A 72,089-nucleotide genomic window follows, 5' to 3' on the forward strand; every position below is an offset into this window, starting at 1 on the left:
TCAGTTTTCCTTCCACCCAAAATCAATTCCAGGCCATTACTGAAGCAGAAGGAGGAGAGGAAATTGCTCTTTCTGCAGAAACTCCTTCAATGCAAATGCGGTTATTGAGAGCACGGCCCCCGGGGGGGCCTTCAAGTGTCTGAACCGTCACGGCGTCGGTGTCGGCGCGTCTGGACCAGCGGCCAGATTTCACCCCGTTGACTGAACACGACCGATTTGAAGCAAATTAAAATTCATCTGCGAGAATCTGAAGTGCATCAAGAAGATCCACGGGGAGTGGGGGTGGGGGGTCAGGGATGGGGGGGTCCACACTTCACTTGAAACGACTAAATGACACTCTGAGGAGATCTGCTGGTTAATGACACACACAAAAACATACACAGACACACAAACAGAAAAAAACACACAAACACATGCCACACACAAAAGACACACAAACAGATAAAAAAAATCCCCAGCAGACAAAAATACACAAAATAACACACACACAAAAACATACACAGACACACAAACAGATAAAACACACAAATACATGCCACGCAAAAAAACCCACAAACAAATATAAGCATAACGATAGCAACAATCTGAAAAACAACATAAATGTGGCACCTTTGTTTTTCTGTCATGCTTCCTGCTGGCCAAAGAAAGTCTTCAAAGACAGGTGGTCCCAACAAAGAACCCTGCAGGACACCATGAGTTCACTGTGGAGGATTCAAACCTTAATCAGGAAATAGGACCTAAACAGGACAAAAGCTGCAGAAATGATTCTGCTCCTATCAGGTCTTATCGTAGTCTCTTACTTTTGGAAAAGAACAGACCAGGGAGGTTCACCAGCAGTGTAATGAATAACCAGCGGTACTGAAGAGGCTGAATAGTGATAATTGTAGAGACGTTAGAAAGAGATAACCGCTTTAAGCAGGTTAGTTTCCTTCAACACACTGTTCTGACATGATTCTGACCTCCGCATCAGTAGAAATGAATGACAATCAGATTATATTTGTCATTAAACCTGAATCTTTCTGTTCATGTGGGTCAAGAGCTGACTTATGTAAAACTAAAGCTGAAATCTGACACTAAAGGCAGTCTCCTTATTATGAAAATTCAATTAGTGTTTTCTGTTTCTCCAGCTGAATTCCATTTCATGCTTTTTGATATTTCTAAAGCTCATCATGAAAAATGCCTGCATGCAGTTTGATATGAAAATGAAACTTCTGTCCTCCTGGCTTTGATATCCTCTTCACGGAGCTCCAGATTTAACTGTTTCCCAGTTTTCAGGGCATCAGCCAACCGTTTTTATGAGACAGAAGTTTCAGCTAAAACCTCAGAGTTGAAATATTTCAGATACAATCACATTTGATCTGAATGCAGCATCCAGTTGTGGCTCAATCAAAAAAACAAAAATCCAACTATTTACAAGAAAATGTCATAACTGCTTTGTTGTGATAAAATGTTAAGCCCCTCCCTTGTTTCATTGTTCAGACAGCCCCGCCCCCTCCATTAGCGGACATAGTAATCGTGTAATAACAAAATGGATCCATTCTCGGACCAGATATAATTCTGAACACATTTATTTGTCACCACAAACATCTGTCCGGCTGTAACATCACATCTATTCCCACATCTGCAGCTCTTTGATTGCAGCATCTGTGGTTTTTAGTCTTATTTTGAAAGTCCTTCTTTCCTGAGATGCTTGAGTGTTTTTCCTGCAAACATTCGGATCAAAACCATCCACTTGGGTTGTGCCTGGAGCACACGTGCTGGTTTGATGGGGCAGAACGGTCTCTGAGACTCCAGCAGTTTCTGCACCTGCAGCAGCTTCCTCCTGCGTCTGCTGCCTTGTTCCTCCTTTCTTCTGCCTGGTTTTCCTCTTCTCTTCCCTGTGATCAGCACAGAAAAAGACGGTTTCATCTGCAAACATAAGTACTCTGTGAATGAAGCAGAGTCCATTTCTGCTGCTTCCTCCCCCTCATGGTGGAGTCTCTGCAGGATGATGGAGAACACACGTTCCTGCTTCAGCTCAACAGCAGCCCTCACAGGAAGCCGCTTCCTTCCAGAGGTTTCTGAAAAAATCCTAAGGTCTCGGAAAGCTTTTCAGGTTTGTCACGCGTCCTTTCTTCTCCCCCCTGCAGGACAGAGAGCACTGCGATTTTTATCTGTATTTCTGAGAAATTGTTTTTTAGCCGGCGGCTGCTGCTGTTCACAGCAGCGTGACTTTCCGTTACCTCCTCCTTCATCACAAACTGGAGTGGGATGATTGGACTCTGGATGTGGATGCCTGTGGTCCTAACAGCTCCTCAGCCTTGGCTGGCGTACCGGATCACTGCCGTCCCGCGGAGGATGTTTGCACAGCAGCACTTTACTCACTTGAAAGCTGCTTTATCTGGAAAAAAATAAAAGAACATGAAAGGTTTCAGATATTTGCAGAAACTGTGAAGATGAAGTCATTATTTCCTGTTGGTTTAGGTCATTCAGACCTGCAGGTTGGTCTGTCTGGTAGTCATGAAGGAGCTCTAACTGCAGAGCATTCAGGACTAAAGAAAAGCTTTTGGTTTAACAGAGATTATACCACAGTCCGGGTGAATTCTTGATTCTGATTGGCAGCTGGGTGTTCATTAAAAAGGGATAATGCACGCCTAAAAAAGAATTTCCTGTCACTTAGCTTAAATGTTCTGTATCAAAGCGCTGGCTTCTTCAAATCAAACTTTATCTTCATCATCTGTACAAAAACAAGCGGTAAGAGGAGAACTTTCTCTCTAAACTGAGGCTGTATTTAACCCATCGAGACCATCGGCATAAATATAGCTTTCCTTTCCGCTGCACTCAAGGTCAGCGGTGGCTGAGCCGGCAAAGGGCAACACACCACCCAACAAATAGTCCCCTTTGTGGGAAAAAAGCGATCCAAACAAAAATAATAACAAGAATAAAGTACTAGGAACTGGTTGAATATTAATTTCTTTTGTAAGTGACCGTGGTATAAGTGGGTTCATGGCCTTCAAAGAGTGCATTATCAGCATTAACGCACTTCACGGAAGCAACCGTCCGATGCAAATCTGCATGGTTCCTCTGCTGACAGACTTACGATTAGATGTGTTACTGGAAAGTCTCACTCCTGGTTTTCCTTCCAGTTTTTCTCTCTGCTGTCTGGAGCTGCATTCAGCACGTAACGCTACTAGCGGCTAGGGGCGGTCACTTCAAACACATTAAATCACTTCTAGCACTTTTAATCGCGCGTTAGAAAACAACTCATCTTTAGTGAGGTCTCTGCGATTTATGAGCCCAAGACAAGCCGTTTGGTTGGAGAACACGCATATCAATGTTGCTTTTTGGACCAAAATCTCTTTAGACCAAACATTAGAGTACAGATTATTAAAATGTGTTTTACTTTCGTGTTCCCCAAGGCAAAGAAAACTTTTTCTTTTGGCTTTGTCCTGTTGGGCAGTTAAAAGATTAACTGGGACTACAGTCACATTTTCTCAAATTATTGTTTATTTTTTTATTTACTGACCTTTTATGATATGCTATAGTGTGAAATTCCTTAATTTTGAAGTTCTATTTACTAGAAACATGTAACCTGTTCTATCCTAGACACTTTAACGTTGGGAGTTGGGTCATCTAGACCCACTAGACCAGAGGTGGGCACTGAGGGCCGCATTCCTGCATGTTTTCCAGCATACCCTGCTCTGGCATGTTCTAATTGGCTGGACACACCTGAACCAGGTAATCAGCCATGTAGGGCAAGACTATCTGGAAATCATGCAGACACACCGGCCCTCGAGGCTTGGAATTGCCCACCCCTGCACTAGACAGTGCTCTGAACCCTTTTTTCTTCAATGATTTGTGATCTTCACTGGTGTCCATGGATGACATGAAATCTTTCCACCTTTATCCACCTTTGTCATGGTAGGGAGAACACCTCAATGGAAGGGGGGGGGGGGGGGTCATCTAGGATAGAACAAGGGTTAATGAAGTTTTTCTTTATCTTTAAAAAGCCATCACTTCTAGGAATTATTGATTCCTTATTTTACTTATCTTTTAACGAGTAAATAACACCAATAAACCAAATTGAGTTGTTGGTGTTTGTATTATTCTAAATTTTGATTCTGATACTTTCACTTTTACTGCAAATGAATATTGGCTCCAAATATCTGTCATTAGCCTTCTTGACTACTAACAACCAGTATCTGTATCAACCATAAAAAAAGGGATAACTATAATTGTAATTATGTGTGTGTGTGTGTGGATCTCTTGTCAAATGTTAGGAGATTCTTGAACTCAGATTGAGTTCCTGATCTCTCTGATTCCTCCAGTTTTAACATAAAAACCACCTTCCTGGTCTCCGACATTTGGGTTCTTCCTGAACCAGAATTTAATGTACCTAAAGCCAGGTAATGTATTCCTCTTAATGCAGAGGTGCCATTGATGATGCTTTTAATCCATATCTGAATGTTCTTTAACAATTTCAATTCCTGCCATTCAAATGGAACTTCATGTATGACTCACGAGAACAAAGGAGAACCTTGTTCCTGGATGGTTCCTCAGAAGACCTCGGGTCTCCCAGCTTGGACTTCATTTGGCGCCTCGGTTGAAGCGCTCCAGGACGGTGTCGTTGGTTCGCTCAAACAGCCATTGCTGGCTCAGGGAGGTGGGGTCACAGGTGTTCATGAAGACTCGCCGCTCGCTCGCGCTGCTGTCGATGCAGCTGTTGCTGACCGGGTGAAACAGACTCTTATCCTGCAGGAAAGGAGAGGAAGAAGGCGGCGGCGTCCTTCTTTTAGTTCCATAATCGGAGAAGTCAAGGCTTCAGCATCAACTAAACTCTGCTGCGTTGGATAAAAACGGGAACTGGACGTTGTAGAACACAGCAGGGCCATAAAGTAAGTTGAAATGCTGAGAAAAAAATAAGTTTATGTTGCAAAAGTAAGAAAGAGATTTTCTAGAAGTATTTCTGTTAACAGTCAAACTGGTGTTTCAAAAATGTTCTGGTTCAAGCTCAATTAATGAAATCAACTTTATCTAAACAAATTGGCAATTTAAGACGTTCATTTGCAAAAACTAAAAACAACAGTCTTTGCAAAACTGCAAAATGACATTTAAAACGATTAAAAGTACTTAATAAATTAAATGAACTGAGAAGTTTCCACTATTACGATGGTCTCAATGCTCAAATACTTTAAATTTGGGTTAATTTTTTAAGTAGAACAGTCCACCCTGCTTTGGTACTCTCCATTTTTTCCTCATTTGCATAGACATTAAACATCAGAGGAGCTCAGTGTCTGACACAGATAACGCTTTGCTGACCACAGCAGTCAGAGCAGCACAGTTGGGAATTGTCAGGCCGTGTTTTCTTCCACGCTACCTTCCTGTAGCGCCACAGCTGGTTGCCCTTCATGCCGTGACAGTCGTACAGCGTGACGGGGCTGTGGTGGGAGACGGCATCAAAGCAGACCTTCCTCGTGTGCATGGGGTCCCCCACCCGGATGTCCTCCCTCCAACCAAATGTCAGCACCTGCAGGGAAAGCAGCGGATTCTCTCCTGTTTGGTTTGTGATGTTGCTTCCAGTTCCACACCTGCAGATCTGTGGATGCTAGAAGTCTTTGCATGCACCAAAAATCAACACCTTACACATCAAACCCGTTGGTGTTTCCCGTTTTAAGTCTGTCTGGGTCTGGGGTTTCTAGCCGTAAACGTACAGACTGAAAAGTGAAAGTTTGAAACCTTTTTGGTTGTATTTTAACCACATTTTTCACAAACATTTAATAAAAATGCCAGAAAACATCATCAAAAAGGACAATGTTCTGTAACTGATGAATCAATGTTAACATCAAGTCATCAACCTTTTTAAAAGGATTTCAATGCCTACAAGGGGGGGGGGGGGGGGGGTAAAAATAATGTAAAGTTTGACCTAACAGACAAGTGTTTCTGGTTTTTCATGGCCTTGGGTTTGACTGCAGAACCGAATCGTTACAGATTTTTTTAAATTCCTAAATCTTCATCGTCGTCATATCAAGGAGCAAATAGAACCAATAAAAGCAGTGAGCATCCTAGTCTCCGTCTGTCAGATGGTTGGAAAAGCCGTTCATGGGTGTGGGGTACCTGTCCGTGGCTCCAGCTCACGTCCCCCCGTCCCTTCACGCAGCTCTCCAGCCGGATGGGGCTCCCGGACACAAAGTGCTTGATCTCCATGCACATGCCGCTGCCCACGCTGCGTATCTGCACAGGGAAAACAAGAACAACGCGGTTGTGGACACAGAAGGAAGCTTTTTGCACTCGTGGGGAGGCTCACAGGACGGTTTGCCTGCAGGGGGGTTCCAGGTTTCCCAGGTGGGGGCAGATTTTTTCAGAGCGATGGGTCAGAAATGTTGCAAACATGTTTCATCACTTTTCTTTGTTTCCATCCTGAGCTGGAGCTTAGATATCTGTGACTCAGTGCAGGTCCTGCTGTCTTTGACACTTCCCACAAGTCTTTCTTTAGTTGTGGGTCAAAGGATGACTCACGCTTTTCCTTTTTGAAGCCTGTAGGTGCAGCGTTTGCATCCATAGCAGATCATCCCATGTTTCCTCAGTTCGGAACTATATTTATTCAAATTGTTAAAAATATGCCAAAAATCTTTAGAAGAACTTGTAAAATTGAATTTTTAATAAAGTCCTTTGGGGTGCAGCTTCTAGAAATATATTTACTATTTTAGCTGCTATTTATTGCATTTTAAAGACTGTTGATAATGTAAATTCTTAAAGTAAAATTTTTGACTGAACATTTTAATACCATTCAACTACTTTCATGGGAATAAACATTTTTACCTCTGATTTAGCTATTTCACATCTCATCTCACATCTTAATTTGTTCAAACACTTTCAACGTTTTCATTCAACTTAGTTTGTGAGTCTTTCATATATATTTGTTTAATTATTTAGCGTCTTCTTGGAGAACTCCAGACCAAAAATCTTTTTAGAAATTTATTAAAAAAAAAAAAACTTTTTTACATTTTTTTGTTTGTTTAATTTAAAGAAACTTTCTGTGAGACTCAATTCGTTTTTTTTTTACATTTATGTCATCTAAATCAGTGTTTTTCAACCTTTTCTGAGCCACGGCACACTTTAACCTTAAAAAAAATCCCGCGGCACACCAGGATCCAAAAATTAAAAAACAAACAAACGGAGAAACTCAGTCTGTATTGATCTACAGCCCCTCCCTCCACAATTGCACATGCATTTTTGAGATAATTGTTGCAGAAAAAAGCTCGAAACTGCAGCTGTTTTTTTCTAAAAGATGCAATAAAAGTTAAGTTAGAAGATTTAAAAACAGTTTGATGTGTGTTCGTTGGTTTCAAGACGTTTAACAACAGATCTTGTGCGCTGTCACTCTCACAACCCAATGCATCATGGGAGATGTAGTGCATAAAACGGCCGGCGGAGATCGCTTTTCGGAGCTTCATTGTGTTGTTCACTTGTTCCACGGTCTGATACCGGATTCTGTGGAAAGCTACACCGATAAAGACGAGATTTAGCTGGTATTTTTGTTAAAACTGAGCGAGTTTACGAGCTAAATCGGGACAAGGAAGTGAAGACTTTAACCACTTCTGATTGGTCAGACTGATGACATGTGATTAAGCTCCCCAAGAATGATTGGTGGAGACAGTTAGAGGGCCGGGACTTTTCTAAAATACAGCCGGAGCTGCAGCTGAATCGCGGTACTGTACAGTCATTCTTATCAAAATGTCTTTAATAAAATAAAATGAACGCAAAGAAAAAGTATTTTACGATCTTTTATATTCCTAACTACTCAGTGTTTTATCAGGGCCTGTTTGGATGAACAGAGTGCTGAAATCCTGGAGATGGGAAATGCTTTTATATCAATCAGTTAATGAGGGTGATTTCCCACGGCACACTAGTGTGCCGCGGCACACTGGTTGAAAAACACTGCTCTAAATAGTGGTAATTTGGAGAGGAAATAGTATAAAAATCTACTCTCAGAACAGTCAAAATGCAAACTTTTTGGGTCTTTATTCTTCTACAGTTGAAATAGAATGTTTTGATCCCTAACACAACTGTGTCACGTATGGTATTTGTGTTGCATTTCAGTGTCTGTCACTGCTTTCCCTTCATGTTCTCACCTCTCCCCAGGCGGCAGCAGGGGGCTCCACTGGTGGGTAGTGTTTGGGCAGATCCCAGGCCACCTCCTCCATGAACCACCTGAAGTTCTTGCAGTTGAGGTGGCTGCGCAGCTCCTTCTGGGCCGACATGTCTCCCGCAGACAGGTGCCGGTACTCGGGCCGGCGCTGGTAGACGTACTCTGCGTACTCATCCATCCACACCTCCGCCACACGCTTCAGGTTCTGTATTGGATGACAGAATTTAACAAAATGGAGGATTGAGTGTGTTATGAGGATTGAGTGCTGCTACGCTAACATGCCGTGGTTTAATACAGCAGAAATGATGAAACAGTCCTGGGCCGAGGCGGAACCACTGTCAAATAAGCTTGCAGTCTGCAGAACATCCATGACCGATCTGCTTGGTTGCATTTTGTCGTGAGGGCTCTCAGTGTGCCGTCACCTTTGCCAGGCTGATCCCACCAGGAACCTTGTAGGGGACGTACTTCCGGTAGATGTGTCCCACCCTGGAGCACGGGATGTCCTCCATCCGACCACCACACATCCACACCTACAGAGATTGAAAGTGACAGAGAGCACAGACGCAGAGCTGTGAAGGGGAAGGAGATGGCAGCTGATGCCGGCACAGGAGAGAAGGTACGAGCGCAGCGGCTATAACAGGATTAGGAATCCACGGAGATGAGATGGCAAGCAGCAGGATAAGAGACTGACCTGCCAAAGGAGCTGGAATGACTGTTTAAATTTAGCCATCACAAGGAAAAATTATGCAAAGTATCTGCAGAAGCTTTCCAGGAAAAACGCCGTCTTGTCTCTTTGAATTATGCTGAAAAATCTTCCTGCAGGTTTGAGTACATGTGAAGTATCCTGATGTGCTTTTCCAACTAAAACAAACCCTGCTTTACAGCATCTTTCTCATTTCATTTCCTTACTATTGTTTCCCCTGACATAACACAGACATTAAACATTCCTCATTTTAATCCTCCAGCTGCAACAAAGACGCCTGAGACTGTTTCTACACCAAATCTGTAGGTTAAAAAAACTAATTACCAAAAAACAAAGAGAGGCTCAGCAAAGCAAGAACACGGCTTATAGATATTGAAAGACTTTTGTCTATTAAAACTGTACTTTTATACTAGAACAAGATGAGTCTCTTTGAAAATCCAGAGAACAATAACATCAATACTTTAGAGAATGTGAAAACACTAAATGAAATGTTAAATGGTTACATGACGGGTAAGGAAAGACCTTAAAAAAGCTTTAATAATCTGGTTCTTCAGTCCAGACTGGCTGTGGGGTACAAAAAACAAAACACCCCCCCCCCCCCCCACACACACACACACACACATAAAATAGAAAAGGAGAAACTATAAAAAGTGAGGTGTCAGAACTGGTTTATGAAAAGGCTAAACACATGGAGCACTATAGTGGTGGAGAATCCTGGGCTGCAGGAACCAGAACCTCCACACAAACAAATCCATTTGCAACCTTCAGTTGTCGATAATTATGCTGATTGGTCGAGATGACATTGATCAAGAGTTGTTTTTTAAAGTAATCACCAAAATGTAATCCAAATGCTGGGTATGGCAGAACCGTCTGTCATTTTCTACCGGATGTTCCTGTGGGTTTTCTTTCTTGTATTTGTCCAGAATAGAACGTCACCTCGACTGAGTCTGGTTCTGCTGGAGGTTTCCTCTCCACCGACACCTTTTGAATGGTAATATCCATGTTGGTCACCTACATGGGGGGGTCAATAATCTGCAGTTCTGACGGTTTGGCCTCATTTGCATTGTCTTGACAGAATTGGATTCTTTTGATCTGGGTTTTTTGGAGTTACATGGAATGTAACACGTTTAGGGGATTTTAGCCTTTTTTTTCACCTTGACAGAACAAACCACCACTTAAAAAAAACAGAATTAAATTAAAGTTAGTAAGAAGTTCTCATTTAATAGAGCTAGTAATTTCCAGGAAACAAAATTTAAAAAAACAAATTATTTTGAAAGTCATTGAAAGTCAATAATGGGATTTCACCTCAAATCTGAAAATTCTTCTTGGGCTTCAAGAAAAAAAAAAGCCTGTGAAAATGAAAAATTGTGACAAATGTAGAAACATTCTTTGAATAAAACTCATTTACAGTTGAATAGCTGAAAGTAAATTTCATCCCATTGTATCAGTTTAGACAGTACTTGTAGGTTTTCTATCACTTCAAATGATCAAACTCTGATTCTGTTAGTATGATTGGATATCAGTATATTATGTCTTTCTTGTTTGCTGTTATTTATGTGTGTAGTGCCAGCTCTGGGACACAAAATCTTTACAGCAATAATTAGCAGGGTTTAAACATTTGCAGGTTTTGGTAGCAGTATGTGTGACTACTTATTGAAGTTGGCTAATGTTAGGGTAGAAGATGTTCATGATAGAGTGAGGTGGAAAAGGATGATTCGCTGTGGCGACCCCTGATGGGAAAAGCCCAAAGAGAAAGAAGATGTGTGACTACTTATTAATACATGTGAAACTTAGAGAAAAGTTTCCCTTTGTTTCAGAAATTTCCCATCATGCTTTGCAGACATGTATTGAGGTTTCATTTTTCCTGCCTCAGGAGCAGCTCTGTGCCTGTGAAATGTTTGCACATCCTCTCATCCTGCATGGACGCTCGGCTTCCTCGCCGCTCCTTCCGCCGTCACGCCCTGCCATCGTCTTGCTGTGAGAGTTGGAAACTGTTGGTGCTCCCATTCCGGCAACACCAGGACCAGGCTTCAGATTAACTGTTTCAGTGAACAAAATAATTGTGTTTCACATGTGGGAGCAGCCCGGGCGCCGGTGGGACCAGCCGCCCGCTTCTGGGGATTAGAAGGGGAGTCGTTAATCTTCTCTCCTCAGGAGACTGGGCTGTATCTGCTAATGGGGATCTTAATAAAGAGGGAACCAAATTGAATATCTGAGCTCATGAAGCAGACCTAAGAGGCACAGCTAGGCATGTAGTGATAGCTGTACTTTCACAGGTTTGATAATCTAGGCTGAAATAATAACTTTGGTTTGGGATATTAGGGGAATAATTACTTCAAAAGATGAAAGCTTCAAAGCAGCATTAAAATCATGAGAGTTTTTCTCACCAGGCTCAGCCACGAGTCATGAGGAACCTTATCTGTTTTATAATCCCACAGCCTTTTCCTCTCAGTTACTGCCAAAAATGTTCAAACTTTGTCCTTTTCTCTGAATAACGTTTGAGATGTAATGGTGAAGGTTGTCATTTGTCCGAGTGGCTTCATCTTGAGTTTGAGTCACTAGGGCTGGACAATAAGGCCAATAAATAAAATTTAATTCAATTTCCGATGTTTTTTCTCCCTCCTTTTGCGTTGTTTAATACAAATGATAGGATACATTTAACAAAACGGCTTTAACTTCCTTGGTTACTGGCTCAGAAACAAAGAGAAACTACGTACAGGCGGTGAAATTGTTTGCAGAACGATGCAGCAGGTGCTTTGTGAGCTCCAGCATCGTGTGCAGAGAAACACTTCTTGCACTCTGAGTGTCTTTGTTTCAGTTGTCGTACTGCCACTTTTGGTAGCTACAGACTTCAGACATGGATTGAAGTCTGAAGTCACAACCTCAGTGGGCAACATGTTAGTATTGACACACCAGCCGAATTGGCCGATAGATTAAAAAAAATCCACTGTCCAAGCATATTCTTCACCAGACAAATGATTTCATTATTTCACTAAGAAAATCCAGAGATGGTCCCAGATCTCCAGTCTGGGACCAAACCCAGTCCTCTGGGATGACACACCTCCAGAGGACGGACTGGGCTGGCAGCAGTCCTGAACTTGATCCGGCTGAACAATTTGGGGACCAGACTGGAATTGCTCCTCATACCAGAAGAACCCAAACCTCTTGGCTGGTGTGAGGCAAACGAGGACGGTATGTTCATTTCCCCTGAGGCCCCTGTTTGAGTCCACTGTTCAATAGTAAATTTAGTACTTTTACTTCCACCTATTTTTTCTTGTTTTTGGCTGCTGTGACAACCCAATTTCCCCCTGGGGATCAATAAAGTCCTATCTTATCTTATCTTAGTAAAATGTCTTGTTCTTTCAGAGACAGTGAGGCCAATGTGGAGAGGGGAGTTGTGAAAAGGGAATATTTCTTAAAAACAATGCTTAAACACAGTATGCATGCATGCTTCTTAAAATAGTTCCCTGCATGCGTTTGAAGCACCAGAATATGGAATTTAATGTTATTAGCACCAGCTACAAATGAAAACTCGTCCTTTTCGTTAATCATGTCCTAACTTCTGGTCCTAAATGCAATTATTTATCTCTTGTATTTTTTTCCTTTTTTTGAGCAGAATATGCAATTTACACTTCTGTTTACTTTGCAACTGCTTCCTGAAATTCCACATCACTAAAGACTTTGAACCCATAAGAAATAAATAAAGGAAGGTTTTTGGAAATCATTTGTTGTTTTGATGTTCCATGAAATGTTTACATGGTTTATTTGCTGTTTATTTGTTACTTTATGTTTGCTGTATTGTAAAATTCAAATGGAATACAATACAATTGATGATTATCTGGTGTTTTTACCACCCTCTTTGCCTTGAAGCAAAAAACCAACAACGAGTTGAAGGGGAGAGTGGTGATCAATTTTATGACTGATGTTATATTAGGGAGTCAAAAGTTACCCAAAAATGGGGTGAAATTGTTTTTTTCTCCAAAAATTCAAAAGTCAGGCTGTATAGATTTCAGCAATGTGTTTTTCCAAGACAGCTGAGGATACTGATTACACTGCGAGCAATTTTCACCACATGCAGTCACATGCTGCTTAGAGAGCCTCACAGAAGGAGAAGGGGGAGTCAGGGGTGCGTAGTGACTGCTTAACAAGTTAGAGTCCCACTGTCTGTCACGCACCTAGGTGAGTGAAATCTGTCCCACGCATTTGACCCATCTCCTGGGGGAGCGGCGAGCCGCAGACACAGCCGTGCTCGGGAACCATTTTGTGGATTAACCCCCCAATCCAACCCTTTTTTAAATGGTGAGTGCACTGAGGCATTGAGTCCCATTTTTAGAGTCTTTGGTATGACTTGGCGTGGATTTGAACTCACGACCTTCAAGTCACAGGGCGTACAATCTACAACGCCGCTCACAGCTTCAATTGTTTCTTATTTTTTCTTTTTTCTAACTTGTCCTGTCCAACGGCTAAGCAAACTGCTTAGCTGTAAGCCTCATCTGTTTGCCCCCACCACAGCAGCAGTGGCAGCCGGGACCCCCCAACACCCGCACATTACAGCAGATAGAGAAAGACCTTCAATTGTTTCTTGGTCTTAAAAACAATTTTATCAGGAGACACAGCAATAATGGAGGAAGCCACAAAGAATCAAGTCCTCTTGTCCTTCCTGACACCCCTGAACCAATAGGAAAGCAGAAAGGACTAAAACCGTCTGCTTACCTTGAAGGAGATCTCGTACTGTTCGCCTCCCCAGATCTCCAGACCGGTATCGTAACCCCCCAGCTCCCAGAACCACTTCCTGTCCACGGCAAACAGCCCACCAGCCATCACAGGCGACCTGGTGACACAATTAATCAAAAACAAAGAAGTCAGTGGGCAGCCAAGTGTCAGCAGGAGCAACACAGGGTTCAGAATCTGAGGACTGTGAGAACCAAGTGGAGGATTTGCTCTCCACATGGGTAGAGTAAATCCTGTTCACTCCTGTCAGCTCTGAAGCTTTTAAAAAATATTCTTGAAGTGTTTTTAAACAGCACTTCAAAATGATCCGTCATTGAATTCATGAAAAATGTCGGCTGGTTCTCTGTCAATGCTGCCAGCGGGAGTCAGACTTTAAGATAAAACCAGGTGATTCAGAAAAAAATGGACAGAAAAAGGAGGAATAAGACCCAACATTTAGTGTAAATAGTCCTTTCTATGGCCTTCTTTGAATTAGTTTAGTTCTTTTTTTCAAAGGATGCCTTCTTAACAGTGGTCCCAATCCTTTTTTTTAGGCCACAGGTTTGATGTCACAGTATTTTCACACACCGGTCAGTACTGGGCTAAAGCTGCCTTTTATTTTTGTTTAAACTTCTGGTTTCTGGAAAATCTGAACATGAAATGTAGTTTCAAACGGCAGATTGCAGTTTAAACTTTGTTTGTACTCATACGTTTTCTTTAGGACCCACTCAAACGTGATTTTGATTTTTCCTCAAACGTCAAAGTGGATGTTAAAAACGGACACCAACTCCGCCCACGTCCAACTTTAAAGTGCGACAGATAAATAAAACAAAACTAAATCACACAACCATCATAAAACTGGTATTTTTTTAATATAATGATAATCCTGTGACTTTAATAGCAGTGTATCTGAAACATTAAAGAGTCAGTCGACGCATATTGTGCAGGGTGACTTGATACGTAGGAACAACTGTAACAATGAATCTGCATTTTAGGGTAAAACTCCTGCTTTTGTCTGTAAATAGCAGATTCACTTTTCTTTTAAGTTGATGACTTTTCTGCTGTTTCCTCTTATCTCCTCAAAGACCTTTGTCTTTTTATTATCTTTAATAGCTTTGGCTTTTAATTTAGCTGCTCTAAGAAGGTATTGAATATTTCTAAGACATGTGACCGAGGTGAACGACTGATATGGAGAATAGAGGTAAGATCTTAAACCCGAGCCCGTAAAATACGCAAGTTATGGAGGGTTTTTTTTTTGGGCTTGCAGCCCGGTAAGTGAGCCAGAGACTGGTACCGGTCTGTGAGACGGCCTGGGGGCCACTGCTCTAAACAAAAACAAAAAAACACAGAATTTAAATGTTGTTGTGGCATTCAAAGTAAAGCAGTGAACAAGCAAACAAACCAAAGAAAGAATTAAAAAGACGAAGATCTATAGCCCAATATTACAACAATAGTCTCAATGGGCTTCATACCAGTTATTGCATACGATACGATATGTAAAATGTATACATAGATCTAGAGTTTGATCTGGAATCTTCAGATAAAAAAGAACATACTTAGGCATTTAGAAATGTATCAAAGCAGAGAGGAGGGGCTAAACGCTCAGATTGCAGGTTGTTCCTCATATTTTCCATCAACCCACCGCAGAGACTGTGTGTGCGCTGACCTGTCCTGTTGCAGGCAGGACTTGTTATGCTGCTGATCTACATCACTGCTGCTGCACACCTGAGGCAGACAAACTGGGGCAGCAGGTGGAAACACGCAAACGCATGTTCATGTCACATTTCTGATGAAGCTGTTTTGAAAGCAAAGCCAATTATCACCTCACTACGGCAGGTTCCCTCTCCCCATCTCCTCCGGGGCAAAAATACCTTCACATATGGATTTAGTGAGAAGGTGGACGAGTTCTCAAAGCCTGCAAGAAGGCGAGGCAGCGAGGCAGGTGGTCTGCTGCAGTGGTCCCTGAGGAGGATCAGTTAAAAATGATCATCGTTGGACAGAAAGGGGCGGGCAAATATTTTGACTGGCGTCCCACATAGGGTCCTAAAACTGGATAGAAGGGCCGGACCAGGAGCAGATGCGTGGAGTGAGAAAGAAATAACATGGAATCTGGATGAAAAGATTTGGATTGAAAATGATATTTTAAAACAGAACATTTGAGATGTTTTAGGTTAAAATTTTGTTTTAGAGCCAATTGCACCAATGGCTTCATGTATCTCTGTAAAACTTGGAGAAATGCTGCATTCATGTGGTGTTTGAATGATGGGAAGAATGAAAAACAACAGATCTTCAAACACCACACGGATGCTAGAGCGGAGGCCCCAAACTTTTTCTGTTAGGCCACAATAACTCTTTCTCTAAACTTCTTTGATCTTTTTATTGTAAAACTCTATAATCAAGTTTTATTAATTTTTTATTTATTAATTTATTTATTAATTTATGATCCTTTTAATAAAATAAATAACACTATTTATGAAAAAAATGACCAAATAACTGTGATTTTAAAAGACAAAAAGTCAGGAAAAAATATACTGATACATTAAGAAGAAAACATTAAATAGTGGATCCTCTGCCGTCATTTTCCCGCTGAGACTTTGAAGCAGCAGCTCCTCACGTCTCACAGTTTGCACTAAAACTGAGCAGCTGTGTTCTGCACGTCTGTTTCTCATCCAGTAAAAAGCTCATTTCTATGTCTTCTGCTGCAGCTACGCATATATCTGCGTTAGCTTCTCACCAGAACAGAGTTTCCTCGTTTATTGCAGGAGTTACGTTCTAAAAATAACCCTGATCGGTGAAATCCACGGAGTCTGATTCCAGACGTTTATGGCAGTAAAACTCCTCACTGCATGAATACACTTTTCTCACACAGACATGAACATTTTCACCTTTTCTCTTGTTTAAATTATCAAACCTTCATAGAAATTAAGTCCAGGATCTTAGAATGAAAACAAAGATCTGATCGATCACAGATTTCTGATCTGAAGAGCTCCACGTTTCTGTACAAGAGACACAGAGGAGATTGATTGACAGGGTCTGCAGCCAATCAGGACACAGAACAGGGTGTGCTGTTTTAAAAAAAACAGAATAATTTCTCTAAAAGAATGATCTAAAGTGGGAAAGATGAACTGTGACGTAGAAAGGGAAGACTGTCTTCTGTTCTGTTTGACAGAGACTTTGGAGGGTTTCAGGTTGGAGCACAGACTGCAGAAGAGGGGGAAGAAAATGTCACGTCTTGATCGTGTGGCCAGATAAACTAAAAAACATGGGTCTCTGATAATGTTCAGTGGGTCAGACCAAACATGGAGGCGGGCCTGATCCAGCCCACGGGCCGTAGTTTACCCACCCCTGCTCTGAAAGCTTTGGGCGCCTCGTGAGCTGTGTGCGACGGCTGGGAAAAGCCGCAGGGTCACTGCGGCTTAAACAGACTGACAACTTCAGCTTTCTCCAACACACACTCATCACCAAAGCAGGCTGTCATTTTTAAAACGAAAAGAAACTGTGTTAACCTGGAACCATCTGTTTATTTAAATTCAAGCATACATTTCAATTTTTTACTATTTAAAATGAAAAAGGTTTTGCATCTTAAACACCTGAGCCGCACCTGTATGTAATTCAAAGTGGTATTCTAACCAAATCAGCAGATCTGTAGCGCGTTTTTCTGAGCTCACAACAAAACCTGGATCCTAAAAAAGGGTCAACTTCCCAGCAAACTAAAACCAAACTAAAAGCTGCTTCTATTCATGTGTTTATGTATTCAAAGGAACTAAAATTCTGTCCATTTTCCATGGAAACCTTTTTTTTAACCCTTTAACACCAGAAGTGTCACCAGCAAGACTTAAATGACACACGATCTGTGACATATTCAACATCAATCAACATGAATCCGCTGATTCTGACACAGGAAATGACAGCTTTGCACCGATATGCAACACTTGACTATCAGAAATGGGATGTGTGGTCACTCACTCAAACGGTTCAGTTGGGTCGTCTGTCCTCATCTCTGCAGGGATTGGGATCCGTTTGTAGTACATTTCCCAGTCAAATGCCCCTCGCATGGCGTCCCCCGCCTGTGTGTCGTAGCCAAAGTTGTCATGGTCGATGACGTCAATCATGGGACACACGATGGTCTTCCTGTTCTGGACAATCCGATCTAAAGAAGATATGTGGGCTGATGGTAGATGTTTGCAGGCTGTTTTACAGTCAATGTGATGCTTCATCACAGACACAGAGGTTGGCCAACTTGGTAGATGCCTGAAGGAAAATATGTCCCACAGCAAAACATTTTGGAGTCCATCAATGGTTCAGTCATTGGAGTGGAGAGTCTGGTACAGAAGTCAATCCACTTCTTGGTCTTTCTGTTATTATTGACAGTAAGAACTATAGTATAAATTCCAGCTTTTCCAGACATTTAATTCTCTCAATTCCAGCAGAAAGATGAGCAAATCCAATGGAGACACTAGATTTTACTGCTGCCTCATAAAATGGACTTCTGTTGGGATTAGGACTCTGAGATTCATTTATGAAACTGTAGCGGACACAGCAGCAGCAGTGTACGCTGCTGTACGCTGTTTGACTTTAAGACAAACACACACAGACACACACAGAGTATTCCTAAAGACTGTATCTACTGTAGTTCGGGAGACTCTATGTTTGTAGTCTCTGAACCTCCATTGAAGGTCGTGACTTGTCGGTAGTGACTCAGAGAAGGAAATCCTTCCTCCAAAAGAAAGAGGTTATGATCAGACTAATGTGGCTCATTAAAAAGAGGTCAAAGGTGAGGCAGAATTTTCTGGAGGTTTGGATGTTATACTTTGGTTTTATGGTAAGAGTGTCAGACAAACTTTGGATAAAAATTGTCTCAGTTATCTCTGGCATCCTTTTATCAAAGCTCCTCTTCAGTGATGCCAAGATTTTCACTGACTCTGTTATCTTACAAACAACCTTTTCCCTCTTAATGTATGAAGAGGTCAAAAGGCGGTAACACAGGTCGCTCCATTTAATGTCAAAAGAGCGACGGCGCCCTGTGGCGGAGCTGGGCCGAGCACCGAGCGCTTATGGAAAGGAGGCGAGTGAGGAAGTGGAAATGTGTCTATGAGAAAGTTCACAGGCTTGAAGAGGAGGCGCTCAAGCTCACAGTGGGGGGGCAGACTGCTTGATGCTTCAGGGCTGTTGGTGCTCTTGTGGAAAAAGCAATTTAAAAGAAACATGAAGAAAGTTTTGCTCCAACTGCAACAGGAACACCTTTTGAAAAGCAGAACCTTCTGGACATCTTTTTCCCAACTGTCAGGAACTGCTGGTGTCGGACCTAAGATGACAAAACCATGGAGCAACCGGGGGAAGGGCAGAGCAGATGACGACCGCTGTGGGTGATTGACAAGGGACAACTCAGAACATGACCACAAACACAACTTTAACACCAAAATAAGCCACAGAATCCTCACACCAACTGTGATAAAGATATGGTCCATGGAGTCCAAAGAAACACACAGACGTCTGAAATACTGTAGATACCACTTCATTTTTCCATTTCATCTGCTAAACAGATCTTTGACACAGCTGGATCAGAATATTCCAACACTAACTGAAACTTCTATTCAGGTAGCAAAGACTTTATATTATATTTACTGTTTTATTATATATATGTATTATATTTTGTATGAAAAGTATTTGATTTTATGAATAATAAATACATAAATTGTCATTTTAAGTAAGAGTTAAAAAACAGTTAAAACACTACTGAAGTAACGAGTAACATTTTACACAAAGGTGATTGTTAAAGCTTCAGTCACATGGGCGGGATGAGGTCCATGACCATATATGGGTGCACTGAGTGGTCTACGACCTTGACATCTCAAGCGGGTCACCTGTTTGGCCATTTTTCACCCGCAGACAGCCTGTATCCACCTATAAGAACAGTTGGGACCAACGCTTTCATTTTAATGAATGTGAAATGTTTGGTATGTCTATATATTGTCTTAATAATGATAAGAATTATTTTTATAAAAAAGTAACATCCTTTTGTCCTCAGAGTATTTGGAAACCACACGGTTTTCACCGTATTTGTGAATACGATATATTATTTTTAAACAATATTGACACATTGTGCTTTTTATCATTAAATAGATTGCATATAATCCCTTCTGAAATGTTGTTTTTACCATGCTGTGCATCGTTTGATAAGGGTGGTTGGAATAGATGCAGGACAGTACAAGTCTGGTCCTCAGAGGCCGTTTTATACTCTGAAAGGTCTTGGATGTCCTATGCAGAACCAGTTCTCCACATCTCCCTGAACACTCAGAAATCCCAGAGATGTGGATGGACTTGGCTCCTTTCTAAGCTGCAGCTAGAATGAAAGGCTGGTTCAGACGGCTGACCTGCATGTCTGTGTTCAGTCGATTTTGGGTTTTCTGTGCTGAAGTGGAGCGCTCAGAGGGCTTGAGGACGCCGAACGGATTTAACTTCAATTTCAAAAACTTTCTTTGGAAGCTGTTCTTGTGAATGCATCACATCAGTAAGGAAAGTAAAGACAAGATAGAGAAGGTGAACATCTTTCAGGAAAAACTCAAACCTTGTCTTTCTTTGTGGGTGTCTGGTTTTCTATCTCGGATGCTAAGGTGCAGAGAAAAAAAATCCACCTCTCCAGCATGAGCACGAGATGCTCATCATTTTTCTAAGAAAAGACGGGTAGAGAAAGCATAAAAATGGTTCCCAACGTTTGTCTTCTTCAAAAAATCAATCTGTGGAAGGTCTTTAAAGCTCAAAGGAAACATCTTCAGACAATAACTTCTGCAAAAACGTGACCCGCATGAACGACAGGCCTGATAGACGCCAGTTTATTTGGTTTTAGCCTCTTTATATGAGTGTGTGGTCCTTACCCAGCAGGGGGGGCAGCCAGTTGACATTAGCCTCACAGTGAGAGTCCAAGAAGGTGATGACCTCTCCTTTGGCGGCCCCAGCGCCCAGCAGGCGTGTCCTTATCAGCCCCTCCCTCTTCTTGGTCCTCAGGATCCGAACCTTCGGAAAGCGCTTCATGTACTCCTCCAGCGCCACCTTCAGGTGTTCTGAAAAGATGTCAGACTTTCTGTCAGAGTCTGAAGAGCATCGTGGACTTGACCACCCGATTAGCTGCACAAAAACACCAATCATAGCATGTTTGGTGACAATGTTCAAAGCAGCAAAATGTCAGCCAATACAGCACTTATACCACCTCAAACATGGCAGTGGGTGTGTGATGATTTGGGATCGTAGCTACTGAAGCTGGACAACCTGCTGTCCCTGAAGTGAGCTCTATGAGAACCTCTGGAGACTCTGAAGGTATACAGGAAGTTCAAACCCCAACAGGTCTTCAGGTCCGGGTCTTTTTTGTTTCCCAAACTCCTTAGCAACTAACATTAGTCAAAGGCTCATAACAGAAAAAAAAAGGAAAAACTTGGAGGCACAAGTGGTCAGATGTATAGCAAAGTCCACATTCTCTCACCATTCTCTAACCCCTAAAAGACCAAATGTGAATTCTTTCCCTGCCCCTCTGGCTCCTCCCTTTTGCTCCAACTAGAGGGGCATTTGAAGCTGTGGTGAACAAAAATCCTATTTTTCAGTCCAGTTAGTTTAGGAAATTCCTCTTCCACATGGTAAAGCAGAGTGAAAGTGGATGATATTCACCTGCTGCTTTTGTCAGAACAGCAGGTGGAAACTGTCCAAGTCCAGGAACACTTTGCAACAGAGCCCCATTTTTCTTTAGAGTAAAATGAAATCGCCGGAGCTGTCAGGGCTTTCCAAAGATGACATACGACTGAGACAGTTTCTTTACAAACAGACACAATGCTGCCTGTGTGAAGACGAGCAGAGATTGACCGACCTTTTCCCTTCATCCTTTAGATGCTAGATTTAATTTCCTGCAGAGTCTTCTTTGACAGAATTTGAGAGAAGGAGCTTTGAAAGGCTTTCCTTTAAAAAGCGGGACGTGACCTGCAGCCATACGGGGGAAACCGTCAACGGTAATTGCTTCTATTTTTCATATTGCATAGCTGAGAATAAAGACAGAACAACTGTAACAGAGTGAAAATAATGAAAGCGAAATGAAAGCTAAACATAATGAGTGTTCTTCGTACTTAAAATAACCCGTAGTCCTTGGTTCCCCCCTCCACACTGCTATCTGAGGCTGAAGGAAGGAAACGCTTTTTATCATTGAGAGATATTGTAAAAAGAATCATGTATTCAGACCGCAGCATTTTTCTCGGTCATCGTTTAAGCAATGACTTCGTTTATTTCATGCTATTTCTATATACTGTTGATATTTTTCAGCAGTTCTCAGAAGAATGTCTTGCCTGAATGGGGTTGATCAAGAAAACATAGAATTTCTCATTTTTATCACCATGTCTCCAACAATTTCAGTAAAAAAATGGGCCAATTAACACGTGAAGGCTCTCGGCTTCTGATCTTCATGTCAGATCAACAGTCTGACCATAAGGCAGTAAGGCAGGACTGGAACCAGTGTTTCCTTCTCTTAGATCAGAGTTGCATTTGGTTTCTTCTGTTTGAACCACATTAGGATCTTTTTTTACTCACTCCTCAACCCAAACCCAGAATCTGCTTACAGCAACCTACTTCCCCGTTTTATTTGTTGTTCCTTATTTACATTGTCTTTTACTGAACTTTAATGCTGCTTTTAACTGTTGCGCCTTAGTCCCAAATGCCCTTATGGGTGGATGCAGGCTGTCTGCAGGTGTAAAATTGTCAAACCTGTACGGGGCAGGCTGGTGACCCGCACGAAATATCAAGATCGTAGACCGCTCGGTGCCCATGATGGGAGCCATAGGTCGAAGAGAACACTTACACAACATGTAATGGTAAGTAAGGGTGAAAGTAGCTGACATGTAGACATATTGTGCGGATTTTTTAGTTTTTCAACCGCTGAAAACCTGCAGACGGAGCCCGTCAGTGCTGTTCATGTGATACGACAGCATCACCCGTAGTTATAAATGGATGTAACCTCCATTATCCTTACAAATACTTCTTCATACACTAACCACACGTACAACAGTGGTATGTTCCATTGTCATGACGGAATAGCCTTAAGGGAATCGCAAGACATGTCTGCGTTCCCCTTAGGATGCAGCCGCTCCTCTCTACGGCCCTCCACGGGCCCGGACAACCCAAAGAACCACAGAACCCGTACGGGTCAACCCCCCATATGGATGCATGTGACAGAGGCTTAAACTGTCCTTGAGTGACTTGAACGGGGCTCAAGTTCAAACGCATCATCGTCAACCTTAACAGCTGATTTTATGTTCTGTACAATTAGAGAAGCCCATTAAGACAGCTGTGTTGTAATATTGGGCTAAATAATTCAAACTGAACTGAACTTTGGGTTCCTCTGAACTCCCTCCTAACTCAACTTCTGCAAACATTTTCAGACCCAAACAGTCCAGACTTTGTTTTAACCGTTAAAAATGCAAAGCTGAAGGTTTTCTTCCCCCAACGTTGCTGCTGTTTTGTTAACTAAATTTGATACCACTTGATGTAGAAACTATTGAATGGGATGCCTCTTGACCCCCCCCACACACACACACACATCTGTAATAACTCAAGACATTGAGCAGCAGCCACTTCAAGGCTGACTGTGCTCATGAATGCTAATCCCCCACATAAAGTGACGTTTACATCACTGCACTAACAAGAGGCCTGGAAAAAATGAATCAAAGCACCTTCACCCTTATGTGGGGGGGGGGGGGGGGGGTTAATTGTGATTGGTTAATTTTGCCTGAATAAATTGGAGACTGGCTCATACTGTTTACCAAAAGCAAGGAGGTAATTAATCACTCTAATGAGAGTGAGGCGATGTCGGCGAACACATTAGTCTTTATTAGAAAGTGGAAAGAGGACATTGTTGGGCTGAAGCTGCACTGGGGGGGGGGTCATTTAACAGTGAGAAGTTTTAAAGCGCTCAGCATTTGTGATGGACTTATGATGGGAATTGGAAAATCCTCCTAAAACCACCGTTCCATGCATCCGTTGTTGTTTTTCTTCATAAAAATGCTTCTATGAACTAAGATCCCTAATTCTGCCTTTTCTCTGCTGGCAGCAAGCGTTCAGTCACCGTCAGGGTTCAAGCTCAGATATATAACTAACAGTTTGAGTAATGACTCAAGTCTGCCTGTTGATCAGGCTCTGACTTCAGCTCTTTTTTTTTGTCATTTTGTCTTTTAATTAAGTTGATTTTAATTTAGTTTGTCTGAAGATTTAATCCCAGATTTCTGATCAAACTACATTAGTTCTCAGCTTTTACTCCAAATGTGTCACTTCCAGGTCTTTTCTCCTGGTTTTCAGTCCAGCTCTCATGTAAAGTCAATGGGTGAAGGTCAGGGTGATCTGAGTGGTTCTAAACTCAATCTCCAGCAGCCAATTTCAGTCTGAATTGGGTCAATCACATCTGTTTATCAATACAGACCACAGAGTTTCTCTGGTTTTTGACATTTTTGGTTGCTGGTGTGCTTTGTGATTTTTGTCAAAGGAAAAGTTTCCCTTGGACTCAAAAGAGGTTGAGAGAAACATGAGGGTGGTTGGTTTTGAGCTAAAAGTTAAAAAGGGCTGTGTTGGTAGAAAGTGGAGATAAGCCAGACAGGCATCCATGTCCCATAGAAGATTCAAACTGTGGATCTTCTGGGAGCAAGAGAGTTTACAGAAACATCCTGAAGTTTATAAAACATATCTGATTTACTTTATTAGATATGCAAATAAAAATGAAATTGGAATAATGACAGAAAATGATAATTAAAACTCCAAATATTTTCCCACCTTCATGGAATTTCCTGTTAGCCCATGAGGTGAAAGGTGGAGCTGTGAGATGCTGAAGGTTGGCTCGGAGTGACAGGCTAAGTCAGACGTGGGCACTGAGGGCCGCATTCCTGCATGTTTTCCAGCATACCCTGCTCTGGCATGTTCTAATTGGCTGGACACACCTGAAGCAGGTAATCAGCCATGAGTAGGGCAAGACTATCTGGAAATCATGCAGACACACCGGCCCTCAAGGCCTGGAATTGCCCACCCCTGGGCTAAGTGGTTTTTAACAGAAGAGCACGACTTCTTTGTCTGACTCGGACAAATGCATCAGAGACGCTACAGCGGAGGCCATTTGCTCCATCCTCGCCACGCCAACATGACTCATCCACTCTTCTCCTCCACAAGGAGATGTATGAATCGATCACCTCCCACTGAGAGCTGCTTCCAAATGGCAAGTCTCAATTAGCTGTTATTGTCCTCTGTCATCCGTCTCCCTCTTCATAACCCCCACTGTCCGTCACACTTCACAGAGCACCATTAACTCATTATCTTCCTGTGCACATGCACACGCACACACAGGCTTAAAAGAGCAGACACGCCAAACTTTGTTCAGTATTTCTGCATTGCTTCCTCTCCCCCTTCGAACTCGTCTGCATCACTGCCTGTCTCACCAATCATCCCTTATCTCCTCATCAGCACGGCTGCCTCTCCCCACCACTCCATCATCCAGATGCTGCAGCTGCCACTGTTGATAAGGCTCTTCAAAGTTGCCCTGCAGTGCTGACAGCAGCTTCTCCAAGCAGCCCATGTTGCTAAATAATTGATAAAACTGTCCCAAAGTTGGAAAAACAATGTCTGAAAGAAAAGTTTGCCTTGAAATTGTCATAAATGTGCACAGCAAGCTTTATAAATGTATGTGCTTGTAACTTTGCACATCACACTGTTTCCTTTTCTCTGACCATACTATGACAGATTCCTGGGAGATGTTTACAAGTGGGTGAAGTCAAGCTCAAGAGAAAAACTCTGCTTTACCTAATTTCCAATGTGTTTTGCAGGTTTAACATCCTAGACAGAGAATCTTTCCTAAAGTAACGTCTTTCGTTAGTTGTGAGTTAGTTGGAATTATCAGCTGAATCCCAGAAAAGAAACAGTAGAAAAGTCTCCTGATTGCCTTTTTATTCAAATAAAAAAACAACCAACTGTCATTCAAAACATTTCTTTTCATAATTTTATAACTAGATAGATCAACCTGCCTTTTTCACAAGAGGACCAGAACTTCACATTAGTTAAGCTGTGTTTCTGAAGATACAAATTACTGGAATAGAACTGCATCATCTGCAAAGATGTAATATTGTCATGTATAAAATGGAAATCCTCCAGATTGAATAATCACAGATGTGAAATTCTACAGCTTCTGGCATCTTTGGAAGAGAAATTGCTGCTCCAATATTCCCCAAGATGGTCAAAAACTACCTGGATCTAAAGGGCCGTACACACCGGGACGAATATCGGCGCACGTTATTCGCCAGCGTTTTTCAACACGTTTTTTGTGTTCACACCCAGGCGATTTTCGCTGACGATGAGCCGAGCCAACATGCAATTTCATTCCCTGACATTAGATGGCGCTTAATGTAAAACAGAAATACCCCTGTACACAAGGTGGCGCTGCGCAACTTTACGCGTCTTAAAGTCGCTTTTCACTCAGAAGAAGAGAGCAAGTATTTACGCGCTTGTCAGAATCATACAAAGAAAACATGAATATTTCCAGCACCAGAAGCTCCAGCTCCAGTTTTAGCGATGAAGAAATTATTGTTCTGTAGAATGATGAAAGACGCCGGAAAAGGTACATCCCATAGGGTACATCCCATAGTTACGAGAAGAGAAGAACATGGGGAGTTTATCGACTGGTACAAGAGCTGAAAATGTATCATGAGCGTTTTCGGGGATATTTCATAATGTCCGTCAGTGAGTTCGACTTCTTCGTCTTATTTCTTCGCGGCAGTGTAGACGCTACTTGGCGTCTATCTTTTTCGCCGTTACGTATGTGTGCTCACCAAGACAGTTTTGTGTTTGAGCGCCCCAAGTTGTGTTTTACTGTAACTTCAGCAGCTCCAGACACGTGTGCAAAAGCGCCATTCTGATTGGTCGTATAGTTTTTGACGCGGTGCGTCAAACCAAAAAAACGAACCCGAGGCATTTTTTAAAAAATGACGCTTTTACGCGTGGCGTTTTTCGCGTGGGTGTGCACACTCACATTGGTGCCCTTTGTTTAGTCATGAGGCGTTAAACGTCGGCGAATATGGCGCGCGAAATTCGTCCTGGTGTGAACAAGCCTTAAGCCTCAACCACAACTAGACACATTCGACCTCTAAAGGCCGTGTTTCACAGCCTCTATGTACGTTTTGTGCATAATACATGAATAGAAATTGGTCATACAAGAATAAATGTGGAAAAAGTGAGAAAAGTTGTGGTCTTTATGTAAAATTTTCACGAATGCATAACTAATGAGCCACGGTAAAACCACAGAAGAAATACAAATAAACCACGCAAAGAACACGTAAACCAGAACTAGAACATGACTAGAACAACAACTAGAACATGAACCGTGTGTAATTATTGCGCTGTTTATATGCAATTCATTAGTGATTTGTGCATCAATTACATTATTTTAACGTATACGCGATCTAAAAGTCATACATCTTTGGTACAAGCGCAAAACGACGGTTAGACTACCGTGGAACGGTCACGGAAAGACACAAATTTACGTATGCATCTCTCAAAAATCACCCACAGCTGCGTAGGATTTACGTAATAATTGCGTATAAAATATGTAAAACATACGTAAACTGCGTAATTCTCAACCGATCAAAATTTTTGAACAGCTCAAACCCGAACTCACGTAAAGATCCGTCTCTGACACCCTCCATGGACGTCTGCACACATCGATGAATGACGAACACAAAAAACACGTATGAATGATCTTTATCACACACATACAGTTTGTAAAATGAAGTGGCTGTGGGGCACGGCCTTGAACTCCCATTGGGGCAGGTAACCGTCTTTCTCAGGACCGTGTAAAGACAGAGACAACAAATTAACTGCAGCGAAGCAGAAGACGAGTGCAACTCCTCTAAAAAACAAACAGTTTTCTTTGGAAAATTAGCTCTTTCCTTCTTATCCCTTGTGCTATCTTAGATGACCCCCCCCCTTCCATTGAGGTGTTCTCCCTACCATGACAAAGGTGGATAAAGGTGGAAAGATTTCATGTAATCCATGGACACCAGTGAAGATCGCAAATCATTGAAGAAAAAAGGTTCAGAGCACTGTCTAGTGGGTCTAGATGACCCAACTCCCAATGTTAAAGTGCGTTGGATAGCACAAGGTTTCATAGTGAGAATCAGTTCAAATGCTGGTCAAAATCATGTTAAAATACTAATGAAATACTAATCTAAGTTTACATCTTTCTTCTAATGATTTCCTGGAGGATCCCAGAGGAACAGTATCAGGAAAAAGTTTCAGTAAATCCTCAACCGTGAACAGGAATCAAAGAGTAGAAAATGACAAAGGAGGTTTTCCTAAAAAACGCCTCATTTGCATGAACAGACGTAAACAAAAGCTGACAAAAAAGAATTTTTAAAGCTTCTTGCATTTTGAATCTGAAATGAAAACTGGCTCTCAGAGGAGAAGTGCCTGAGGAATGGCAGAAATCTGTCAGCGCTCAGACTCCATTAGTGTCACTTCACCTCTTATCTGGGATTCTCAAATGTGCTTTGAAAGAAAAGCATTCAACAGCTTCTGTCGTATTGATGTGGCCATAGCACATGACAGCTCTCAGTTTGGGAATGCTTCTCATTTCTTCTCTGCTGAATTTATTTCACATGCAACGCAGCTGACATCAGCGGGGCAGTAAACCTGCAGGGGTGGGGGTTTATTTTCCTTTCAGCATACAATAAAAAGCTGGGGCTGAAATATTTTCGCTCTCGTGGTGGACGTCCTGCAAGCAGCTCGCTGGTGGCTGCAGGATTGAACTCATTCCCGCCGGCAGCCTTTCTGCGTTTGACTGCAAATACATCAAACGGCGCTCTGCATAAGAGCCCAGCGCTCCTGATTTGAAATGAAGTATTGCAGCCGTTTGCTCAACAGATCCCATCAGGGAGCAGAAAGTGGGAAAGTAATTGTACGATCTATCTGCCAATGGCAGGTTTCCATCACACGGTGCCGATGGAGGCGCGTGCCAGCGCGCTCTCGCAGAACAAACACAGGTTTTTGTTTCTGGCTGTGAAGACGTGACAAGTCACTTTTTCACTCCTGAATAAGAATCAGTGAGTCGTGAGGTTTTCAAAGGAAGCTGGAAGCAGGTGTGCAGAGGGGGAGCAGCCAGGTAAAGACATAAAGTTTAATAAGAAAACGGACGTAATGCTAAAGGTAGGAAAAGCAGAGGTGCAGCATAAACTGACATGTCCATGAACAAAACATGTTAGGCAATAAACAAAATAGGAACTGATACCAACAAAGACAAAAACTTTGGAAGACATCCCATTTTTTACCCAGTAGTTAGTACACATGTGCTGATACTATAGGTAAACATGATGTCCTCTTATAGTTGAAGCATAAAGGACTACAAACCGAAAATCTACATCATAGAGATTATAAATCAGTCATAATTTCATAATTTGGGGAACCACGTTAAAGTGAGAAAGTAACAATGAGGGTTGTAAAGCTTTTGTCACATGCATTTATGTCGCCCGCAGCAATTTTTAAGATGGTAGACCACCCAGTGAGCCCGTTTTTCTCTACAGGCATGCTGCGGGCGACAGGTCTTAGTGAACACTTATACGACACGTAAGGGTAAGTCAAGGTGAATTAGGTAAGACGCCGGCGTGTCGTACAGATTTTTCTTTTTTTCGAATCCCCAAATCCTTCAGACTGTGCAGGGGGCCTGTTGTGATGTTCAAGGGACGGTGCTTAGTCTTTGAGTTCAGCCTGACTGTCAGATAATCAGAGTGTACTTACTGTGGATGTCCTACAGTATCACGTGCACACCTATGCCTAGAGCATTTGCGCACAGTCGGTAAGGAGCTAGTGTGCGTGCATCAATGATGGCAAAATTAAGGCGTAAGGATACCATACGACAGTATCAGTATGTTTGCTAAGACCTGTCGCTTCAATTGGAAAAACAATTGCAAAAGACAAGTAATACAAAATGCTTTAAGCTAACGGCCTTTGATGGTAGCTTCAATTTTTTAAATAACTTCCTAAACTTAAATATTTGTGTCCCTAGAGGATTTTCTCCAAAAACAGTCTTTGGTTTCCTAAGTGTTCTCGTTTTATTTTTCCAACCGTTTTTGTTGTGTTTCCTGACTTTTTGTTGTTTTTCTGACCATTCTAGCTCCATCAGAAAGAGTGAGAATTATGGAGCAGCTTTGTGAGCTGGAGGCAAAAATGCGTATCTGACACTCTGAGCTCACAAACGTTGATGTATTTCTGAGCCCCGAACTGCACTGGAACATCAGTTTAATGTGATTACGAGTAAAAAAATGTCAGAACTTATCAAAACTGGAATATTTTCGCATTCTGTCGTTGGGCAGGAGGCGAACTGACTTAAAAGTGAGATAAAAACAAAATCAAATAGCAGAATCTCAGCTGGGCGAGTGTTTGAGTTCTAGATCATGCTAAGCGCTAAAATCAGAGGTTTTATTTATTTGGGAGCATCTGTAAAAGTGTCTGGGGGGGGGGGGGGGGGGTCTTCTCACATTAAAGTCTGCATAAAATCAAAAGTTCTTGTTCAAAGAAATCTGTAGAAACGTCAGCTGTTCTGCTTCTTCAGGGTCAGAAGGGAAAAATCTTGACTTCATTTTATATAACAGTTAACTGAGTGCCCCCCCCCTCCTACACACACACTCACACACACACACACACACACCTAGACAAGGAGAAACGTCCCCACAGCGACATGGCCAAAGGAGATGAATGAATAGGACTTTTTCTTGCATCATTAAATACTGAACAAACTTCTCAGTTTCTACTGTTTTAGTACCAAAAAAGTCATGGGGGGGCGGGGGTCATGCTGGCTGCCAGCCGGCCGTGGGGGGTTTCACTATAGACAACTGTCACCTGCAGCTACAATGATAAATAATGAGTTTTTATTTTGACGGTTAATAAGCTCCCCAGTGAACATTTGTGTGTGAAATAATGCTGGAAATGTGTTGAATGTGTGGAAAAACACACATCTATTCTAATGTCCTCTTCCATTTATACACATGATTGCTGTTTCTCACAGGTTGTTAGGTTTCAGGAAAACGATGCAGTTTAAAACCAGGAAAAATGTATTTGCCTGACAGATTTTAGGTGTTTCGATTTTCCTTTTCTGCTTCGTTCTGTCACAAGAGAGTTTGGGTATTGCCCCATTGCCAGCGATGAAAGCTCCCTTCTGATTGGTTACTGTGACTAGTACATCCCTAACTGGACCCCTCACTTTGTGAGGTCAGACTTTGATTGGCGTATGGTTCAGAGGTGGGGCCATTCATTGTCTCCATGCTCAGAAACACAGAGGAGTTTTACCAGAATCAGAATCCTTTTATTGTCATTGTACATGGTGATCCCATGAAATTGCAGCAACCTTGGAGTAGTGAAGATAAAATAAAATAAATAAAATAAATAAAATAAATAAAATAAATAAAATAAATAAAATAAATAAATAAATTAAATAAATAAATAAAAATACTGTAACTCACATCTCTAATAAAAAATGTACAATATGTACAATAACAATTAAAATTAAATACGTATGAACAAAATAGAATGGAATGAGTTGAGTTGCCGTGAGCGCAGCATAATAAATATTGTCTGTTATTGCACACATGCGTAGTAGTCAGTTATTTAGCATTTGTAAACAGTCAGAGTGGGGTGTAGTTGGTGGAAGTGTGTGTATTCCGTATGGTGAACCATGAACAGAATCTTAAAGATTAAAGTTAACCCAACCAAAAAGCAGATAAATTAGGCTGCTGTTCCACATCATTTATCGTAAACATCCAATCCCTGCATCATTATTCTCACATCCAGTAACATCTTTTTTTCTCACCCTTACTAAAATAACAGATGCGACCCCTATAGGGCTGGGTTGATAAACTCGATTAATCGTTCTGAATCGATCCAAGCTTAATAATCGGTCCATAGAAGTAGAGATCCTCTCCTTTTCCAGTGACTTATAACGCATAATAGCTAGTTCCTGCTACCAATCTTGCTGCTGCATTCTGAACAAGCTGGAGACTTCTTAAGCACCATTTTTTTTTTGTTTTGTTCAAATCTTCTGGAATAAAGTGCACAGCTATAGCGTGAGCTCCACCTAGTGGCCAAACTGAACCGCCTCCAGGAGAAACAGAACATTTATTTTTGTAATATGAGGTAGTTTACAATGTTAATGATCTGTTAATAATGTTAATGATCTGCACATGTTTGTTGGAGCTTCTCTGTTTGAGGAACCACTGGATGGTGTTAACAATCTCATTGGTTTATTATGTCACTAATACATTTAACAGTATGTGAATTGTATCAGATTCCAAACATTTATAGATTATTTTTGGATTTCTATAAAAATATGTCTAAATGCGTACATTCAAAATTGAACTAAATTGAGTGGATCCAAAGAATTGGATAATGAGTTGATCTATCCAGGCTCTGGTGAATCAAATCAATTCTGGAAATTATAGGTGACACCCACTAGTAACCCCCCCACCTTCTGACCAATAGAATGAGTAACAGCTGTTTGTTTCCCTATAGAATTCTATGGGACTTTGGCTTCTTGGAACCACTTCCTGTTTGGAACGCCATGGGGGGAGGAGTCACTCAGTCCAGTTCTTATTCACTGTCAATGGTAAGAAGTAGTTTAAACCCCCACCACCTTACAATAAGAGACCGTTAAAAGAGGTTTATGAAACCTCCTGGTTCTTTTTATAATTACATGTTTTCTTATTAAATATCTTTAATCACTCATTAAAGCTCATATGTGACTTTTTTAATTAAAATAACCTGAGCTGATTGTATTTTTAGCTTCCTTTGAAAGTGTCTGATGCTGAGACATGGCACTATATAGATTTAAAACTATAAATGGAGGGATGACACCAAAGGTAAGGAGATTTATTTTAAGTATAATTATTATTATAAGGCTTGTTTTGACATGTTTAATACGTTCTAAATGCAACTTCTTTATCTTAACAACTGATGCACTTTTTGGTTGTTGTTTTTTTTGTTATTGACAAAATGATGATACATTTTTATGTATTATATATGTATTAATTAGTTGCATTTTATTGTTTTTTAAGACCAAATGATGCATTTTTTATTGATTCATTGTAAATTATTTACTTTTGTATTTTTAATGAATGATGCACTTTTAAATGTCATTGTACGTATTGTAAGTGTCATTGATCATAGAACCTCAGTCTATCAGATCCAGAAGTAAGCTGACATGTTTGAGTGTGCAGCTCCAAACAGCAGAACATGCCAGCAGAAAAGCCTGTTCCTCTCCAGTGGATCTCTGTGCAGCGAGAACAGGGCTGCACTTCTCTTTTCCTTTCTCCTCCTATATGTGGAAAGTTCCAGCTACTTTCCTAACCGCTTCTGGCCAAAAAGCCGTGAAATGACTCGGGGCCCAAGCATCAGTCCTGCTTCAAAGCAAATGCCAAACGGCGAGGAACACACTCAGCTGTTCACTCAGCATGACCGTTCCGCGCAGCGCGGGAGAAAACTCTGAGCATCACTTTACTGCTGTAATACTGAAACAATCACATTACAATCATTCTGCTTCTGCCAAGCTCCCTGTCGGGGTACGCCGCTCTCAGCAGACAAATGTTTTTCAACGTAAACTTTCCTCTCAGCGGACGACGTTTGACTTAACAGTGGAGAGGTTAAAATCAGAACCTCAAGTTTGAGGTAAAGTATTCTGGAATAATTACTTAGCTAAATTTACAGATTATTCTCAGAAAACAGCTGGAACAGTTTGACTAATTAATCTGCAGGGAAAAGCAACAGGGAGTTTTCCTCCTGGCTGCTGCGATGCCGCAGAATCCGCAGGAGTTTGATCCGATAAACTGCGTTTGTCGGCTGCAGTTTGATGACATCATCCCCATCTATTTTCATAGGAGTCTTCTCAGCTCATGTTTGTGCACAGCAACAAAACCTCTTCATTAAATAATAAAACTCAGAAGAAAAATGCAAAAACCTTTTTTCTAAGGATTATTTTTAGCTATAGTGTCACGGTGCATTCCTGAGTGAGTGAGTGAGTGAGTGAGTGAGTGAGTGAGTGAGTGGATAAAACAAAACACAGATTTTAAGAAAAGATAACCGATTACTACAAAAATACTTTAAAACAAAGCATGTTAATCATTAATAATATTTTAGAACATTGTACTTTAATTTTGATTGTCTTTTCATTTGTTTTCAATGCTGAAAAGGCTTGAAATCAATCAATCACTATACCCTCATTTCATTCTTGCAATGATTTTAAAAAGTAGAACCTTTGGAGAATTTGAGACTTTTGAGGTCTTGTGGTCTATCGAACAAAGAGTTACACGGACTCGTCTTACCTCCAACGTCTGATTTCTTTAAGAAAATAAGTCCCAGTGGTCTGAAGAGCAGAGCTGCCTCTAGAGGTGGCAGTGATGCTCTTTGTGTGAAGGCCAGTGGATTTTTTGAACACTTCCCTCCCTCTGTTAGGGAATGACTAATGCTACTTTCACTGAATGTAAATCAATCGCTGGTTTAGTTTCATAACTAACTAGTGTATTTTCTAGTACTTCTGTATTATAATGTAATTGTGTTATGTGTGTGATTCTATAGATGCGGGAGACTATGGAGGCAAATTAGCATCATTGCTAAACTACGGTATATTTACATCTACGACTCTTTTAATGCGCATCGTCCCTATCAAACAGTTAGACATCAATAATCGTAAATGATGCATATTTTTCAGCATGAAATCTAAAGATGGAAAGTGTAACAGTAAAAAAGTGAGGAAGACGAAAAAAGAAAAAAATAAATTGCAAAGAAGGTTAAAAACCGAGCTGCACAAAAGTGTTCTGTTATTTAAAAATGGTTTGCCAAAAAGAAATACATTGCCATCTAGTGTTTGGGGCGTTTATGAGCCAAAAATTAACACTTGACATAGATGAAAACCTTTTCTCTGTCTCTATAATGTGACACAAATAAAACACTAGACCCTCTCAGATGCAGATGCCAGCTTTGTTTCACTGCAGTTGGCAGAGGGAGGTTGAGAGTCGTGGCTTTTGATCAGAGTCGACCTCCAAACGCAGAACGTGTCATTACAGTGAAGGCGAGAGCTAGACAAATCTTTAACAGAGCTCCGGTGGCAGCGAGCGATAATCAACAAGCAGGCGGGCTGTGGTTGAGGAGCGCTGAAGGATGCGGTTTGAGCCTGACTGCAGCGGCTGGCCCCGGGTTCCACCATGCCCCCAAACATTTCCCTCTCCTCCTCGTCATGCTTGTCCTTGGCCATTTCATTGGGACGTTAAGTCTGACTTTATTCTGGTCCAGAGCGGCCCGTCGCCCTTCAGGGCAGAAACGAAGGCTTCTGTCACATTTAGGAAATTGGTGTTTAGATAAATTTGAGGTTTTTATCCTGCAAGGACTACTAGAACAACATTTTACTGCTTTGACAAATATAAATTCTACACTTAATGACCGTGTATGTTTCAGAGCACCAAGACACTTTAATGTTTTTGGCAGCTGATGCTGTGAGAGCTGCCTGAATGTTGCTTCCAGGTTCAGTGAAACTGCAATAAAAGACAAAATCCTTCTCCGTATAGGAAAATAAAAATGAAAAAATATCTGAAGGTCATTGAGGGATCACATGAATAAATTGGTTATTTCAGGTTAAAAACTCTCTCACTTGGCAAAGTGCCGAGAACACTTCTGTTTTCTGGTTTGAGACCAACGGCAGAGTTAGAGTCCGCTGTACCTTTGTCGCTGAAGTCGTCCACCAGGATGATCTCAGCCACCAGCCGAGGGGGCGAGCGGTTGATCACGCTGTGGACGGTCCTCAGCAGGGAGGACCAGCCCTCGTTGTGGAACGGGATGATGATGGTGGTGTTGGGGAGCTTCTCTGCGTACAGCTTCTGCCTGCAGCTGCAAACACAGGGACACGTTTTACGCCGGCGGTGTTCACGTGGCGCCGCGTTCAGCCAGCAGCTGCTCTTTGTTGTTCTCTGCAGCAGGTCTGGGGACACGGAGGCGATGGACGAAGACTCGCAGACAGCAGTTCTGATCTCTGGACTCAATTCCAGCAGCAATCTTCTCCCAACCCAACACTGAATCCTTTTTCTATCATTCACTGTTTTAGAAAAAACAGAAACTATTTCCTGAAGAACCAGGAGAAGGAAGACTTTCACAATAAAAGTCTTTGCTTTGCTTTCTTTTCTGCTTATATACAGATTCTGGTTTTTAAACAGTCTCTGCTGACTCAGTATGTCCTCATTCTGAAGCAGAAACACTAAAAGAGCCAAACGTTAGTCTGTGTCTTCATCCTTGGGGCGGCCGTGGTGCAGCGGTAGGGCGGTCGACCCATGATCATAAGATTGCAGGTTTGATACCCGCCTTGCACGCCCATGAGTCGAAGTGTCCTTGGGCAAGACACTGAACCCCACCTTGCCTCTGGTGGTAGGCAGGTGCCTGTGTTTGGCAGCGGAGCCGCCATCAGTGTGTGAATGTGTGTGTGACTGTGTGAATGGGTCTGTGACTGTAAAGCGCTTTGTCCTTGTAGGAAGAAAGGCGCTATATAAGTATACGCCATTTACCATTTAGAAGGGTTAGAACATTACAGTCATGCTCACTAATCCTAGTCAAACCAATTCAACCAAAAATCAAACACTTTTAGCAGAAAACTTTTCTAGAAATGTATTGAAAAAGAGACAGTCGAGAAAATGAAGCAACAATAATCACATTTCAAACAAAGCCCCTAAAAACTCGAACCTTCTTGATTGTAAATTATAACTATATCAACAAATATAATGCAAAGCATTTAGCTGAATTAGTTCTGACTGTTTACATATAAAACTGAAGTTCCAGACCAAACATTTGAACATTTCTAAAAACACAACCACCCCCTGTAAACGTGAGTTTGGAAAAATCCTCCACCTCTGTGAAAAGGCCTTCAAGCCAGACCTTTTGAAACAGCAGTTTTCCTTTTTTCCCGTCGTCTTTTCTAGCTGCTTTAGATCTGCAGCTGCATGCTCAGAGATACTGAAACGGTTTGAAACAAAAAACTGCAGAAGCAACAGATCAAGGCAAACATCCATTTGGATCTGTCTGAACACAAAGAACTGATAGAGTTCCCTGCTGTTTTGTGCATGAACGTGAAGGAACGGTTCCAGAGAAAACAGTGGTTTTCAGGAAAATCCTTCCTATTTTTGACACTTATGTAGAGCATTCTCCCTTTTTAAAAGTGATCATTCCTGTGAAGACAAACAGCATCTGCTGGACTCACTTTTCATGGCGGATGTCGGGAAGCGAGCGGTTCAGAGAGATCCGGTTGCTGACGTAAATGTTGAAGCCGTTCTCCCTGTAGGCCTGATCGACCCGGTCGGTCTCCGTCACAGGAAACGGTTTCCCCTGCTCTCCATTTCCTGTCAAACACAACCATCATGACGACCGGCAGACGCTCAAACCGCTGACTTTCCAGGTCAAAGCTTTAGGTAGACAATACTGCCCCCCAAAGAGAAGCCAATCGTTACTGCATGACCTTCTCAGGCTAGTCCACCCTCGACAGCGCAGTGTGAAAGGCAACCACACTAAATAAAGTGCAGGACTTGGAGCAGGAGTCTAAATCTCCTTTTGCCATTTTTAATCAACTTTAGCTCATTTTGGTGAAAATCTGACTCATCTAGTGCCTGGTTTCATTACCATCAGCAACAACTCGTTACTATACTCAGATACAAACATTTGTGGAGGGAATACAAAGCCTGATCATTCCATCAGGCCATGAAAATCCAGCTGCACAGAGGTTCTTGTTGAGGAGAATCTGACCAGTTGGACCAACAGCTTCAAATCCTCATTGGATTTTTCTGTTTAATTAATGGTGGAAAATCAGCGTGATAATTATTTACAGACACCTCTCCTGACATAATTGATAGGTAATTATCCTGATTTATCCTGGGTCAATTATGAATGATTTGTGTGAAACTGAGCTAGAGGAGAACACGTTATCATCCGGCGGGTTCTGGATATCCATCAGAGCAGAAGCTCCTTCATTCCCTCATGTTTGGTTTATTTATTATTCACATCATCTTGATAATAACGTTTATGTTTGTTTTCCATCAGATATTCAGCTTTTGCCGTTCTAAACACTCAAACCGAGAGATTCTATGCATATTTGTGAGTATTCTTAAGCTGGACCGTTTTGAAGCCCCAAACTGGTGAATTTAAAATTGTTTGGGGGGGGGGGAAGGTCAGAACGCTTCAGAGATTCGTTATCATTCATAAAAAAGTTAGAAAAAAACCTGTTTCCTTTTTTTCATATTACACAGGAGTTTATTTAAAGCCACTTCAGGGGTCAGTGTCTGGGCCAAAGATACAGTAAGTTCTAAGATTCGGATTTGAACCCCCAACCAACTAATTGGCAAACATAAAGAGGCAGAGATGGAAAACCTCACCATGAAAAGTTCCTCTTTTGGGAAAAATGAAGCCAAATGGTTCCATTCCCTTCCATTGAACAGCCTGTAAACCTGGGAGGCAAACCCTGAAGGCTGGTAGCCAACGACATGCCGCTCATCACGTCTTCACTCACCAACACGGATGCTTTCATCACAACATCACATCAACGGAGGCTTAAACCCTTTTTAAGGTTTGTGACAAGCCAGAGAAGGAAAATCCCAGAATCCTCAGGCATGTAAAGTTTATTTTCTCACAGGTTTTTCGCTGCTTTAACCTAAAGTTTCAATCTTCTCAAGTGAGATAAAAGCAGCCGGCTCAGGAACTGTTCTGAATAAACTTTAAGCGATCTCACACCCACATGTTTTGCTTCTCATTCCACCTCAAAACGTGTCAAACTTTTTCAAAGAAAACGTAAGCGTCAGGATTTAAAGGAGCTGTTCTCCTTTGCCTTTAGAATCTGATCCTTATTAGTGGCAAATGTGAGCTCAGTCATAATTGGAGTTAACTTCCTTCTACAACTTTTTTCCGCCCGAGCTCGCAGAGTGCACCAGCTGGGAGACATTTAGAACTGCCTACAGAGAGAATAAATAGCACATTGACTTCAGGAGCTGCAGGCCCTAAAATAAAGTCTCAGCCTTTTGTGCCTCGTCTGAAATGCTTAAACAAATCAAAGTATTGATTCAACCATGAACACCGTCAAAACCTCTGGTCCTCACAGTCATTCCTCACCTTCATTTCTCTTTAAGGTTTATGAAAAGACAAATTAAACCTTTCAACAAAGGATAAAAAAGTTTTTTCATCTCAGTACCCGAGGTCCAATCAATGCTGATTAAGAGTGTTTAATTGTGACGCAACAAACAGTATTGATCTGGAAAACCAAAACCAAGAAAAGGACTGTTTGGGAGCTCTATTGTGTCCTTTTCTAAAGTCACTGGTTGGTTGAAAACTTCTGCCACAGGGCGTGGACCTACCGGCACGAGCGGCATCTCTCCTCATGGCTTTGTAGTCGTGCCAGTCTATCCGCCGCACGCCGTCGGATCCCACCTGAGCGACCTTCTGGTGTAGCCCCTGCAGAAGCAGAACAGCGAAACCTTTGACGCTCAGACTGATGTCATCAGAGCCTCACTGAGAGGCGCCATCACAAATCTGTGGACCGTACAGGTGCAGCCTGTATTTGTGTTTTTCTGGAGCTCATTCTTTCAGCAAACACAGACATCTCTGCAAAAAAAAAAAAAAGCTCTAAACCGCCGAAATTCCTACTGCTGGCCGACACCCAGGAGCTCCTCCAGTGCTGGGGGGTGGAGGGTGGGGTGCAGCTCACAGAAAATGACATTCAGCCTCATCACCATAAGCTATTCTTCTCCACCCCACATTAAAATGCACAAGCAGCCATTTATGAAATTCTCTCTGCTTCACAAATGACTTCCAGTGACTCCAGATATTACAGGATCCCAGCACAATGCTAAATTAATTAGCTCCACAGGAGGATGCAATTAGAGTAATAATGTTAATACAAAAGACACGTCTGACGACGTGGATGGTTATTAATCAGGCTGTTAGCTGATCGCACGGCACCCACCACAAACACCCGTGATGGCACGGAGGGGGCGGGTCTTTGTGGGAGCCTCTACACACTGTTCAATGCAAACACGTCCAGATGTGTGAGCGGATGGACGCGGGTTCAAGTGAAGAGGCAGGCAGGATGACGGAGCTTTAACACTGAGATCTAAACCACTGGACTGAGTGACTCCTCCCCCTGGCGTTTCAAACAGGAAGTACCCGCTGGCTCCAAGAAGCCATTCAGGGCTCAGTGTCTTGCCCAAAGACACTGTAACTGCCAAGATTTGGATTCGAACCCCCAACCAACTGATTGGCAAAATAAAGAGGGAGAGATAGAAAACCTCACCAAGAAAAGTTCCTTTGTATGATTCTTGACAAGCCAGAGAAGAAAAGTGAAAAGGAAAATCCCAGAATCCTCAGCACGTCTGAGCCGTAAAGTGTATTTTCTTACAGGTTTTTTGCTTCTATAACCAAAAATCCCATAGACTGTCTATAGAGAAATAAACAGCTGTTCCTCAGTCATTCTATTGGTCAGAAGAACTATCCTGGATCTGATACCTTTAATAACATCTTTTTGATAATCCTCAGTTTATAACAATACTCCAAAACCGAGGAGTAAAGACAGAATTTCTCCTTCACACATACATTTCTCATTAACTTGCAGATGAGACGATAGTCGTGATAGTTGCACTCCATGATTCCACACCAACTCCTACCCAGACCGACTGCAGCCTGCACATGAAAAGAGGGACTCTGCTCGCTTTGCATGAAAACAGCGGCGATGCTGCAGCTGCTCCATTACCATTTCCTCCGGCATAGAGGACGCATTCAGCGCCACGTTGCGCTCTAACCTCCTCTAGGAACAAACCAGGAGCAGGAAGGAGTTCAGATGTTCGCAGAGGCTTTTTCCTAAAACATTTGCATGTGTTTTCGTTTCAGTGGAAATTCACTATATTAAACACTGGAGCCACTCCTCACATACGTCCAGGATCATCATCCCACACAAGCAGAGGCCTTCACAGAGAACAAACAGCCAAGGGAATTGAACTCCCAGCAAAGCTGTCTTAATCACTCAACTCTAATATGCAGGAAATGAAGCTGGACAGCACATTAACCCAGAATTCCAGTGGAGCATCCATTTGTCCCACCACTGCAGAGGCTCATGCTATAACCTCTGCTTCAGCTGCATCCGGCTCCGTTTGGTTCAGCGTTGAACATGGATGAGGTGCTGCCTGAGCGGCTGGGGCGCCTTCTGTTGAATCCAGGCTGCAGGTCACTCAGTTCCCACAGAGAATGTAGCTGGTAAAGGGAGAGCTGCTTTTTAAAATGCAAATGAGAGCTGCAGCGGGGCTGAATGGCTCTTGCATAATCTTGTAATCCCCCTCCCGTAGGACCGGCGCAGAGCACGCCGTTGCCACCAGAAAAGATGGAAGTCAGCAGCAGTTTAGTAACTTTCTGTTTTTATATTGGTGGCAGGTTCAGAGAAAACACAGAACTTCTGAAGCATCTGCCCGTCTGTAGCGCAGAGGAAATGATGCTGCTCATTACAGCATCACTGCTGTGTGAGGAAAAATGGGACCTGATTCCCTGAAATGACCATTTCGTTATTTGAAAGGGAGACGTTTTTGTCACTCTTCACAAGAATAAAACTTTATCTGCTCATTTATGAGTGTTTTCCAGGTTGCCAGGATGGCAATCGGCTTTTTTTAATGTATTTATTTTTTGCTTTTATCCTGAGAGATCGGACAAATAAAGGTGAATGTGATCCACTTTACTCCCTTTGTGTTTTCTTCTAAGGTCAGAGGGGTAATCAGAGAAGCAGTTTTTCTCATGAGGATAAATGAAACTGCAGAGTTTGAATGAATGACTGCATTGCTCTGTTTCCTCTAAATGGCTGCAGACTGTTCCCATCAAGCTTTGCTCCACTATTTATCCCACATTTTCTCTAAAGTTTTATATTTTCTTCCAACCACAAAGATGAAATGAAGACATAAATGAATCCAATAATTGGATAAGATCCCTCTCCAACATGAAGCCCAAGCTGAATAGAGACTGAGAATCCTTTTTTCTTTCCACTCGGTGTGTCATGTACACAGAGAGGAAGCCAACTCAGAACCAGCAGGACTCGCGCTTAACATCGTTCCCAAACATTAGCCGTCTGACATGAAAAGCTGTTCATTGGCAAAAACACAAAAAGTCAGCGCAGAGCGAGTGGAAATGCCACATTAACCTTTTCCCACGCAGACTTGCTGCATTTTGCTTCCTGGCCTCACATTTCCCAGAAAGCTTTCGCCAGCGAAACAACACATGACAGCATCACCAGAACCAAACGGCAGTGACCCTCTGAGGTCTCACTTGGACCCTCAAAAGTTTTTATTTTACATCAGAGGACAAGGGTTCTGGAGGAGGGAGGGATGTGCAGAATCTCCTGACATACTGACCTTTAATAACCATCTGTTTATTAGAGGAGCATAATGTTTGAACACTTTGGAAGATGAAATGACTTTAGAACATGAATGTTCTTGCAGTTCTATTGACATTTGGAGCTACGTTCCAACACTGATCCCCATTTCCCCAATTCCAAACCAGTCCCTGAAAAATCCTGATTTGACACAAATATTAAGAAACAATCTTTAAAAAGGTTAAATAACACATTATTCCAAAATCTTTGGTTTTAAATATGATGAAGCTCATCTGCTGGACTATTTCAACATGTAGTGGTAGAGTTAGATTAGCTAATTCTCTCTAAGGTTCAGGTACATGGCCTGTCCGTCCTGGGGGAGGATCCCTCCTCCATCTGGACCCCCTGAGGTTTTGTTTAGGAGGTTTTCCTTATGGTGAAGGAGGGTCTAAGGGCAGAGATGAACAGTTTAGTTTAGCCATTACCTATTGACTTCTATGACTGATTTCAGGTCTTATACAATAACTGGTATGAAACCCATTGAGACGACTGTGTTGTAATATTGCGCAGCGTAAATAAAATTGAATTGAATTGAATTGTAATATCACCTGAATCAGCACGGCGATAACATGTTTCCCATCTGTATGGAAAACTGGAATGAAATCAAACATTTCTGATTGAATCCGCAGCACAGTTAAAGGCTCACATTCCTTTGATTCTTGTTCTGCTAAAGGACAAGAGCAGCAAGTGTGATAAGAACAGAGCCGGGGACGACAAATCAGGCCACCCCGGGTCGACACCTTCGTCTCTGTTCATCCTGGAAGCCCACAGAAGATTGGAGTAAGAGGAGAGCGTCTCTGTTTTCTGTCTCCTTTCTCCTCCTGTCAGATCACGACTCCCCCAGAGACACAATTACCTGGCTTTCCTGTGTTCACCTCACCTCCTGCCTCTCCTCCTCCTCCAGCATCTTCAGCCAGTTCACTCTTTGAAGACACAACAGACACAACATCTCAAATCTAACAGCTGCTGCTGCAGCTCAAACACAGAAGGTTTTTCCTGGTCAGGATCGTCTGATTGTATCCAGTCGGAGTTTTTAGAAACAACAACATTCAACTTTTTGCATTTATTCATGAACTCCATTCCAGATGAGCTTCATTAGTGCTGTCAGCGTTTGGTCCTCTTGAAAAGTCTGAAGACAGAAGCTGAAGGGATTCCTCATGAGGCGGTGGAGTTTGACGTGTTGATCTTGTTTACTTCACATATGTTTGGGTTCACTTTTGCAAACAACAAATTACGACAAAGTTGGAAGTGTAAACTGTTGCATGTTTGCCTCAAGGCTCATCACAAAATGATATTTTACCCGAAAGCTAAGCGTATAGAGCCTGTAGCACATCACAAACAGGCTTTATAGAATTCTGTTTCAACTTTGTACCAGAGATTTCATCAAACGCACAGAAAAACATGCAAATATGCATCAAATGCCAAGTTCTGTCCAAACACGCAGACTTTTTGCAGAGACGGCTGGCAAACGGAGTGCAGCTCTGTTGTGATACGCATGCTCGTCCCTCTGGGGAGGGGCACTCTGCTGCACGAGAGCTACGCATCGGGGGGGGCCCGCACTGAGGAACTCCAAACAGAGATCCAAGAGGAGCATGGCGAGGCTGCTGCACAGTCCATCATCCCCCAGAAGGAGTCATTACCCAGAATCCTGCTGAGAAGCAGAACGGGCAGAGGACCGGTGAGGGGGGCCCCACTCAGGGGGCCCCCCTCACACTGCCTTCCCTCTCCGAATTCCCCCTCAGATATCGATGGTATGAGTCCCGCTCTGACAAAAAGCTTCCACTGCCTGCCATTTTTCTTTAAACCCAGATTACATCTGTCTGCGTCTCTTTTCTTTTCTGGAGGCTCCTGAAGGAGGAACAGACTGTGGGTTCCTTCATGGTTCCACAGAAACGCGCCTCTCAGAGCAGGAGAACTCCCTGCAGACTGGTTGGCAGCAGACTCGCACCATAAACTAGACGTACATTTAAGAAGTCTTCAGTAAGATTACACAAATGTAAAAAAGACTTTATTTGTTCAGAAATCCACAAACAGCTTCACCTCCAGCTTAAAGCCCCTATGAGCCACGGGCAGCGGCTGACCGGCAGCTCACAGCGTAACGCTGAAGGGCCTGAAGATTTCTGAGCAAAACGCTTTTGGATAACTTTGGATAACAGACAAAGACTGTGGTCAACACGAGTCAACATCCCTGAGTTCTAGGATCTGTCACCATAGCAACTGATGCAAGAACTTCTGCCTTTTCTCCCAAGATGGAAACTTTCATTCATTCATTTTCTAAGACGGATGTCGTCCCTTTCGGGGTTACAGGGCTGCTGGAGCCTATCCCAGCCATTCATGGGCGAAGGCAGGGGACATCATGGGCAGGTCGCCAGTCTGACGCACGGCTAAAGGAAACTTCACCTCGTAAAAACCACAATCAAACTCATGCCTTTACCAGGTCACTTAGTGGTCGACCCAACAACGGTGAAGTAATCAGAGTATTTATTTAGCTTGAATTGAAAGTCTAAAGTCCTTACAGGTGGATATGTGCTGTCTACAGGTGAAAAATGGTCAAACTTCTATACGACACGCAGGTGACCCACACGGAATATCAAGTTTTGGAAATAATCAATTAAATCGATTAATCGCACAACCCTATTACAGTGAATCAACAACAAACCTCAATGAAACCTACAGGTGGTTTAGCTGGTGATGCAAAAAACAACTAAACCATCACCTTTCCAAGATGAATGAAGAGCTCTACAGCGGTAATACCTTCTAAGTTCTGGATCTACTCTCGTCTGCTCACTAACTCTGCTCTTTTGTGTCCACTTTGTGTTTCTGAGGAATGAAAAGTGTTTTGTAAGTAAAGCTTGACTTGGTTTAATTTGCTGTTTCAGGATTTTCAGGGATTTTCTTGACCTGAAGCTGCCACTAAAATGTCAAAGAGGAGCCTCTGCTGTCTGGAGCACATTGACCTCGCTCTGCCAGATCTGAGCCACGATGTGTTTTGTTGATCGTTTCTTCCCTCCTGCCCACAGATCAATGCTTAGGGTGGATAAGAGGAGCTAATCAATGGGTTTTAACAGAAAGAGCTGACCATGAGCTGCTGTGAAGCTGCGCTGCAAAGATCGTCCGTCCTCCCAAAGGCAAAATTAGAGTGAAATTAAAGGAGAAGAAGCAGCTTTTTGTTCCTGGCTGGATGTGTGATGTGGTGGCTGCTCCTGAACTGTAAGCAGACTCAGAGACAAAGCACACAACGTGCAGCCTTTCTGCTAAAGGAGAGTCCTGCTAGCATCCCTGTTCAGAGACACACAGTAATGTGGATTTCAATGAGCCAGCACAAGAAACCTGCAGCAGAACTTTCCTTTCTTTTCAAGCCTTTCCTGGGAATTTATGAATCATTTATAACGTTCTGAAGTCAAACGAGACAAACATCTTTACTTAGTAGTTGTTATTCAGGAAAATAACTCCTTAATACCTGGGCGAAGCGAGGAGGAAGAGATTTTGACAACTTTTAATAAACTTTGGAGTCGTTTTTATGCAGATTAATTTTGAAAAAGTTGATCAAATGTCTTTTTTTCAATGTAATACTCATTTGGATATTTTTTTGAACATCATAAACATATTATATATCCTATAATTATAAAAACCATTCTAGCATGCCCAGTCCCAACCATGACACTGTCACCACCATGCTTCAGTGCTGTAAGAAACCTTCTCTTGAGAAAACTGTTTGGTCAAGGGTTCAAATCCAAGGCAGGACTGTCTCCCAGAAAATGAACCACCAATATCCACATCTCACCCAAAAAAATAAAATATAAAGTAACCCTGAAATTTATTTACACGATCATCTCTTCTAGAATCGATATTTGTGATTCTGTTCCAGAACCGAATACCTTAGAACTTGTTTCATAAGTTCTGCAGCAAAGTTCTGGTTTGTTCGGTTTAAAGTTTTCCTGATCTATTATTCCGCACCGGTTCCCTTTGACATCGGCTGAAATGTAATTTTTTTTCTCACTTTGACAGTTTTGATCGGACAGATCTTCTTCTGCAACATCGTTCTAGGAAAACCTGGTTTCCACAAAAAGCTGGGAGGTCCTAAAGTGTCCAAGAACAAAGACTTCAGTTTGCAGACTTGATTTTATAAAACTTTTTATCAACAAAAATCTGTCAATAATTCATTTTTGTGTTCTACTTTCATCTGTTACTTCCTTTTCACTTCCTGTTTGGACAGTAGAATCTTTTCCTACTTTTAAACCCCTTTGATGACATTTTTCTCTGCTCTGTGAATCAATTTGACGTGTTGGAAATCAACACACGTGTGTAGGAAACATGGATTTGTGGCAACATTTACTGTTGAAGTGCAAAGTTAAGTTGATGTCATGTAAATAAAATCAAACTGATAAAAGTCAGAAACACAAGATTCTGTTTTTAAAACATAACTAGTCTTGTTTTTGTCAACTGACTGGATCATTGATTTAGTCATAATTTCATCTATTAGCATTTTTGCAGTTAAGCAGCATCAACTTTGTCCAATTTTAGCTTGTTAATTTTTTCAGATTTGCAGGCGACCTGCAAAAACCTGAAAGGAAACAAATTAAGGCAGAAGGCCGCACATGTCAAAAAGGCTGTTTATTTATTTATTAATTTTTTACAAATCTTGATGATTTCTATTCTGTTGTATTAAATCCTTCAGAGGTCTAGCAGGCGTGAATCTGCAGCACATCCTGGTTCTTTTTAATCGCCTCTGATCTTTTTCTGATGGTTTAAGCCGGCAGGGAAGAGAAGATCAGCTCCAAATGTCTCGAACAAGAATGATGTGGGAAAAAGCCTGAATGGGATTAAGGTATTGATTTTGATCTACTTCAGTGAAGCGAGCCCTCTGGGAGAACGCAGACACACCGCTTCCCTTCTGTTGTCTTCTTTTTTACAATTAAAAGTTTCAAGAAAGAGAACCAGAGCACTAAAGATGAATTATTTCCTTAAGTTGTGAGTTTTTATGAAGAAGGATCAGAATAAACCAAACACTAGTGGTGGTTCTTCCTGTTTAAAGTCAAGAATGATCCAGACTCAGATTGATCTCTCAGCTCCGAAAAGCCGCAGCAATAGATCAGCTGTTAGAGAAGCATTTCCGTTCAGTCATTTCTCACATGAACTCGGGAAAAATAGGTTAATAGAAACACGAGCTGCTGAAATATTCATGTTTTCTCTGAGGGCAAAATATGTCACAAAAATTTTTAAAGCCATAAAACAGTCGTGAGCTGAATCAAAGCGGCCATACATCCCATGTTCTACAAAGAGCTGCCACGGAGGGATTCTCGGGGCGAAACGCTGCGGGGCTTTCACGGCGAAAATACAAATAGAACAGGAATTGAGAGGAAACAAATCTAACTTTCTGCAGATGTTTAACACAGAAACCGTCATATACTTCTTCTTTTTTCTTCCAAAATGAACGCAAAAATTTAAACATTTGAACTGAGTTGGATTGAGTTTCAGTTCAGTTTGGCTCCATTTGCCTTCTGTAAAAAGCAAACAAGTCAGTCAATCAGCAGGAGATCGATTCTAATCACCTTCTGGCGTCTTTTCCCGTCTGCTCGGTTAGAAAGGAGGAATCAATGCAACACTGACACACATCACACTTACTGAAAGGAGATCCAAAGCTAAAGAAGGAAAAAGCAAATATGTCAGGACTAAACCATGCAATGAAAACAAGATCGCTGAACCAAAACTGGAGAAGGTTCACTAAAAACCTGGTTTTACTCTTAGCAGCTCCTATATCTGTCCACAAAGGAAGGTGTGAGGAGACACAGACAGGAAGTCAGTTCTTCGCCTGTCACAGATTGAATCATCAGAAGGACCACTTCTAGCCTCTCTGCTGCCGTCAGTTTCTGCAGCGTCTCATGTAAAGGACATTCCTGCAGTTCTGATGCTATTCCTGACGCTAACATGTTGGCCTGAGCTTTCAGGAAGAATGTGGTGGAAAGCTACGTCACATTTGACATCATTTATCTTCAAAAGAATTCATAACATTCATTAAAATCACCAAACCTAGAAAAAACAAACAAGAAAAGAGCAAAACTCAGTCAAATCTATGACTCCGCCCCTGTTACAAATGTAATTTCGGAAACCATAACAAGCTGAGGTCCGACTGGCCGGGTGAACTGGGATAGGCTCCAGCAACATCCTGACCCTGAAAGGGATTGCGTGGACAGAAATGGAGGAAAATCCCGTCTCTACCTGGTTCATACTGTTGCAGACATGATGGAGAAGCCAAGCTGAACAAAATTCACCTCAAACATTTTTTTGAACATTTTCCAAATATTGAGAGAGAAAATCTTCTTCCTGTTTAATCATATCCTCGTGTTCTTCATTCTGTTTCATATTCTTTAGGCTGCTTTCACCGTTTTGCTGAAAACATTAAAAATAACCATCAGTGAATTCTTTTCAACATTTTTAGGATTATCAGATTTTGTTTGAGAATAGTTTTGGTTCTGAAGGTTTTTTTTAAATAAATAATTTTGTCTCTGAATCTCCATTAGATCTGAAACTTTCTTTTGTATTCTTCTTCAACCTATTAGCAGTCTATGTTTGTGTTTGCACCACACATCAGAGCAAGTTCTCTGTATGAATGGTACAAGTCGGATTCTGGATTCTGGTTCTGGTTCGGTATGCCTGAGGTCCGGATCTGGAGCAGCCGTGTTCTTCCAGCCCAGCCGCGTGAGCGGATGACAGACTGTAAGCGGAGCCGTTCTGTCATCATCTGCTTCTCACACACTGTACCTTCAGCCCTCATTACTTCAGCATGATGGAGCATTAATGTCAAGAGGCTCCTAACAGGCAGTTCATTCACCGCTGTCCAGCTTTTATAGGATTAAAAAAAAACAAGCTCCCGTTCGCTTTTTTTTAAATCTACCACTTTCTGACAAATTCATAAAAATATTCTCTGGGTCTTTTGGAATAAAAGCGAAGACTTCTGATGAATTTCTCACTTGAATAATAAGGAGATTTTCTGCAGCAGATCTTCAGTCTAACCTGATGATCTAAGCTGATCTTGAGTGCAGAGAGGAAAAAATTACAGTTTTTGTTCGAATCAAGTTTTCATCGCTGTCCATGGTACTGAAACTGCGCATCGGTCGCTGTTCGTGGTGCTGATTTAGAACTGAGGGGCTCCCATTGGATTTTTAACGGTTTAGATTTCGGGTTTAGTTTGTGTATTTATTTATTTTAATGCTACAAAGTCATATTGTTTTATTCACGTAAAAAATATAGAAAAAAGCCACCTATCTTCTTAAAATGTCAGCCGGCACAAACTCACCGATGAGTAAAGAGTAACCGGGTTTTCCCGGGCTCCTCCGTTACCTGCTTGGTGGAGAAGACGCCCGACCCGTCCGCCGCGTCCGGGGAGTTTTCGAGCACCCGGTCCCGGTACAGAGACCACAGCCCGACGTTCGGGAGAAAGAGCACCGCGGCCACGAGCAGCCCCGCGACCTGCAGCAGCCTCTTCTCCCTCCGCCTCATGTTTCCGGAAACGAGCCGCTGCGGCGGAGCGAAACACCGAGTCCCGGCGGCGCGAGGGACCGACCGACAGACTGCAGCTCCAACCGGAGACAACTTTCACTCCGACTGAGGAGCACGCGCAGCTTTAAAGCTGCTACGACGGTGGTCTGCACGTAGTATCCGGCCGCGGAGTTTCAAAATAAAATCAACCTCGGTTTTCTTGGGTTCTTTAAAAGAAGAAAAACAGCCACTGTTCTTTTCCTTCATCCAGTGATGATGTCTGGATCTTGGTTGTGGACCCAAATACAGAAGCTAGGAAGCAGTGAAATCCAGAAAACGACAAAGCCAAAACAAGAAGAAGCCAAGATCTGGAGGCGCCTCTGAAAAACCGAGCTGTTACTACACAGACTGATTAATTCACACAAAGCAACTGAGTTGATTGAATGAATGGACGTTGTGTGAGCATAAATGATGGCATCACCAAGCTTTTAAATTAAAAGCTGAACAAACAAAAGGGTTAGTAAAATATTAAAATCCCCATATGTGTGTAAATCTTGGAACATTTTTATGTTTTCACACTTGTGTAAATACACCTGAGCTGGCTAAGCACCAAAGCTGTAAATTCTTATTTATTTTTTTTTATTTCTCTTACCCATCAGATGCTATTTTTTTAAATTTGCTGTATAAAAAATATTGTTTCGAAAGACAGTGAAAGATACAGTGTCACATTATTTTTATTTGTATTTTTTTATTATTATTTTGTTTAAAATGTCAGTATCACCAATTCTACATATTTTTTAGTTTTGGGACATAAACCACCAAAGACACAGCACTAAATTTCAAGAGCTGCTTTTATTTTGAAAAGATTTATAGTTTTCTTCTTGTTGATGGCTGTGTTATTAGTCATCTCTGCTGTCAGTCAGGTGATCCATACTTGTCACAGAGAAAGTGTTAAATGATGGATGGTTTTTATATGTATGCTGTTCCACTGTTTGTTGAGAGAAAATAACGTCCATTCAATTCAATTCAATTCAACAGTCGTCTCAATGGGCTTCATACCGGTAATTGTATAAGAGCATGAAATCAGCCATAAAATACAATAGTTGATTGTTAAACTAACTAGGCTAAACTGGGCATCCCTACCCTTAGACCCTCCTTCTTGGTAAGGGAAAACTCCTAAAAAAAAAAAAGAAGAAGAAGAAACCTCAGGGGTGTCCACATGAAGGAGAGATCCTCCCCCAGGACGGACAGGTGATGTACCAGAACTCTTAGAGAAGAATTAACTTATCTAACTCTACAACTACCGTATTTTCACGACCATAAAGCGCACTTAAAAGTTGTGCATTTTCTCCAAAATGTACGGAGCGCCCTATGGTGCGTTGCTGATGTGTTGTTTCTCATCATTGATGAGGAGCCGCACTGCAACGAGACGGACTCTGACAATGACGGAAGGGAAGCTGGCGTGTTTAATAGAAATGTAGCCCAGCTGTTCATTTCAGATACAGAAGACGAGGACTTTGATGATTTTTAGATGCTGATTGATGGCTGAAACAAATGAAAAATAAATCACAACCAACCCGCTGCCTTTTTAAAACACACACCAGCACGTATGTTTTAATGGGATATTTTAACGTGCCCGCGCCTTAAAACCTGGTGTGCCTTTTGTTTATGTGAAATAGAAAAAAAAACACCTATTACCGAAACTGCACCCTATAACCCAGTGCGCCTTACGTCGTAAAAATACGGTCCATGTTTAAATAGTGCAACAGATCGGCTTCATCCAGATGGAATTAGGGGACGACTGGGGGTGCGAGACGAGCCAGAGGACGGATCCACAGCCATGGACAGGAGCAGATACGAGCCAACTACAATCAGGAATTTCTTATTTTTTATAGCGACAAGAAAAATAACAAAAAAGTCCCCTATTTGTATTATTGTGTTTATTTTCCCCTCTCGGGTTATTGTGGGTCAGTGAGCCTTCAAAGAGGGTCACAGAGACACAGAAGCACTGTGGAAATCTCAGACAGAGCGGGAGAGAAGCTGCCGTTGACGGAAAAATCTTTAAACGATCTTATGAATAGCTAAGTGGAAATTTCAGAATAAAAGCACAGCAGTTTCCGTTGCAGGTATACTTCCCTTTTGAGTTAAGGTGTGTTGCTGTGAGTTGATTTTGTTGTTTTGTGAGTTAATTGTTTCGTGTTGTGAGTTAATTTTTTTATCATTGTAATGTGTCATTTTGTGTTGTGTTGTGTTGTGTTGTGAACCTAAAGTGTCCCAACACAACACTTTGTTGGGGTACTTTCCAGTCTCCCTCCGAGAGACACCAAGAAGGCTGGGTATTCAGAACTGCCGCTCTGCCCAAAAGCCGAAACCACAGTCAGAGACCGGTCGCCCACCTGAAGGCTAACATAACCCTCTCGCCCTTCAGGGTGAACTCAAACACTTGGCAGCTGAGCGGGGGGGTTCATGCTGCCTTGTTCCATGAGCAACTGTCGAATGGTTTCCTCTCAAGGGACTAAGTTTGGTTGCCCAGGCTGTGCACTAGGATGAGCCCAACTATATCTTACTGTTACCAAGGTTATTATAGTTAACGAAAACGAACGAAAAAAACTAAAACTAGAACTGAAAAAACATTTTCGTTAACTGAAATAAAATTAAAAACGAGAGTTTTTAAAAAAAACGAAAACTAACTAAAACTGTTTGTTGTGTGAATAAAACGAACTGAAACTAAATAATATTAACCCCAAAAAATACTTAGTTTTCGTTTTTGCTAATACATAAGTCTTTTGGGTTGAAATAAAATCTATTTATTTCACGCTGCTAGTTTTACTGTGTATTTGACCCCTACGGCATCACGTTGTCTGTGACGTCACATGATGTCTGTCAGACACTGCCGGCTAGCGTGGTCATAGACATTTACATGAGCGTGATGGCTGCATTAAAAGTTGGGAGAAATCGGGGGAGTCTTATTTGGGACTTTTTTGAATATAACAGCGTCGAAAACAAAAGTAAGTGCCTTGTAGTCGAAGCAGGAGACAAAATTTGTGGAAGGCTGCTCAAAGGGAAAAACCCTACGAATCTAAAAATACATTTAAAAAGCGCACACAACAACGCAAATCAACAGGACCTAACAAGCTAGCCTGTCGCCCGCCCTCCCCCGAAAAAGAAGCGAGAGCAGGTAACGTAATGCTGTTATCGGCTGTTGTATTTTAATTTAAGGATGGTTGTCCTTGTGTCCTCTGAATAATAAGTGTTTCAAAATGTTGTCACGGCGGGTCAGGGGAGACAACCCAGGAGCAGGAAGAAATGACACAGATCCAAAATCCAACTAGTAGGCTTTAATGCCAAGAGCAAACCAGCTCGAAACAGAAACATAGGTAGAACGATCCGACACAGAAACACAGAAACTTGAGCCTTAAATAGAACAGAATCATAATCAACTAATGAAAAACACCTGTGATTCTCACAGGAGAGATCACAGCAGGAAAAGAACAAAAGGCAAGCCTAACCATGACATAACCCCCCCCTCTACGTCCGGCTGCCAGACGGACGACGACTAGGCTGATCAGGGTGGACTCGATGGAAACGAGAAACAAGAGCTCGGTCGACGATGAAACGATCCGGGACCCACTGGCGATCCGCTGGACCGTAACCCTCCCAGTCGACCAGGTATTGTAAACCCTGCCCCACTCTTCTGGAAGCAAGGAGAGTTTTGACAGAGTACACCGGACCACCACCCACGATACGGGGGGCTGGAGGAGGTGCTGGGGCAGGTTGAAGGGAGGAGTCTCTGGCGGGTTTTATCTTGCACACGTGAAACACAGGATGGACTTTAAGAGAACGAGGCAGTTCCAGTTTCACGGCCACAGGGTTGATTATTTGAGAAATGGGATACGGACCAATGTAGCGGGGAAGCAGCTTCCTGGATCCCCCCTTTAACGGAATATCTGCGGAGGACAACCACACCCTGTCTCCCACCTTGTACGCAGGAGCGGCAGACCTTCGACGATTGGCCACAGCAGTGAGGCGCTCCTGGTTCTTCAGAAGTTCAAGTTTGTATTTGCTCCAAGCACGACGACAGCGCCTCACAAAAGCCGCAGGTCCAGATGAAGAAGCCAATTGTTCCTGGTGAGGAAACAGAGGGGGTTGAAAACCATAGGCTGCTTGGAAAGGTGAGTATCCCGAAGAGTTGACCAGGGAGTTGTGCGAGTATTCAGCCCATGGGAGCTGAGACGACCATGTCCTGGGATTTTTGCTGCACATGGCACGTAGAGTCGTCTCCAGGTTCTGGTTGTACCTCTCTACCTGGCCGTTAGTCTGAGGATGAAACCCAGAACTCAGACTAACCTTGATCCCAAGGAGGTTGCAAAACTCTCTCCAAAAGGCAGCGATGAATTGAGGACCACGATCTGATGTGATGTTCTGAGGTAGTCCATGTAAGCGAAACAGATGCTGAGAGACAAGTACGCCTAGTTCTTTGGCTGATGGAAGTTTTCGCAGTGGTATGGCAAGAACCAATTTAGAGAAACGGTCAATGATTGTGAGAATGACCGTCTTACCTCTCGAGTTAGGTAGACCAGTAATGAAGTCCATGGCAACGTGGGACCAAGGTCTAGACGGCACAGGTAGAGGGTGGAGCAAACCAGCAGGCGGGGTCCTGGGGGTCTTGGCACTGGCACACACGGGACAAGCAGCCACAAAGGCCCTAATGTCAGAGGACATGGAGGGCCACCAGAACCGCTGGGCCACCAAAAAACTGGTCCTGGTCACCCCGGGATGACAAGCCAGTCGAGAAGAATGCCCCCACTTCAGTACTAGGGTCCGTAAAAATGGAGGCACAAACAAACACCCATCTGGGCAGCCGGCAGGTATGGTGGCAGGATCGGGAACAGATGCCTTAACCTTGCGCTCCAGTGACCAGCGAGTGGTTCCTACCACCAGGTGAGGAGGGATAATGGTGGTTGCTGCAGCTGGCATCTCAGACTCCTCTGGCTGGAACTGCCGTGAGAGAGCGTCGGGCTTGACGTTCTTACTCCCTGGACGGTAGGACAGAGAAAAGTTGAATCTGTCGAAGAACAGAGCCCATCTGGCTTGGCGAGGGTTTAGACGCTTAGCAGTCCGGATGTACTCCAAGTTCTTATGGTCAGTCCACACCAAGAACGGCTGCTCAGCCCCCTCCAACCAGTGACGCCACTCCTCCAAGGCCAGTTTAACTGCTAGCAGTTCTCTGTTCCCTATATCGTAGTTCCTCTCTGCAGGAGTGAGCTTGCAGGAGAAATACGCGCAGGGATGAACTTTATTGTCGGACGCTCTCTGTGACAAAACAGCCCCTACCCCAGACTCAGACGCATCGACCTCCACAATAAATTGTTTGGAGGGGTCAGGCTGAGTCAAAATAGGGGCCGTAGAGAAACGTCTCCTCAGCTCGGAAAACGCCTTATCAGCCTCCTTATTCCAGATAAAACGTACCTTTGCTGATGTGAGTCTATGGAGGGGTACAGCAACGCCACTGAAGCCTCTGATGAAGCGCCGGTAAAAATTGGCGAACCCGAGAAAACGTTGGAGATGTTTGCGTCCAGATGGAACAGGCCATTCTAGAACGGCCTTGACTTTAGAGTTGTCCATCTGGACACCCCCAGGGGTAACCACATGACCTAAGAACAGGGTTTGCTTAGTGTGGAACTCGCATTTCTCTGCTTTACAGTAGAGCTGGTTCTCGAGCAGGCGCTGGAGTACGGCTCTGACGTGCTGCACATGAGTGTCGAGATCTGGAGAAAAGATCAAAATGTCATCTAGATAGACAAACACAAATCTGTTTATCATATCTTTCAGGACATCATTGATGAGACACTGGAAGACAGCCGGGGCATTAGTGAGTCCAAAAGGCATCACCAGATATTCAAAATGTCCACTTGGCGTATTGAACGCCGTCTTCCACTCATCCCCCTCCCTTACCCGAACCAGATGGTATGCGCTCCTCAGGTCCAGTTTGGAAAAGACTTGGGCCCCGCTCAACAGGTCAAAAGCGGACTGCAGCAGCGGAAGGGGATAAGTATTACGAACCGTAATGCTGTTCAAACCCCTGTAGTCTATACAAGGCCGCAGTCCTCCAATCTCGCTTCCCCACAAAAAAGAAACCTGCTCCAGCAGGCGAGGAGGATGGACGGATGATCCCAGCCTGTAGACACTCCTGCAGGTAATTGTCCATAGCCTCTCGTTCCGGTGGTGACAGGGGGTAAATGTGACCCTTGGGTGGTTGGGTTCCTGGCAAGAGGTCAATAGCACAATCATAGGGACGATGGGGAGGAAGTGACTTAGCTCGGACCTTACAAAACACATTACTGAAATCATGATACACAGACGGCACATTACTGAGGTTAGGCGGCTCTGGAGACTGCTGTACTCCAACTGTGTTTCGAACGGAAGCAGAAGAGAGACAGTTCAGCAAACAATAAGAACTCCATGATAATATCCGTCCCGTAGACCAGTCAATGTGAGGGGCATGTCTGCTCAGCCAAGGGAAACCCAAAATTACTTGTGGACTCAAAGACTCCACAACATAAAAACGCATGCATTCAGTATGGTTTCCGGAAACAGAAACAGAGATATTAGCAGTACGTGAAGACACTTTGTGAATGATGGACCCATTTATAGCATGGATTACTAAAACGGGAGACAGGGGCTCCACAGGGATTTTAAGTCTGTCAACCACCTCCTGGGAGATCAGATCTCCGTCCGAACCAGAGTCAATCAGAGTCTCAATCTCCTCTTGTGCTCCTGCATGAGTCACTAAGACCTTGGTAGAAGGCCGTGAAGGAGAAGAAAAGGAAGTCTTGAAGCACACCAGCTCCCTAATTGGAGCAACCTGACGTTTACCTGGGAGGCTGCCCACGAAGTGTCCTGACTGTCCACAGTATAAACAAAGCCCCTCCTCCATGCGGCGCTGTCGTTCAGCAGGTGTGAGACGGCCGGTTCCCAGCAGCAGGGGTTCCCGGGGACAGGGGAAACCCCATCGTGGAGTTCCGGAAAGAGTCGGGGAAACCCCTTCATGACGCGAAGGGCGAGAGCCCGAGTCGCAGCGTTGTTCACGCCCTCGTTCCCTCATCCTACGGTCGATACGCACCGCGAGACTGATCAGCCCCTCCAGATGCTCCGGAATCTCCCTCGCTGCCAGTTCATCTTTGAGAACGTCCAAGAGTCCCAGGAGAAAAACGTCCACCAAGGCTCCGTCGGACCAGTGGGTGCTGGCAGCCAGAATCCGGAAATCCACGGCGAAGTCCGAGACGCTACGAGCCCCTTGTTGAAGGCGGAGGAGTTCCGAAGCGGCTGCTCTGTGAGACGTCGCGGGATCGAACACCGTGAGGAGTTGGACGGAAAAGCGACACAGCGACACAGCTCCGCTTCGCGCTCCCACTCTGCCAGACCCCAACGCTTGGCTCGTCCAGTCAAGTAGCTAAGAGCAAATGCCACCTTGCTCTTTTCAGAGGGGAACTCACTCGGATTAAAATCGAAATGTAGACGACAGGAGGCGAGAAACGCCCGGCAGTCCTTAGGCGTGCCATCAAACGGCTCTGGATGACCCAGTCGGGTTTGACGGGTTGGAAACGAGGGAACTTGCTCCAGCCTAAAGAGACGCTCCTTGAGTTTTTGCATGACGAGCCTAGATCCACGCAACTCCTGCGCCAGATCCGACAGCTCCTCGCCAACGGCTGGGTCTCCTTCGGTGGAATGACCAGGTATGTCCCTCATGCACGTTCTTCCTGCTGGGTTAATCATGGTCGGATCGTAATGTCACGGCGGGTCAGGGGAGACAACCCAGGAGCAGGAAGAAATGACACAGATCCAAAATCCAACTAGTAGGCTTTAATGCCAAGAGCAAACCAGCTCGAAACAGAAACATAGGTAGGACGATCCGACACAGAAACACAGAAACTTGAGCCTTAAATAGAACAGAATCATAATCAACTAATGAAAAACACCTGTGATTCTCACAGGAGAGATCACAGCAGGAAAAGAACAAAAGGCAGGCCTAACCATGACAAATGTATCTTTGATTGAGTTTTTATTATACAACACTTATTCTGGTGATTTTGAATCATGCACCTGACAAATATCCTAATTTACAAAAAAAAAAGGAAAAAACTAAAACTAACACTAAACCTAATAAAAACTAAACTAAAACAAAGCAATTTCAAAAAATAAAAACGAATAAAAACTAGTAAAGCTGCCTCTAAAAACTAATTAAAACTAAATAAATTTAAAAACAAAAATTCAAAACGAAATAAAAACGAAAAACTAATAAAAAATCCGAAACTATTATAACCTTGACTGTTACCTTTCAACCTCTCTCACAACCTCAGGCTCCGTCCCTCCAAGTGGGGTGATCTTCCACGTCCTAAAACCCAAGTTCTGTGACCAGGGTTTGAGTTGTCGAGACGTCAACTGGCATCCAAACCACATTGCACCGGCCCCTTCTGAGCTCTCCTGCAGGTGGTGGGCCCAAGGCAGATTAATCCCATGGTTTTCCTCCAGGTTGAACCCAATTGGGTCCCATATTTTGATGCATATTTTTATTTTAGAGGTGTTTTATTTGAACTTGTACTTTTGGAAAAATAAACAAGAAACTAGACTTTTCAGTCATCTGTAACTTTAGTTTAAGACCCAGAAATTGGATCTAAGCTGTTTCTGTATTCATAAGGTTTCTTTAAATCGCCCTTAGTCCTGCCTGACCCCTCCAGGAGCTACACCATCAGATGATGGTTTGGACCCACTGTAAGTCCAAACCTTCATCTGATCTGCCCTGCCCCTGTTAGGAGCAGGGCAGATGCCTTTTACAAACTTGCTCCTGGGGGTAAATTCAGGCACTCAAACCCCTCCACCACGATAAGGTAGCGATTCAGGGAGGGGGAATTTTTCAGTCACAAGCCAATCACTAACAATCAGGGTGGGAAACGGAAGTACTCTGAGGAAACCCACAGGCCGTTCAATTATTTGGAACAAAGAATTTAGTGGGACTGATTTTTTTTTTTGGGTCCAAATTTAAACTTAGTTTTTTTGTTTTAGTTGTCATTTTTGGGTAGTCGTCCTGCACAACAAAAAGCTGGCAGTCGTCGTCTGTGACTCTTCTAGTAGATCCTAAACTATCAGGAATCACAGAATGGTTCTTCTAAACAGGTGGGGGCAACTGAAGCCCTCGGAGGAAACCCACGCAGACACGGGTCCGTCAGGCACCAGAACTGACCTAACATAGCAACGTGCCGCCCCATTTTTTCTAGCTTATTTTGGGAACCCATTTTATACAAAAACCCATTTTATACAAGGGACTGAGTCCCTTGTCAGGTGCAGATACATGCTGGTTTGGGAAACAGTGAGATAATGCTGCTAACACTTTGAAAACTCTAAATTATCTACACAACATAAGCTAATTTGGACAAGTGGGGGGAACCGAAGCACTCGGAGGAAACCCACGCAGACACGGGTCCTTTGGGCAACAGATTTGTCCCAACAAACCAACATGCCGGCCCATTTTTTCTAGTTTATTTTAGTTACCCATTTTCCACAAGAAAAACCGACATTTGAACTTTAACAATACTAACCCTAAACTTAAACTCCAAGCCCAAAATTTCTATATTACTTTAACAACCATAAGTCACAGCTTTTAACTTGCTGTTGTGTATTTTATCACAGACAGTCTACATCATACTTTATTTTGATTATAATTACAACCCTAAAACAATTAATTTAGAATAGTCGCATGAACAAATTTGAACAGATTTCCAGACTTTTATTTTACAGAACAGAAACTTTTTTTTGCATTAAGAGTGAATTTGAAAAAGAATTTGAAAGAAAATATATTTTTTTTTTAAATAATCAGTCCTACCATAATTACAATAGCAATCTATATAAATAAATAAACTAAAAAAGCAAACAAATAAATACTAAAAAAAGATGAAACATCACTAGGTCATCTGAATCCAATCCCAGACCATAACACACACTAAACAAAGATTTCTAGGGTCACTGAGTAAACAGTGAACTTCTGTCTTTGTCTATCTCCAACCTCTTTCTAGCTCTCTGACACTCTGTTTTGCCTTAGATATGTTCTTTTTAGGACCCTTGGGAACCTTTGTTGGTTCTGATTTTTTCACAAACACAGGTTTGAATCTCAAATGTGGCCGGTTTCCAGCGGGACACTGAGACTTGTTCACATCAGCTTTCGGCTGTTGGGTCTTTCTAGTATCCATGGAAACCTGCTTTGTTTCTGATTTTCTCACAGACACGGGTTTGGGTCTCAAACTTAGCCGGTTTCTAGCGGGACTCTGAGGCTGTTGGGTCTTTCTAGTATCCATGGAAACCTGCTTTGGTTCTGGTTTTCTCACAGACACGGGTCTGGGGATCAGAGTTGGCCGGTTTCTAGCAGGACTCTGAGGCTGGTTCTGAACAGATGTCTGCTGGTGGATCTTGGATCTACATTCTGAAACCTGCTCAGCCAGAACTGCATTTTCCTTCCTCAAAGACTCCTGTTCTTTTTTTGAAGCCTCAAGCTTGGCCGGTATTCGTTGTCTCTCAAAGAAATCCACGTTAAGCTCCATGAATTCCCATTTCAGGTGGTAGTTTTCCTTTTTCAATTCATCTACATTTTTTACCACCTGATGGAATTCTTTTAGCAGCATTTTAGTGTCTGATTTTGAATTTTCCACCTTCCTTTGTTCTTCCAGAAGGTCTTCCTTTTCTTTTTTAAGGGAATTTATTTGACATTTTAACTCCTGGATCTGTTCAGGATAGACGAGTTCTCCATCCTGCTGTTCACTGTGGATCTGAATGACCTCCCGGATGTGCTGGCATTGGTCCTCCAAGTTGCCTTTTTGGGCTTCAAGGCATATCAAATCGATCCTCATTGCTGCTTCTTTACTGCGTTTTTTCTTGAGATCTTCCAAGTCCTTCTGGAGAACTGCATTTTCCTGCTCTAAGGCCTGGATCTGATCTCGGTAATCTTCCTGCAGATCCTCAGGAGAAATGTCCGGAGTCATCATCAGGAGTGCTTCCTCTTGTTGGATCTTTGATTGAAGTTGCAGAAGCTTTTCTTTGAGGACTGAGTTCTGGTCCTGGGCAGCTTTGAGGTGGTCTCCTGCAGGCTCATACTTGGCTTCTCTGTCTGACAAAACAAGAAGTTTGTCTTGAAGCTTTTCAAGTTCCTGGGCCATTTCCTCATTTTGCTGCTCTAAGTCCAATATGCTGGTTTGATCTTGTTGGTGTTGACTTTCTGCTTGAAATCCAGGCTGATCTTCCTGAACTCCTTCAGCCTCACGTGTCAGATACGTGAAGTTCAGAGGTTTGGCAGTGAGGTCAGCTGAGATGGAATCGTTTCTCAGCTGTTCAGCTTCCCAAACGTGCATCTGCAGGTTTTGGAGAGCTGTTTGGAGAGAATTGTTCTGCTCCACAAAATAATCCAGTTCCTGCTGTTTTTCCTTGTACAGGTCCTCCCAGGACATCTGATCCCTGCGGATTTTGTTTCCACATTTGAACCATTTCCTAACACTTTGCTTTGCTCTCTGAGTGAATCTTTTAAATCTGTGCTCCTGCTTTCTGGAGTCGTCCAGTGTCTGGCTGTCTGGATCACAGAGGGATTCAATTGAAGAGCTGGTAGCTCCATGACCTTTAAACATCTTGTTGCAAAACATGGCTGTTTATGGAACTGCAAACAACGTCTTTATTTGTAGGTGAAGTTTCTGGAAACACGGCTTTCTGAATCTGCTTGGAAATCGCTCTTGATATCTTTTAAAGTGCTCCAAGATTTGGTCTGAAATCTCTCAGAAAGATGGAGTATATAGCAACTTTGGAGATGACATCTCTTGACTTCATCCTTCTGTAATGTGTCTGGAGATGACATCATTTGACGTCATCCTTCTGTAATGTGTCTGGAGATGACATCATTTGACGTCATCCTTCTGTAATGTGTCTGGAGATGACATCATTTGACGTCATCCTTCTGTAATGTGTCTGGAGATGACATCATTTGACGTCATCCTTCTGTAATGTGTCTGGAGATGACATCATTTGACGTCATCCTTCTGTAATGTGTCTGGAGATCAAAGACCTCTGGTGACATCACTCTCTGTCTGTCAACAGCTGTGGTGATGTCAGCCGTTATGGTCACATGTGAATGACCTAATTGCTGTTTTTTTTTAAGAATTATTGTTTTTTTCATCCTCGTTAGCAGCTTCTTCTGAAGGCTAAAGCTACAAACATTTGAGATTCGACTAAAAAAATGACGTGGATTTTTTGTTTATATATTTAAATGTTTCAATAAACACGGTACTTGAACTGACAGAGACAAAAAGGAGAGAAAAACGTCAAATCTGCTTCTGTGCTTCAACAAACATGTTAGAAAGTTTAATTACAATAAGAGATAGGTGAGGTAGGGGGAGCAATAAGTTGCATGATTTTATGAGTGTTTTTGCATTTTTTCTGTGTTACCTTTTACAAACATTTTGCAGGCTGCGAGTCCACACACCCCCTTGATGCACGTTCCCCGATTAACAGCATCTGGTCTGATTAAGAATAAATACAAGGGATCCTGCTCTGGCAGCAAAGCGTGCACCAGGAACGGTTGTACCTCCGGGACCACCAGATCTGCAACGTGATCCACACACAGGTGTGGTCCAGGTGCAGGGCAGGGCAGGACAGGACAAGGCAGGACGGTAAAACGTGGCTGGGTCAGTTGTCTCCCTGACTTATTTTATGTTTTGCCAAGGCTCCAATCCCTCTGTTTTGTCTTTTGTTGGGACCAGCACGGTAATTATTTATTTATTTTTGTTTTACAGGACACAGGTTCTTCCTTCCACCTAATAAACTGTGTTCCTAAACTTATTTGGTGTCCATCGTTCATATGTTTTAGCCCCTTTGTGAATTCCCCTAGACTGCGACAGGTTTACCTGTCGGGGGCCGTAACAGCAAAACAGGAGAGGGCAGGACAAGGGAGGACAGGGCAGGACAGGACAGGGACTCTGCCTGCGTGTGAGTAAACAGAAGGGTAGCCACACTCCATCAGGATAGCCTAGGGCAGTCATAGTTACTTCAGTTACTGGCACTTGCTTTTGTCTACAAGTCCTGATGCGTGTGACTGGAGGGATCCCTGGCAGTCTCCTAGAGGAGCCGGCTCTGGGGCAGGGTCTGGCTGGCCTCTGTTCTAGACATTTTTGACTCTCTAAATTCAAGCTTCCTCATATCCTGTGTTTTAACTCTTACCCAGGACTCTTAGAACTTTCTATGTCTCTTTTAGTAGTATTTTAATCAAGTATCTCAGAGGTCGTTCATATGTTTTATTTACTATTTTGTTGTGTTTGTATTGTCCAAGGGTCTGGTCCTCTCTGGTAGCATTACATGTTCTCTCACCCACTCCGTCTTCTTAGCTCATAATAATAATCAAATATTTCCTTTTCCATCCATAGCCAAACCTCCAGTCCTTACACTAGCTAGTCTGACAATAAGCCTGTCCACAGAGGAATGTTTTCAGTCTAACTTTGAATGTAGAAACTGAGTCGGCCTCTCTTCCATGAGCTGGGAGTTTATTCCATAAGACAGGGGCTTGGTGGCTAAACGCTCTACCTCCAACCGTACTTTTACTAATTCTAGGAACCACAAGCAGTCCTGCATTTAGTGAGTGAAGTGTTCTCATTGGATGGTAAGGGACTATGAGGTCTTTGATGTAGGCCATGTAAGGCCTTATAGGTTAACAGGAGGATCTTGACAGTAATCCAGTCTAGACGTAAGAAACGCACGGATGAGTTTTTTAGCATTAATCTTAGAAAGTATTTTTCTGATCTTAGCAATATTCCGCTTTATTCCTTTTGGGGTCACACGGCTGCCTGCCTGTCGCAGGTCAGTAAAAAACGTTTTTTATTTTTTTGAATATCATTCAGAACTAGTTTGATCAGAAATACACCTTTTGATGGCTGGCAATATTTTAGTGGAAAACTCTAAATTAAGTTTTATTAAACTGTTTCCTGGTTAAAAAAAAAAAGAAAAGAAGAGAAAGGTTGTCTTAATTTTTATTCAAAAGCTAAAGAGGATGGAAAACGGATGGAGGTGGCAGCTTCATGACGTGGGACAGAAAACATTTGAAAGCAATGTGGATTAATGGGCCCTGCAATAGACGAGTGGACCATCCAGGGGGTGACCTGCATTTGTCCAACGGGGACTGGGATAGGCTCCAGCTTTAATCCACACATCTGTGAGTTTGTGTCACTTTTCCTCATGAATTCTGTTTTTCTGCTCGTTTGACCTGCAGTTCCCACATCTCGGCTCATCAGGATGAAACCACGCCTCAGTAATTGCTCATCATGGAAGCCACGGCCCAAACGCTTGAGCGGAGGCTCCGCCAATGACTTTCAACGAGGAGGAGCCGATCAGGGGCTCGCCATCAGAGGAGGATCATTCTGGCATCTCCTCAGCTTTGATGCTGTCCAAATTACCATGACTTTATCAAACCCACAATGAGGATGTGACAGGAGCATATAAAACCTTAATTCCCCCCACATTGAGAGGTTGGAGGGTTCATCCATAATTCAAGCAGGGAGATGCAGAACAGATTGAACTGTCGTAAGTCTGCCTGATGGAGGGAGGAATCAGACGTTTTGTTCTTCTTGCCCAGAAAAGGCGCCGTGGACACGTTGCTGCTTTAAGTCCACTCTGTCAAACAATGCAGAAAATCCTCGGTTAACCCCCCCAACCCACTCTGTGTGTGCAGGCCTGTGGAATGCAGAGTTAGAGGAGATTAGTGAGATGCTTCAGAAATGAGGGTGTGTTCTCTGCGAGCCAGAACCAGCCGGCTTCTTCTCCATGAGCAGAAATGCTCTGAATGAAAACGGCTTTTATCAGTGACTTGACTTTAAATTAAAGTTCTGTTCACTCATTCATCAGAACTGCCAGGGGACAAAAATATAGCTTTTGTTTTAAGGTGATAATAAGTTAAATTGTAGACTGGCAATATTAATAACTGAAACTCTGGGTTAGGAAACATGAAATGTTTTAGCTGCTCAGGTCTTTTCTTTTCCAGGAACATTTTGTCTTTGTTTTTCGTTTAGATCAAAAGCCTTTTTGCTCAGAGCGGCGTTCTCTCAGCCTTCAGTCATGAATCGCTCCAGGATCAGCGCGTTCTCTGTTCTCTAGGTTTCCTTCAGCATTCCCAGCCTCCAAACGTCTCCTTGCTGGGGTTTAAAATGCTCTTCACCATCTTTTGGGTCAAATATGCAAAACTTTCCATCAGGAGTCGGACATTCTTCAAGAGTTAGAAATTAGCTGAAGCCCTCGGTGACTCAGGTTTTCTTCAGAATTTGCCCCCAGCCCTTTCCCCCATCTGCAGTGGGACCCTTCGTTGCTCTCTGGCTCCAAAGCAGAAGCTGGAAGTGTTTCACTTTTACGCTCTGCAGGAAAAGCTAAAAAGCTGCATTTTTGGTCCATTGCAGGGCCAGCTTCCCACATCATCTACACAACATTTACTCTACAGTTTTTCACATTAAAATTTGTGTCAGCCATAAAATATGAGTTTGCAAATGACATTGTGTTACCTATCCTAAGCTAAATATTTGTCTTTATTAAGGACATGTTTCCAGGACCAAGATCTGCTCGAAACTTATTCTTGGTTATAATAAAGAAAACGTTTGTATGAATATTATTTTGACTTCAGGAAAAGGAACAGGTTTCACTTCAAGAAGCAAAATCTTTCAAGAAAAAACAACCGTTTGTAATATTTTCAATGTTTTAAGTGAAAAAATGATAATAATTGTATGGCACAATTTGTACAGAAAGTAATTCAAAGTGCTTCACAAAACAGGAAAATGCATTAAAATCAAAGTAAATAAAAGAGTTCAAAGATTAAAAACATACATACTCATAAACTTTACTTTAAAAAAAAGGAAAGAGAAAAGAACATGAAAATCTGTGTCAGCCAGGACCCTTCAGTTATATACATGGCCAAACAGGAATTTTGTGAGTCCTCTGCAGGAGGCCGGTCCCTGTGGTCCTCAGAGTCTAAGATGGTCCATATGGTGCTAACATGTCAGAGATGTACTTTGGTGCAAGGCCAAACTGTCAGTAAAATTTCAATGAAACAGAGGAGCTCACACTGAACAGCAGAAAAGCAGATTTACATTCTGAGGACTAATTCCTGAGCTGTGATCATTAAAGCTGGAAGGTTTAGAAATGAGGGGAAGAACAGAATCCACTAAACAGACCCAGAATACAAAATATGACAGAAAGAAGAACAAAAAAACAACAAGAATAAACCAAACAGCAAAGCTACATAACAAAAAAATGCTGCAGATTTACTGTGGTTTTTATTCCGAGGAATTTTATTCTCAAACCTTTTTAACCCAATTGAGATTAGTAATTTTTTTTAGAAACCACTAAATAATATTTCAAAACAATGTAATATCTGTGTTACAGTAATAAGTATTAATAATGCAGTAAATCTCAGTGAACTCAGATCACTCTGGAGATTGAAAGGATGGAGTCAGACGAGTGGGTGGAGCTGCAGTATCTCCTCAATAAACATAGATTTTACTAAGTTTCAAAGAAACAAAAAAGTTAAAAGAAAGTAGAAAAAAATTGTTGTTAGATTTAAAGAAAGATTACAATTTTACACTGAAAGTATGAGAAAAAAACCCAACAGTGACTGTAATCTGAATGTGCGGCAGATTATTAACTTCCTTTTCATCAGATTGAGTGAATTTTGTTGCAGCTTCAGTAAAATGTTTGAGGATAATCTCATCTGCTCCAGAAAAGCCTCAAATGTCTGCACAGGTATGCGGAGAGAACAAACACCCACCTGAGCTTCCTGTCAGACAGGAGATTATATGATTAGGATGGAAAATACTTTCTCTGTCAAATAAAAGCACAAATAAATGAAAATACAAACCATAAATCTGTTTTCTCTCACAGAAATCCTCCAGACTACCATCGCAGTAAAATCAAACATATTGTGGGTTTTTTTTAACTATCTTAACATTTACAAGCCAGAAAGATGTTGATGACAACAAAAGCTGCTTCTCTGAAAAAAAACCCTCAACTTGACATTTCAAAATTAAAGCTTTGGGGAGCTGATGGCTCAGACATTACTGATGGTGAGGCAAAAGATCTCCAGAGGAGGCGTGGAGCTCTGGCAGAAATGTTTTATGGGTCCAATTTACAATTCTCATCAGAGGCTTCCTATATAATTGCTGAGCTTTTCTGCCTATATCTGAGCAGTCCAGCAATCTATCACACGGACAAGCAAAGGAGAGTTCAGGATTCATCTCAGAGGAGCCATGAAGCCTCCACATGCTTTAAATGAGATACCTAATGTGAAACTTTATGCTTTTTATATCTGCTCTCAGCCAGGGCTCCAGAAGCAAGACAAACACTAATCAGCTTATGATCTGTTAACCCCTGATGACCTACAGTCAGGACCAGAAGGTGGAGCTGTTTCTGCTGATCCGTCAAGTTCTTCTGGGTCTCGATGTTCACAAAACACAACTTTGGGGAGGAAAAACTTTTCACTTTACATTTATCAGCAAAAGCTGAAGACATTTGTTCAACATTAAGCATCACACAGTTAAAAGTACAATTTTAAAACTAAATAAAAGTAGGAAAATCGGTTAAAGATAAAATATAAAATTGCAGTGATCAATTTCATTAGAACAAAATCAAACAAGGGAGAAACCCAGGGCTCAATGTTAGGACCACTCATGTAAATTAAGGTAATCACTGAAACTATGTCAAACTGGTTAAGTGTAATGATGTATGCAGACGATGCTTTGTTGATTATTCATAGACAAAAACCCTTTCAGTCAGGGTTGGTGTCAGGGTTCTGACTTTTTCCTTAATAAAGAGAAGAAGCACACAGGAGATGAGAACTTTTGCTAGACTTCTGCAGAAGGAGAACTCCTCTGTGACAGTGGGGACTGTCACAGAGGAGTTCTGCCTTCCCAGTGTATCCAGTCTGGTTTTATTGGTGGCCGGGGTTGATAACATAAAAGTAGGTCATTCAATTAAGCAGTACAGGAACATCATATTATTGTATAATCAGAACTTTTCAGGTCACTGTTTTCTTACTGAAAGATTGAACTGAGACAATCATATTATGGTGATTATAGCGTAAAAGCAAATGATAATTACATAACTCTAACAGTTGGTTTAAACTTAAGGATTTGCAATTTCACGAAAAGAAAATGCAAATGAACTTGTTGAGGACATAACTGAAGGTCTTCTTTCTCTTTTTTCTCTTCGCTTTTCCCATCAGGGGTCGCCACAGCGAATCATCATTTTCCACCTCACTCTATCATGAACATCTTCTACCCTAACATTAGCCAACTTCATGTCCTCTGTTAAGACATCCATATATCTCCTCTTTGGCCGTCCTCTTGTCCTCCTGCCAGGCAGCTCCATCTCCAACATCCTTCTACCAATATATCCACTATCCCTCCTCTGAACATGTCCAAACCATCTCAGTCTGGCTTCTCTGACTTTGTCGCTAACACAGGCAACATGAGCCGTCCCTCTGATGTACTCGTTCCTTATCCTGTCTAACCTGGTCACTCCTAAGGAGAACCTCAACATCTTCATCTCCGCTACCTCCATCTCAGCCTCTTGTCTCGGTCTCACTGCTACCGTCTCTAACCCATAGAGCAGAGCTGGTCTCACCACTGTCTTGTACACCTTTCCTTTGAGTCTTGCTGACACTCTTCTGTCACACAACACTCCTGACACTTTCCTCCACCCGCTCCAACCTGCCTGCACTCGCCTCTTCACCTCTTTTCCACACTCTCCATCACACTGAACTGTTGACCCCAAGTACTTAAACTCCTGCACCTTCTTCACCTCAGCCCCCTGTAACCTAAAGCTTCTACCTTGGTCCCTCTCGTTCAGACACATGTATTCTGTCTTACTATGACTGACCTTCATGCCTCTTCGTTCCAGAGCAAACCTCCACCTCTCTAGCTGTTCCTCCACCTGCTCTCTACTCTCACTGCAAATTACAATGTCATCCGCAAACATCATTGTCCAGGGAGATTCCTGTCTTACCTCGTCTGTCAGCCTGTCCATCAGCATAGCAAACAAAAAGGGACTCAAAGCTGATCCTTGGTGTAGTCCCACCTCCACCTTGAACTCCTCTGTCTGACCTACAGCACATCTCACCACCGTCATACTTCTCTCATACATGTCCTGAACTACTCTGACATACTTCTCTGCCACTCCAGACGACCTCATACAGTATCACAGCTCCTCCCTCGGCACCCTGTCATACGCCTTCTCTAAATCTACCAACACACAATGCAGCTCCTTCTGACCATCTCTGTACTTTTCCATCAACATTCTCAAAGCAAAAATGGCATCAGTGGTGCTCTTACGGGGCATGAAACCATACTGCTGCTCACAAATCTCCACCTTCTTCCTAAGCCTGGCTTCCACTACTCTTTCCCACAGCTTCATTGTGTGGCTCATCAACTTTATTCCTCTATAGTTGCTGCAGTTCTGCGTGTCACCCTTGTTCTTAAAGATCGGGACCAGAACGCTTCTCCTCCATTCCTCAGGCATCTTCTCACTCTCTAAAATCCTATTGAACAAACTCGTTAGAAATTCCACTGCTGTCTCTCCTAAGCACTTCCATACCTCCACAGGTACGTCATCAGGACCAACGGCCTTTCCGCTCTTCATCCTTTTCAGAGCCTTCCTAACCTCATCCTTTCCAATCTCTGCTACTTCCTGCTCCACAACAACCACATCTTCCTCCCTTCTTTCCCTGTCATTTTCCTCGTTCATCAGCTCCTCAAAATACTCCTTCCATCTTTTCTGTACACTCTCCTGGGTTGTTAGCACCTTTCCATCTCTGTCCTTAATCACCCTTATCTGTTGCACGTCCTTCCCATCTCTGTCTCTCTGTCTGGCTAGCCTGTACAAGTCCTTCTCTCCTTCCTTTGTGTCTAACCTGTCATAAAGCTCATCGTAAGCTTTCTGTTTGGCCTTTGCCACCTCTCTCTTCACTCTACGCTGCGCTTCCTTGTACTCCTGTCTACCTTCCTCAGTCCTTTCTACATCCCACTTCCTTTTAGCCAACCTCTTCCTCTGGACGCAGTCCTGTACTTTTTCATTCCACCACCAAGTGTCTTTACCGTCTTTCCTCTTTCCAGATGACACACGTAGCACCTTCCTACCTGTTTCCCTGATAATTTCTGCTGTAGTTTCCCAGTTATCTGGAAGCTTATCCTGACCACCCAGGACCTGTCTCAACTTCTGCCTAAATTCCTCACAAGTTTCTTCATTCTGTAGCTTCCACCACTTGGTCTTCTTTTCTGTTTTCCCTATCTTCTTCTTCCTGACCTCCAGAGTCATCTTACACACCACCATGCGGTGCTGTCTGGCTACACTCTCTCCTACCACCACTTTGCAGTCATTAACCTCTCTCAAATGACCTCGTCTACATAGGATGTAGTCCACCTGAGTACTCCTACCTCCACTTCTGTATGTCACTCTTTGTTCCTCTCTCTTCTGGAAGTAAGCGTTGACTACAGCCATTTCCATCCTCTTCGCAAAGTCCACCACCATCTGTCCCTCCAGATTCCTTTCCTTCACACCAAACCTGCCCATCACCTCCTCATCACCTCTGTTGCCCTCACCAACATGTCCATTAAAGTCTGCTCCAATAACAACTCTCTCTCCTCTGGGAAAACTCTCTATGACCTCATCCAACTCACTCCAGAATCTCTCCTTCACTTCTAACTCACAGCCAACCTGTGGCGCATACCCACTGACTACATTCACCATCACCCCTTCAATTTCTAACTTTAGGCTCATCATCCTGTCTGAGACTCTTTTCACCTCTAGAACCCTGTTTACAAACTCCCCCTTCAGAATCACTCCTACCCCGTTTCTCTTCCTATCAACACCATGATAGAACGGTTTGTATCCTCCTCCAATACTACGTGCCTTGCTGCCCTTCCACCTTGTCTCCTGCACACACAGTACATCTACCTTCCTTCTCTCCATCATGTCTGCCAGCTCTCTGCCTTTCCCTGTCATTGTGCCAACGTTAAGAGTCCCTATTCTCAAACCTATGTTCCTGCCTTTTCCCTTCTCTCTCTGGCCACGGACCCTTCTGCCTCCCCTCTTTCTTCCACCAACAGTAGTCAAATTTCCACCGACACCCTGTAGGTTAACAGCATCGGTGGCGGTCGTTGTTAACCCGGGCCTCGACCGATCCGGTATGTCTAAAGTGTTGTGGATGATTCGCATGGTTATTTTGGCAATTTTTACGCCGGATGCCCTTCCTGACGCAACCCTCTCTATTTATCCGGGCTTGGGACCGGCACAGAAGTAACTGGCTTGCAACCCCTGTGGCTAGATTGAGGAAATAACTGAAGGTAATTGGGTTTTATTATTTATTTGCAGCTCTACAGTAGACATCTAATGATCTCACTTTCCATCCAATAATCCCCAGGATTATCTTTATCCTAATCTGTCTGACTTTACACCTATGTTATATCTTTTTAAAAAGATTTTTTTACATTTTACTTTATGTAAGGTCATAAAGTGGCTGGATGGCTCAAGTGGCAGCGTGTAGGACTGGCGCATGGGAAACCAGGGTTCGGTTCCCAGGAGGTTCAATGAACTTCATCCAGTCTGTGTCCGTGGGCAAGACCCCTAACACTAAAGCCTAACTATGTGGCCATGAGAGGCCATGACAGGTCTGGGTCTCTCTATGCCCGTCCCCAGCCTGGATAAAATACAAGGTTGCGTCAGGTGGCTCAGGTGGCTCCTGACGGGAGCCGAAAGGCGAATATCAACGTTGTTTACAACCATGTAATGTCCCCATTGAGGGTCAAAACCTGGTGGGGGGGAAAAACAAGTAAAAAAAAAAAGTTTTGTTTTGAAAGACTACATAAGGCAACCAGAGAACAAGAACTGATGTGTTCACGGAGCGTGGGAAAACCAATTACCTGAGGTAAGACTTTGCATGTAGAGCAAAGCCAAATGTCCATCTAACAAAACTGTACTTTGCTCAAATGATTTACTGTAATTACTGACTTTGCCAAAAGTCTTTAAGTTTAACATTGGTGTGGATCATCATCCTCTCCTGACGGTTTTTGACGGCTACATTCATAGTTTTCTCAGACCTGGAGAAAATCGGAACCTGAAAGAAACCCGAGCTTTTCCTGTTTGTGCTCAACAATCACAGTGATGGAAAACTCTGTTGTTTGTGGAAAGTTTCACAATAGTTTCACAGTGTACACTTTCTTATTTTCCTCTGCAGTTTTTTTCTGCTTCCTCTTCAAATAAAATATAAAGAAAGAGGCTATTTAGTAAACATGTAGATCGACATGTAGATCGAATCGTTACCTAATTTCTTTGGACAAACTAATGACAGTTGTTAAGCAAATGTGGCTCAACATTCACGGTTACCTTCTTCCTCCTGGTCAGTTACTTCTGTTCAAGGTTTGGTTTTCCTGCAGACTATTTTCCTTCAGATTCATTATGAATCTCTATTTTCAGAAACTGTCCTTGGTTCAAGGATTACAGCCGAGGACCTGAATCTGATTCATAATTAAACTGGTTTAAATCAAAGACGT

The 72,089-nt window shown here is 42.6% G+C and overlaps 1 protein-coding gene across 2 annotated transcripts; it reads right to left on the reverse strand.

Annotated features, from left to right (window-relative positions):
• Positions 1-1,552: 1,552 nt before the first annotated feature.
• LOC101160340 (polypeptide N-acetylgalactosaminyltransferase 10) lies at positions 1,553-49,627 on the reverse strand. Of its 2 annotated transcripts, none has more exons than XM_020709176.3 (14): positions 49,348-49,627; positions 38,957-39,053; positions 36,820-36,958; positions 35,296-35,462; positions 20,417-20,602; positions 17,508-17,691; positions 13,545-13,662; positions 8,551-8,658; positions 8,112-8,333; positions 6,094-6,210; positions 5,357-5,506; positions 4,517-4,731; positions 2,223-2,380; positions 1,553-2,123 (listed from the first exon to the last, which is right to left on the reverse strand). In XM_020709176.3, exons 1-12 carry the CDS (start codon positions 49,504-49,506, stop codon positions 4,567-4,569), a joined length of 1,812 nt encoding a protein of 603 aa, XP_020564835.1. In that variant the 5' UTR covers positions 49,507-49,627; the 3' UTR covers positions 1,553-2,123; positions 2,223-2,380; positions 4,517-4,566. The 2 variants fall into 2 exon arrangements, with proteins under 2 accessions (XP_020564835.1, XP_011482285.1); XM_011483983.4 differs by having other exon boundaries at positions 4,501-4,731.
• Positions 49,628-72,089: the final 22,462 nt, after the last annotated feature.

Source organism: Oryzias latipes, chromosome 14 (genome assembly GCF_053564925.1).
Source record: "Oryzias latipes strain Hd-rR chromosome 14, Olatipes_Hd-rR_3.1".
NCBI lineage: Eukaryota > Metazoa > Chordata > Actinopteri > Beloniformes > Adrianichthyidae > Oryzias > Oryzias latipes.

Coding starts and splice junctions, on each gene's coding strand:
- LOC101160340 (XM_020709176.3), bottom strand. CDS start 49,506: ATGAGGCGGAGGGAGAAGAGGCTGCTGCAGGTCGCGGGGCTGCTCGTG. Junction 35,463..36,819: donor CCCGACATCCGCCATGAAAA/GTGAGTCCAGCA, acceptor CTGTGTTTGCAG/CTGCAGGCAGAAGCTGTACG. Junction 17,692..20,416: donor CTGGCTGCCCCCCCTGCTGG/GTAAGGACCACA, acceptor TATCTTCTTTAG/ATCGGATTGTCCAGAACAGG.